Source organism: Citrus sinensis, chromosome 7 (assembly GCF_022201045.2).
Source record: "Citrus sinensis cultivar Valencia sweet orange chromosome 7, DVS_A1.0, whole genome shotgun sequence".
NCBI lineage: Eukaryota > Viridiplantae > Streptophyta > Magnoliopsida > Sapindales > Rutaceae > Citrus > Citrus sinensis.
This window is the reverse complement of record NC_068562.1, coordinates 15,274,243-15,346,331: the sequence shown is the minus strand read 5'-3', so window position 1 is coordinate 15,346,331 and position 72,089 is coordinate 15,274,243. Positions and strand designations below refer to the sequence as shown.

At 33.6% G+C, this 72,089-nt stretch overlaps 6 protein-coding genes and 1 long non-coding RNA gene across 8 annotated transcripts; 4 read left to right on the top strand and 3 right to left on the bottom strand.

Annotated features, from left to right (window-relative positions):
* Positions 1–4,686: 4,686 nt before the first annotated feature.
* On the top strand, positions 4,687–7,478 carry LOC112497021 (uncharacterized). Its single transcript, XR_008056510.1, has 3 exons — positions 4,687–5,023; positions 5,104–5,166; positions 7,167–7,478. It is a non-coding gene; the product is annotated as an uncharacterized LOC112497021 (long non-coding RNA).
* Positions 7,479–19,704: 12,226 nt separating this feature from the next.
* On the bottom strand, positions 19,705–21,691 carry LOC102627629 (cytochrome P450 83B1-like). Its single transcript, XM_052444392.1, has 2 exons — positions 20,777–21,691; positions 19,705–20,649 (listed from the first exon to the last, which is right to left on the bottom strand). Exons 1-2 carry the CDS (start codon positions 21,674–21,676, stop codon positions 20,041–20,043), a joined length of 1,509 nt encoding a protein of 502 aa, XP_052300352.1. The 5' UTR covers positions 21,677–21,691; the 3' UTR covers positions 19,705–20,040.
* A 20,695-nt stretch (positions 21,692–42,386) lies between these two features.
* LOC127903730 (cytochrome P450 83B1-like) lies at positions 42,387–44,518 on the bottom strand. Its single transcript, XM_052444390.1, has 2 exons — positions 43,538–44,518; positions 42,387–43,410 (listed from the first exon to the last, which is right to left on the bottom strand). Exons 1-2 carry the CDS (start codon positions 44,501–44,503, stop codon positions 42,802–42,804), a joined length of 1,575 nt encoding a protein of 524 aa, XP_052300350.1. The 5' UTR covers positions 44,504–44,518; the 3' UTR covers positions 42,387–42,801.
* Positions 44,519–51,977: 7,459 nt separating this feature from the next.
* On the top strand, positions 51,978–54,395 carry LOC102625591 (heat shock 70 kDa protein 5). Its single transcript, XM_006493326.4, has one exon. It carries the CDS (start codon positions 52,245–52,247, stop codon positions 54,195–54,197), a length of 1,953 nt encoding a protein of 650 aa, XP_006493389.2. The 5' UTR covers positions 51,978–52,244; the 3' UTR covers positions 54,198–54,395.
* Positions 54,396–56,739: 2,344 nt separating this feature from the next.
* LOC102625325 (uncharacterized) lies at positions 56,740–57,716 on the top strand. The gene is made up of 2 exons (XM_006493325.4): positions 56,740–57,068; positions 57,173–57,716. Exons 1-2 carry the CDS (start codon positions 56,930–56,932, stop codon positions 57,427–57,429), a joined length of 396 nt encoding a protein of 131 aa, XP_006493388.2. The 5' UTR covers positions 56,740–56,929; the 3' UTR covers positions 57,430–57,716.
* A 3,640-nt stretch (positions 57,717–61,356) lies between these two features.
* On the top strand, positions 61,357–62,293 carry LOC102624851 (uncharacterized). Of its 2 annotated transcripts, none has more exons than XM_052444393.1 (2): positions 61,357–61,696; positions 61,828–62,293. In XM_052444393.1, the coding sequence occupies exons 1-2, from the start codon at positions 61,573–61,575 to the stop codon at positions 62,094–62,096; spliced, it is 393 nt and encodes a 130-aa protein (XP_052300353.1). In that variant the 5' UTR covers positions 61,357–61,572; the 3' UTR covers positions 62,097–62,293. The 2 variants fall into 2 exon arrangements, with proteins under 2 accessions (XP_052300353.1, XP_006493386.2); XM_006493323.3 differs by having other exon boundaries at positions 61,448–61,711.
* A 609-nt stretch (positions 62,294–62,902) lies between these two features.
* Positions 62,903–67,719, bottom strand: LOC102624577 (shikimate O-hydroxycinnamoyltransferase). Its single transcript, XM_006493322.4, has 3 exons — positions 67,536–67,719; positions 66,640–67,135; positions 62,903–64,045 (listed from the first exon to the last, which is right to left on the bottom strand). Exons 2-3 carry the CDS (start codon positions 67,045–67,047, stop codon positions 63,161–63,163), a joined length of 1,293 nt encoding a protein of 430 aa, XP_006493385.2. The 5' UTR covers positions 67,048–67,135; positions 67,536–67,719; the 3' UTR covers positions 62,903–63,160.
* Positions 67,720–72,089: the final 4,370 nt, after the last annotated feature.

Genomic DNA, 72,089 nt, shown 5'->3' with positions numbered 1-72,089 from the left:
TGATAGCAGTCTTGAAGAAAATTTCTCAGCAGACTCAGCAAGAAATGAGCAGGTATCTTCATCATCTTTACATACAGATATTTTACATCATGAGCTACCTAATCATTCTTTGACCGAATCATTATCACCCCACATATCTTCTCAAAATCCTGAATCAATTCAGCCACAATCTGAACCACAAATTATCATTCAACAATCACCATCTCAACATATTTCTCATTCCTCAAACACAAGTCTGATTCAAAAACCTTCCCACAAAATGGTTACCATATCAAAATTTGGTATCTTCAAACCAAAATTATATACAACAACTTTAATCAGTAAAGAACCTGATACAATTCAAGAAGCTCTTAGTGATCAGAACTAGCATCAAGCCATGAGAGATAAATATGAGGCTTTAATTAGGAATAAAACTTGGTCATTAGTTCCATCTTCAGCTGAGCACAAAGTTGTAGGCAACAAGTGGGTGTTTAGAGTCAAACAAAACAATGATGGAAGCATAGCTAAGTATAAAGCTCAGTTAATTGTAAAAGATTTCCAACAAACAAAAGGTGTGGATTACTTTGAGACATTCAGCCCTGTGGTAAAATCTTCTATAGTGATAATTGTATTGAGTTTGGCTACAATGCATAGATGGACAATCAGACAAGTGGATGTAAATAATGCATTCTTAAATGGAGAGCTGACTGAAGATGTTTTTATGTGTCAACCTGAGGGGTTTGTTGATCTGCAGAAGCCTAGCTATGTGTGCAAGTTAAAGAATGCTTTATATGGCTTAAAACAAGCTCCAAGAGCTTGGTATGATAAGTTGAGAGATTGTCTGGTTACCAAGTGGGGATTGAGAAATTCAAGGGCTGATACATCTTTGTTCTGTAAAAGAAAGCAGAGTTCAATGATTTTTATTCTGATATATGTTGATGACATATTGATCACAGGTCTTAATAATGCTGAATTGGAACAATTTATCTCTGAATTTAGCAAGGTGTTTGCTCTAAAAGACTTAGGGGAACTTTCATACTTTCTTGGTATAGAAGTTTCATATGTTAAAGATGATATTTATCTATCTCAGAGAAAATATATCAGGGATTCGCTGAGTAAAGCTGATCTGTTAGAATGCAAAGGATGTGACACTCCAATGGTGATAAGATCAAAGCTCCAAAAGAAAGCTAAGGGTTATTTGGGTCAATATGTTGAAGATCCTACTGGTTACAGAAGCTTAGTTGGGGGATTACAGTACTTAGTTCTAATAAGACCAGAAATAGCCTATGCGGTATACAAGCTAAGTCAGTATGTGTCAGCTCCTCCACTTCAACATATCATTGCCTGCAAAAGAGTTCTTAGGTATTTAAAGGAGACTAAAGATTATGGATTAAAGTTCTCATCAGAAGGATAAATGAAGCTCACAGGTTACACTAATGCAGATTGGGCATGTGACATTGATAATAGGAAATCAACAGGTGCTTATTGCATTTATTTTGGAAGAAACTTGATATCATGGTCATCAAAGAAACAATCAGTGGTTGCCAGGTCTAGTGTCGAAAGTGAGTATACAGCCCTTGCATCTGCAAGTACAGAAATCTCATGGATTCAGTCATTATTTAATGAACTCGGTATTGAATGTATGGTGTGATAATGTCAGTGAAATAGAATTAGCTAAGAACCCTGTTTATCATTCAAGAACAAAGCATATTGAATTAGACATGTACTTCATTAGAGATAAAGTGTTAACTAAAGAGCTAGAAATCAAATACATTCCCAGTGAAAGAGCAGATTGCAGACATCTTGACTAAGCCTCTCACATTTATCCACTTCAATTATTTTAGAGCCAAACTCAATGTGCAATCATGCCCCTTGAGTTTGAGGGGGGGATGTTAAGGAAGCTCACATTGCAGTCAAAGGAGCAGCTCAGTTAGCACGTGTGAACAAAAGCCAAGTCAGCAAAGTTTGTTAAAAAGCTATGCCAGCTCAGCAACTTTGTTAAGCATACTTTGTATTTTGTTTTTGTAGTTAAGCTCACTTAATTAGTTTTGCTCTTTGTTTTAGCTAAGTATAAATACTGATGTAGATATGCTTTTGGATTAATATTGAGTATTGAAATAAAAAGAAAAATACCAGAATGATCATTTAATTTTCTTAGTTCCCAAACACATTTTACAGTTACAAGTTTTAGTTTTCAAACAATAAGGAAGAGTCCAATCATATTTTCGAGGAAAAGAAACAGAGATCGAGGAAGTGGCTTTGCGAGAGCATTAGTGAGTTGATCATGAACAACTGTAACCAAAATATACACAAAATATATTTACAACAGAAAAATAACAAATGAACAATTATCAATATTGACTAGGAATTAGTTGTCACTTATCTAGGAATTTAGTTGAACAATTTCTTCTCTTGTATTATGTTTGAGGGAAAAATAGGAAAGACAGTAAAGCGCCACGTGTCGACAAATGGAATGACTCCAGCACCATCTGGGGTACCCCGGACAAATAGAGGTACCCGGCGTGATTTGAGGTACCCCACACAATTAGAGGTACCCCACACAAATAGAGGTACCCCACACAAACAGAGGTACCTCGTACAATTAGGGGTACCCCACATAAATTGAGGTACCCCACGTAACTCGAGGTACCTGACAGATCAGATGAAAGAGAATCCTTCGAAAATATCCGCCATGAGAAACGTCTCCACCTCTTAAAAGATATTATTCGATTTTGTCAGAATTATGAATCAAGAACGTCGTACTAAAAGGAGGGGACAGCCGCCTGCTACCTCTGCTAAAAGTGAAGGACACTGTCCCAAGGACAGTGGTCCTCAGCCGCCTACCCGACAGCTACTGCAGAGGTACCCTGGACCACTTTCCAGCGCGAGCCACGTTTCCAAAAGATGAGATACGCCGCGAACATGCACATAACGGCCCAAAAATCATAAAAAGAAAAAAGGACGTTAGCCAAAAAGGGTACGCCACGTGGAAGCTGAGGTACTCCATATATAAATGCGCGTAGGTTTCATTCTCCGGGAGGTCTCTCACTCACCATGAACACTCACACTCCAAAAAATAGGTTTCCTTGAACCTTAAACCCTAATTTACAGAGGGCTAGCCAACTCTTTTTGCCATAAAAGCTTGAGTTTGCTAACTTGAGCGTCGGAGTGTGAACGCCGGGGTACCCTGGCTTCACCTCTAACCTTTATTTCATTATTTTACAGGCGTGAAGCTCATTTTGAAGGACATCTCTCTTGGTTCTGACCTTTCACCATTGTTATCACTCCCTCTCCCCTTCTCACCTCCCCCAAATTTCAGGTACACCGCACCGCACACAACAAATCAGTGAGTTACCCCATCTCCCCCAAAAATATAAATTCATTGTTTTAGATAGGTTTGGCTTTTCCTCCCCCAAAATCTGTTGAAAACATATTATATTTATTCGGTGAACTCAGTGAGAAATGCAAGGCCATATTTTATCAAAACTTGATATTTGATAGTGTCAACGTCTGTGCCAATGGCCTTACCTTTAGCTTTTGCAGCCATTGTGTCAAAAAAAAAAATCGAGAACTAGAAAAGTGTGTGATGGGGAAGAGTTCAAGATTTTGGTGTCTTTTTCCAAAGAGCTGCTTGTTACTTTCGTCATTGATTTATTTTTTTGTTTTTTTGTCCAAGACTAAGGCTTTGTTGAGGAATTAACATATATTACATGTATAAAGGATGAGTGAAGGTTGTGAAGAAAAATTGCTTTCAGCTCCACATTTGAGTAATGCTATTGAAGCTTCACACGCCATCTCTTAGAATCCTATTCGCTAAACACTTGAGTCTCTTATAATGGACTCATTTTTTCAATTAAAAGCTGATGATTGAAAGCGATAACATGCAAACCCTTGATATTCAAAACACATATTAGAGGAGTCGAACACTTAAGCTTAGTAATAAAGTGAGTGGATGCTCACGATTCAATTTAAAGAATAGTTTGTAACACACCATCTTTATTTCATCTTGCGTTTAACCTTAATTCTGTATTACATACAAAACAATGAATATAAATCAATCTATCATTATTATTATTATTATTATTATTATATGATGTTTACATTGAACTCTCTCTCTCTTTTCCCTCTCATCAAGAGTTGCCCAAAATTATAACTTTTTGTGAATATAAATTGGGGATGGCTCAAGGATATTTGGGGTCTTAGATGATTTTTTTTATGAGTCACTATAAGGAAAAGCACCTACTATAATAAGCCTCTACATGATGTTTTGGTTTGGAGACCTACGAAGATAGATGCATTATAGATTTTTTTTTTCTATCACACATTTATGACATACTTGTGATAGAAATATCGTCTATCAAGGACTTATGATAGAATAATGATAGATTATTTGACTATCAAAAATCCATGACTGATTTTTTTGCTTTGACTTTAATTGCGCGGGTTTGACTTTAATTTTAAACATATTTTATTACCAAAAATAAGTGAAATGTTGTCGTTTCTTTTATAATTTTAAATTATAATAAAAAAATTTGTAATAAAAACAAAACGCAGCGTCTTGTAAGTAGAGAAACATTTTGTGAGAAGGGAAATAAAATATTTTCTAAGTGTTAAGAAAATTTTCAAGCTTCACTCTCAAATCTCAAAATACAGCACACAACTAGCAAACACTCTCAGTTCGACACTGTTCTCAATGATTATCATTATCGTTGCTATTTTCAATGCCGTATGCATTTGGCATTGTCACTCAGTCATCTCTCTTTGCTGATGACACCCAAACACTCGCAGTTCGATGCTATTCTCAATGACTATCACTATCGCTGCTATTTTCAATGCCCTACGTATTTGACATTGTCACTCAATCATCTCTCTTTGCTCCAGTGAAACTAGTCTTGACGAAACCCAAATCGAAATGAGAATAATAGCCACGACACTTTTGATAGCTGAAAGAAACCCAATCTCTTGCCATGAAAGAAAAACAAAATCACAGTTGCCGAAATTGAAACCTTAGCTTTCACTGTCAATTGAAGCTTCACTCCCTCTAGTAAGTCACTGCTATATTTACAGGTATTTAATTTTCATTTCATCAATTAGATTGCCTAAAGCTAACTGATTTATTGTTAGAATTCTGAAGTGGCAAGGCTCGAGATTTAGATGGACAGAGTTTGGTCCCACCACTCCTTACTAGTAATTATAATTTTCACTATTCATTCTACTTTTACGTAAAGTAGTCAATATTACTAAGAAATTGAAAAAGAATCCTATTATATATATATTTTGTTAATTAATTTACTAATATATTTTGGGGATCAGTTAGGTTTGGTTAAAAATTGTGGGTTATGAGGTGCACATGCTGTGGTTTTGGGTAATTATCAATTGTCTAAATTTGAATTCTCACATCTTTGTATCCCATTTACATGATGAAATGAGAAAGGAATTATTTGGATATCATAGTTGTGATTTTCTTTGTGGGTGAGCGAGATAGAGCTTGAGTTTAGATATACTTTGGTTGTGAAGAACTTTTTCCAATTTAAGACTCTCTTTATACCGTCAAATTGGCTTTACCGTTAGTTTTCTTATCCCTTTGCCTGGCTGAAAAAACATTAGTGAGCTTTTAGAAAGTCTATGGTAATAACAAGTGAGCTGTTTTAAGATTTTGCACCATGTTTTAGTGAACTTTACAGTAGATAGGATGGGTTATTGTCCTTTACAGGTGGGCTGCTTCATGTGAATAGATGCCCTGTTTTTTTTGGGACAAAAAGCTACTTCCTTCTAACTTCTAAGCTGTTGTTGACTATATTTTCAGTTCATATTCAATGTTAAGGATTGAAAAGAAAATATTGTTGTTTGTTTTTTCAATTCATTTCATTTAACTGCTTTCACTATTTTTTTTTTTTACTGGATTACCTTTTTAGGTGTGTATATTAAATGAGGCTATTCCAAGGAGTGTCAAGTCAGTTTTTAAAGCATGAGAACAGCGTTTGAATTCTTCTGGGATAATTTGTGCACTTGTACACTCTTTTATGGTTCATCTTTTATCTAGACATTGGCTTGTTTCCTTAAGAAATGTGTATGAAACATGGATGCGTACTCGCAGGTGAATGTGCATGTATGTGATTGAAAAATATTTGTTGCTGCACAGAGTCTAGTCGCTGCTGATTTCCAACTTTTAAGTATGTTATAAATGTTCAAGCATTGAATCATTCATCTAAAGTTCGGTTGATTTCAGAAAAGTCCTCATTCTTGCACCATAACCATAGACTTTTGTACTTGAGATCTAGTTCTATGTCTCCATTTTGAATTAAAATTATGTTGATTGAGTTCCATGTGGTATTGATTTGCTTTCGATTTATTGGCATGATTTTTTCACATTACTATTAGGTAAACATTTCTATTAAGGTGATTGATTATGACTGGTTATTTTTTGAAGTTCTACTGAGGATGCAGAATTATTGAAGATGTGCCTCAAAGATGCTACAGAAAGTTGTTTTATAGTCTATTGGAAGTTGTTTTCTGTTAATTGATTCCTTTTACCCTAGTGTCATTTTACTGGGATAGAATTTCACTTGTAAACAAGTGTACGCATCATTTATATGCCTTTTTTTTGTGAAAGTAATGTTGATATCACACCCTGTGCTTAGGATAACCACCCTAATTAAGCAAAGTAGATTTGGCCGTGATACACAATACTTCTTGCTACTTATATGACTAGTGCTCTTAGATTAATATCTATATCAAACTAGAAAACCGCTATGGTACAGCCTTTTTTTTTTTTTTAATGATAGTGCAATTTGTTTTAGTTATTTATCAATACTAGTCCCGTTATTATTAATATCTATATCAAACTAGAAAACCACTGAGGTACAACTTTTTTTTTTATTGTGCAATTCATTTCAGTTATTTATTAATATTAGTCAAGTTATTATTCTAGTTTGTAATGTTATAAATACACAAATTAATATTCTTACCAGTTTCTAATTCAAAATTGGAAATTGTATTTGAAAAAAGAGAAAAGACGCCAACCTTTTGTCGGAGAAGTTACAATAAAATATGCAAGTCTAGTGGATTAAGATGATGTTTTGGGGGAAATATCAATATTTAGCATGCTATATTTATTTTATGACGTATCAAAACAATTCTTTATCACATTCCCTGTTACGCTCATGTGATCTTCATTGTGGACGCAGGAACATTTGCAAAGTAATGACGGTGATCCAAAGTTACATGTTTATATTCCGTAAATGCCTAGTTTTTGTTTCAAAATCTTTTACCTTTGCTCTAAGAATAAACCGTAGCTGGGATCTCAAGGGTCAGAGAAATAGATATTTATTTTCGTAATCACTCATGTTTCCAAATGTCGTTTTAATTTTGTATCTTCTCATATCCCAAGTGGATTGGTTCTTTCTAAACCCCTTTTATATCCCACCAATCAATATGTCTGATAATAATTTGTATGAAATTGATGTTAAAATAAGCAATATGTTGAAATATTGCTTATGAAATTGATGTTAACATAAACAATATGTTGAAATTTACTAATTTCATAAATAAGCTTTGTTGAATGAAGTGAAATTCATAATTAAAATACTAAGGACTTTTGTTCCAATTATTCATGATGATTAAAATACTAAGGACTTCTGTTGCACTTATTCATATTTTTTTCTCATTTAATGGAACAATAATGTCTCTTACTAGGAACAATCAGAGACCATCTTAGGTCAAAAAGATAATATTTGCTCAACTTTGTATACAAAATCAATTTTTGTTTTTCTACAAAGAATTTGATATCTATATTTCTGCACCTATAATTCTATTACATAAATTTTTTCTTAAAGCCAATCTATTTTTTTCTTAGAGTAAAGATGCTCTCGAAATTAATGTTTCATATTATTTTTTCTTAAGAATTGTTTGCCTAAAGTTTTTTTTTTTTTATGTACTAAAATGCTTATTGAGAATCATCCTTCCACTTGATTTTATGATCAAGAGCATTTCAATTGTTGGTGGTGCTGATGGAACAAGTCCTTCGAAGATGAGAGTGTGAGTTTGAATTTATGAACTTTATGTGATAATGCTCTATCAATAATCAAATGTAATACTATCTAATTTAGAAAGAAACTAAAATAGAAATTGTTCACATCATAGTAAGTGGAAACGATCAAATGATCTTAGAAATATAAATTTTACATGGAATTTTCAATGGCTTATCATAAAATTTTCAATCTGTATTCTTTTTGTGTGTCTGATCTAGGTTAGGATTAGATGGTTAGTGGATTGAGCAAAAATTGCTCAAAGTTAGTCCCTCGTTGCCATGCCATAAAGGCTTTACTCAAATTTTAAATTTTTTTATTTCTAAACCTTGAATTGTTTTTAATAGATTAAGTGTGTATGAGCCTTTTTTTTCTTTTTTTTTCATTTTAAAATAGATTCGTCAATTCAGAGGGCATTGACTTCTCAGATGATCAAGATATGCAAGCTCTTTAGGTATGCCTCATGTTGCCTCATCAATGCAATTTTAACAAAATTTTCATTTCAACTTATCTAACACATTTGTACCATTTGTTCCAAGGAATGAGATTTGATTGAGAATTTACAAGGAGTGTTAGAATACCAAATAAGGTAATCATTGATTACTACTCAATTTTGTTGACATGCAACAAAGGCTTTGTTTTCAAACACTTCATTTCAATACTTTCATCATAAGAGCAATTGAGGCAACGAGGAGTAATCTACTGAATTTGAGTGCTTCCCATATGTTAGCAACTTACCATTGTTTGGTTGATATCGTCTTGTCTTTCTGGACAAAAAATTCCATCTTCTTTTCATTAATTATGAATTGTTTTAATGTCATGTTACTCCAAACCTTAGATATTACAAATTTTAAAGTGTGGCCAATATCACATTACACTTCCCCGACGATTTTGGAGCTGACACAACTCAGATATGCTACATCCTAAAAGGGGAAGCCACCCAGGTTATTTATTGGTTGAGAACAAATTCGATAAATTTTAAAGCTAGCTATTATTCAATTGTATAGTATTATTATCTATATGCATTGTCACAAACTTTGAATTTGATGAAATTATATTTTACTTGTGCAATTACGTACCTTGTTACACTTGTTATGTTGGAATTTGATGAAGATGGTGGTGAAACAATGGCTAGACAACCGAAGAGGGGGGTGAATTGGATTTTTAAAAATTATAAAACACTAAAATAAAAAATTAATGTAAATTTCTAATATGAACAAATCAATAGTAATAAAATAATAATAAATTTCTAATAAAATCAAACAAATAGCAAATAAATACTAGCAATCAAAATGTAAAGAGAGAAGGAAAAGAATACGTAGTCCATCAAAACTTGCCTAGTCCTTGCATCCAAGCTCATCACGCTTGAAGATTCCACTAAAGAAGTCTTACAACCTAAGGTTTCAACAAGATTACACTTGACTTCAAAGGTGTGAATGAACCTTTACAACTTGAGGTACAACCTTCTCATCCTAAGTGTTTCCCACATTCTCAGCTACTCAATTTTGATATTGAGATGAAAGTTACACAGATTTGTCACTCACACAATCTATGTGCTTACAAATGAAAGCTCAAAGTGTGATTTGATAAAGGAATAAATAAATTCTAGCTAAGAAAAGATTGAATATGCAATTATAGGCTTGATGATAATCATTGAACGCCTTCTAATTAGAATCTGAAGAAGTCTTTTAGTAATTTGAGGAGAAAACTGTTGTTACTGACTTTCTGAAAGGAAATCGGATTGCCATTTTGACTTTGTGCAAGTTACTGTTATATTGCAATTTAAATAGTCGGATCACCATTCTGAAGTTGTCAGTTAGCCATTTAATTCTAAAGAGTTCACTAATTGGAGTCGGCTTATCACTTGCAGATAACAGTTTGTTGTTTGATTCAAGAAGCTCACCTGTTTGAAGTCGACTTGCTGTTTGTGATAACGATTTGCCGTTTTTAGATAAATTCCATTATGAAATTTATCGGTTAGCTATTTCAAATAAACAATTCACTGTTTTTCTCCAAAATCTCAAATTTATTTGAAGTTATATCCAATTTTGAAGACTCCAACAATCTTATCTAATAACAACAATTTTTTTAGAAACTTTATTTTATGAAAAACTATTTTGTTAAGAAAAATATTAACCAATTGATTTTCGAACCACATGATTTGTTATCATCAAAATCAATATTATAAAAACATTTATATCAATAAGTGGGTATTGCTAGAGTTGGCTACCTTTTTCTTTGATTAAAGTCTTGGGTATTAATGCAACTTTGCACATTTACCATCTTCTTAGATTAGTAATTGCTATATGCTTCACCAAAACTATTAGAATGGATGTTTTTAGTCTAGTTAGTGTTGTTGGCTTCCTCTTGTGTTGCTAGAAATGAAACTGTTATTGGCTACCTTGTGTTGCTGGAAATGAGTGTGTTGTTGGCTTCCCTATGTTGTTGGGAAATGACCTGATCAAGGTTTATTAATCTAAAAACTGCTAATCTTCTACATGTTGTTAGAATTTATTTTTTATGTTGTTGCACTACTCTTCTATTTATGTTGGACTTGGCACTTGTATTTGGATAAAATTAAGTTTGTTGACAATTATCAATGATTATTCAATGTTATTCATTTCATTTTCTTTGTCAGTAAATTTATAATTACAATATTCGTTAGGGTAAATTTCATCCTACCCCCTTATTAAATTGACATACTTTAATTTCCTCCAAAAGTATAAAAACTTCAACTTAACCCCTAAATCTATTAAATTTAATCATTGACTGACATTGATTCACTAAAGTACGATAATACCGTTGTTAGTTACAGAAATATGTTATCTTATTATTATACTTATGTTGGAGAGATATATCTTTTATACCCCTACTATTTCTATAATAAAACTAACCCAAACTTTATGTGCATCACTAACAAAAATCACCCGTAATCTCATTTTTAGAAAATAAAACAAAATCTCAATAATAATATTTCATAAACCAAGAATATTTCATGTTGACCCAACCAAAAAACACCCAAACACCTCCTTCTACACACAATTACAAAGAAAATCTTACCTTCCCTTACCTATGAAGATTCTCAAATTTAAACAAAACTTATAAATTTTGAAATTAAAAATCTATAAAATTATAAAAAAGGAAATTTCTCTCTCTCTCTCTCTCTCTCTCTCTCTCTCTCTTCATCTTTCTTCTCCATCTTCTTCGATCCATTCCTTGTTCATCTTCTTCTTTGTTCATTTTTTTTCTTTTCTCTTTCGCACAGTTAAGCAACTCTACAACTACTTTTAAATCCAAATCAGCCCAGCAAAGCCATGCTCATTGCCTACCAAAACCCATGTCCGTGCAAGGTAAAAAAATAGAGATTTGACTTTTATTATTTAGATGACCTTAACAAAAATGTATAAATACAATTTTAACCTTTTGATTGTTAAAACTAATGGAAAAATATCAGATTTTAGGGGATAAATTGAAGTTTTCATATTTATAGAGTGTAAATTAAAGTATTTCAATCTAATAGGGGACAAGATGAAATTTATCCTATTCACATTTTAACAATCTAATTAATTAGCTGAATTGTGAAATTTTATTTTCTAAATCAATTGCAGGATTTTTATTAAAATGATAACAATTTCATGGTAGAAACAAAATTTTCATTTTTATTAATTATAATTTTCATTTATGAATCAATTGTAAAAAGAATTCAATTAATTATAATTTCAATTTTCATGCCAAAATTAAGATTTCCGGCCAAACATTCAAAATATAGCGCGTGAAATTCAAGAAAAGAGCTAAATTCAAATTTGTTATATTTCCCTTTAAATAAAATTATGATGGTTGTTTGATTAGTTATATTTATCACAGGCTATGACTATTATTATTCTGTCATCAATTCTTGACGTTAGCTTCAATGATGGTATGAACAACCGTCATCTATCTCCTAAGATGACAACTTTTGCCGGTCATAATATGTGCTTTTTCTTGTAGTGTGTGCAAATTAATTTTATCATAAAATTTTAATTAAATAAAAGACACTAAGGGCTTTTTTTATTTATAAAAGTATGATATTTTCTTAATTTCATATATTTTATAAATTTTGCTCATTTATTTTATGTAACTTAAATGAGACATTTACATTTGAATATAAAAAGTAAAATTTTTATTGACTTTAGTCTGAATAAAGTTAGGCATAAATAAGAAGTAAATATCCCAAAGGTACCTATTAAACAAAAAAATTTCCCATATTTTGAAACCTGATCCCTCTTTTCTTTTTTTTTTCTTTTTTTTTTGGTCCCTTATAATTGACGCTTCATATTATTCTCTCTAAAGTTTCATTTCGTTTATTTTCATTAACATTGGAGCTCTTCTTATATAATACTCTTTTATCTAATTTGTCACGTACTTAAAATTTTGTTTTGGATGTTGAAAGCTTGGCTGATATTGAAACTATCTGTTTCATCTCTTTTTCTTGTTTCACCAACTTCTTCTTCTCTCGTCATCTCTCTTCCTCTCTTTTTCTCTTTTTTTCATATTTTGTCTTTTATAAATCATTTAAGTACTTCTAAAATACTCCTGTAAAATATTTTAAACAGTATCGAGTATGGGCTAATCTATAATAGCTCCATAATAATTTTTAGCCAAAAAAAATAAATGTCTACATTTTTTTTATGAATTCAGTAGAGAAAAATGACTGTTAGACCAGTGGGGTATTTCATATAAGTAAAAACCAAAACTGTAATGTTTCCTGTTGCGGTCTTATGTATCAATCAATATATAAATACTTGAAAAAGAGATTATTATTATTAAAGTTAATGGTAAAGATGTGAAAGTTATGTGTAACTTAACTGGCGTATTAAATGATTTAGTTATGCGGTTGCAACATGTTAGGTAATCATACCTAATGACATGGCCCCTACTGGGCATTGAAAAATTTTAAATACATTTTTAAAATTAGCCTATTATTGATTTGAAACGCCAAAAAATTTCCTCTAAATTTTAAAAATATAAAAAATTTCACGTATTAATGTTTTATGGCTTTATGTGTTTTGAGCTTTTCACTTTTAAAACATAAAGAACAGTAAAACAATCCTCAAATTTTTAATTTGTCCAAATCACTCCTTCCATTCATCGAGTCCCTCCCTCTCCATTTCCTCAAACTTTTACGCAGGGAGATAAATTTCTACACATTTTATTATTTAGTTAATTTGTCATTTCAGTCAAAATTTGAGGTTTTTTCTTTTCTTGTTATTTGCCAAATGGTGTTAATTCGAAAGAATTTGATAGAACTTTTTAATGATTAAGAGGAAAATTTAATTAAGTTTACTAATATATTTTATTAAGTTACTTAATGCTAAGTTGTATTCATATTAGTTGATTCATTAGCTAAACAACATTATATATTATGTTTTTATTGCCATTATGGCCGTGTATTGATAAATATCATTACTTTTCTAGATAATGTGATTAGCTATATTTTTAAAATAGTATTAACCAACAAATGCAAATTTGAAAAATTATAGTGTAAATTTGAATCAACCAAAAAATGCAAGCAACTTCTTTAGACCATTAGATCAAGTTTTAGACCATTAGATCAAGTTTTAAGGCAACAACAACGTTGACCGAAAGTTGACTCAAGTCCTTCCCAAGGTTTTTGGACATGCCGGATCCATTTGTGCTTTCAGAATCTCCAAATTCTCACTCAATCTGTGAGTTATGGCAAACGGTGGTATGATGTCATTTCAAGTTTCACAATTAAAGGGAAGTAAGTTTGACAATTGGAGTATTAAAATAAAGGCTCTATTGGGCGCACATGACGTATGGGATGTCGTGGAGAAGGCTTTATTGTGCCAGAAAATGAAGCCACTTTAACTGCGGAGTAGAAGGAGAATTTAAAAAACTTGAAGAAAAAAAAGAATAAAGCAAAGTATCTCATCTTTCAATCATTATATGAAGATGCTTTTAAAAAGATTGCTGGTATAACCTCCTCAAAAGAAGCATGGGAGAAACTAGAAACCTCTTACAAAGGAGCGGAGCAAGTTAAGAAGGTTCGTCTCCAAACATTACGAGGAGAATTTGAGTCTTTACACATGAAGGCGTCGGAGTCAATTTCTGACTACTTTACTCGGGTTGTGACCGTTTCCAATGAATTAAAAAGAAATGACGAGGAGTTAAAAGAGGTAAGGATCATTGAAAAGATACTTCGATCAGTAGACTCGAAGTTTGACCAAATTGTTGTGACAATTGAAAAATCAAAAGATCTGGAGGATATGACGATCGAGCAACTTTAAGGAAGGTTACAAGCCTATGAAAAAAAACAAAAAAAGAAGCAAGGAATCGAAGAACAACTTCTCAAGATGGAAGTTAATCCAAAGAAAAGAGAAGAAAACTCCGACAACGAGAGAAGACACTATGTCTGAGATAGAGGTCGAGGACGAGGTAGAGGTCGTGGTCATGGACGAGGTTGGAATTTCAACAACAACAACTCCAATTATGCCAAAGGAGAAAGCTCAACCAGAGGACAAGGCAGAGGCAATCCAAGATCGAGATATGATAAATCTCAAGTACAGTGCTATAATTGTCAAAAGTTTGGGCATTATGCTTCAGAATGCAGAGCTCTAAGCACCAGAATTGAGGAGAGAGTGAACTATACTGAAGAAAAAAATGGTGAAGATGGCACACTTTTACTAGCACGCAATGACATAAGTGAAGGTCAAGAAAATACATGGTATCTTGACACAAGTGCTAGTAATCATATGAGTGGAAACAGAAGTATGTTCGTGCAACTAAGTGAATCTGTGAATGGCAGTGTCGCTTTTGGAGATGATTTAAAAGTACCAGTGAAGGGTAGAGGTAACATTCTTTTTCGTGCAAAAAATGGTAGCCACCAAATAATTTTGAATGTTTACTATGTACCCAATATGAAAAGCAACATCCTTAGTTTGGGTCAACTTTTAGAAAAAGGCTATGATATTCACTTAAAAGATTATAGTCGTTTCCTAAGAGATGACAAAGGAAATTTAATTACAAAGGTGAGAATGTCGAAGAATAAAATGTTTCCATTAAATATTCAAAATGATATTGCAAAATATCTTAAAGCCTGTCACAAAGATAAATTCTGGACTTGGCATCTTCGATATGAACATCTCAACTTTGGAGGACTGGAGCTACTATCTAAGAAGAACATGGTGAAAGGCTTACCATACATCAATCACCCTGATCAACTTTGTGAAGGATGTTTACTTGGCAAGCAGTTCAGAAAGAGCTTTCCAAAGGAGTCAAACTCAAGAGCTCAGAAGTCACTCGAGCTCATTCATACTGATGTGTGCGGTCCATTCAAACCAAACTCCCTTGGTAAAAGTAACTACTTCCTTCTCTTCATAGATGATTTTTCAAGAAAAATTTGGGTGTATTTTTTAAAGCAAAAATCAGAAGTCTTTGAAGCTTTCAAGAAGTTTAAAGCTGCAGTGGAAAAAGAAAGTGGATACCAGATTAAAGCCATGAGATCTGATCGAGGTGGAGAGTTCACTTCCAAAGAATTTTTAGAGTTTTGTAAAGCAAATGGAATTCGACGCCCTTTGACAGTTCCAAGATCCCCCCAACAAAATGGTGTTGCAGAAAGGAAGAACATAATCATCTTTGACATGGCAAAAAGCATGCTTAAGAGTAAGAGGCTACCTAAAGAATTTTGGGCTGAAGCTGTTGCATGTGTAGTCTACTTATCTAATCGATCTCCAACAAGTAACGTGTGGGGCAAGACGCCACAAGAAGCTTGGGGTGGAAGAAAATCCGGTATCACCCATCTAAGAATTTTCGGAAGCATTGCCCATGTACATGTACCAGACGAAAGTAGAGCCAAGCTGGATGACAAAAGTGAGAAGTTCAACTTCATCGGCTACGAAAACAACTCCAAATGATACAAGCTTTACAATCCAAACAACAGGAAGATCATGATCAGTTGAGATGTAGTTTTTTATGAAGAAGGAGAATGAGATTTTGGCTCTGGTATGGATGACTTCAACTTCTTTCCCATTGAAGAAGATGATCATACACAAATAAAATAAGTAGACGAACAACAAGAGCCTGCTACTCCACCTATCTCACCAGCATCAACCACATACGGAGATTCACCCCCGTCTTTCTTAAATGAAAGAACAGAAGAACGTACAAGGAGTCTTCAAGATCTCTATGAGGTAACTAAGAGACATGATAATCTCACTCTCTTTTGCCTCTTTGCTGATTGTGAGCCAGTCAACTTCCAAGAAGTTGCACTAGATGAGAAGTGGAGAATTGTAATAGATGAAGAAATCAAAGCCATTGTGAAGAATGATACTTGGGAGCTTACTACTCTTCCCAAAGGTCACAAGGCAATCGGTGTCAAATGGGTGTATAAAATAAAAAGAAATGCGAAGGGAGAAATTAAAAGGCACAAGGCGAGGCTAGTTGCAAAAGGCTATAGTCAAAAGGCCGGAATAGACTATGACGAGGTATTTGCTCCTGTAGCTCGACTTGAAACTATTAGACTTATTATTTCTTTGGCTGCTCAGAATAAATGGAAGATTTTTCAAATGGATGTGAAGTCTGCTTTCTTGAATGGATTCCTTGATGAAGAAGTTTACATTGAACAACCATTGGGTTATGTGGTGAAAAGACACAAAGACAAAGTTTTGAGATTGAAGAAAGCTCTTTACGGGTTAAAGCAAGCACCAAGGGCATGGAATAGCAGAATTGATAAGTATTTTCAAGAGAAAGGCTTCACCAAATGCCCATATGAACATGCTCTCTACGTAAAAAAAAAAGATATAGATATTTTGATTGTGTGCTTGTATGTGGATGATCTCATCTTCACTAGAAGTAATCCAAGCTTGTTTGAAGAGTTCAAGAAAGTGATGATCAAAGAGTTCGAGATGACTGACATCGGACTAATGACATATTATCTTGGCATAAAAGTCAAACAAAAGGAAGAAGGCATATTTATCTCCCAAGAAAGCTATGCAAAGGAAATTCTCAAGAAGTTCAAGATGAATGATTATAAGCCTATAAGCACGCCAGTGGAATGCGGAGTTAAATTATCCAAACATGATGAAGGCGAAGATATAGATCCAACATTCTTTAAAAGTTTGGTCGGAAGCCTACGTTATTTGACATGCACAAGACCAGATATCCTTTATGTTATTGGACTTGTGAGCCGATACATGGAGAATCCAAAGACCACCCATTTTAAAGCTGCAAAAAGAATCCTTCGCTACATCAAAGGTACAACTAATTTCGGCTTGTTATACTCATTTTCTAATGACTACAAGCTTGTTGGATATAGCGATAGTGATTGGGGTGGAGATGTAGATGATCGGAAAAGCACCATAGGATTTGTGTTCTTCATGGGAGATACTGCTTTCACATGGATGTCAAAAAAGCAACCTATTGTCACGCTATCCACTTGTGAAGCTGAGTATGTAGCTGCCACATCAAGTGTTTGTCATGCAATTTGGCTCATAAATTTGCTGAAGGAGTTGAGTTTGCCACAAGAAGAGCCAACCGAGATTTGTGTTGATAACAAATCAGCAATTGCCCTATCCAAGAATCTAGTCTTTCATGATCGAAGCAAACACATAGACACTCACTATCATTTCATAAGAGAGTGTATTACAAGAAAAGAAGTGCAAATCAAGTATGTAAAATCACTAGATCAAGCAACTGATATCTTCACTAAGCCACTCAAGCAAGAAGACTTCGTAAAATTCAAAAGTTTGCTTGGTGTCACAGGATCAAGTTTAAGGGGAGGTGTTGGATCATAAACTTGATCCAAGATGAATAAATTCAAGCCCAACTCATGGAAGATTCCATGAGTAGGTATGGTTGGTGAAGTTTGAATTATTTGTATTAGGTGTGGTAGGTGTGGTTGGTGAAGTAGGTGAGTGGTAGGTTTTAATGAATGGTGAGGATTTATGTAGTAGTTGAATAAATGAATGGTTGTTATTAGTTTGTATCATGTATAAATACCCCCTCTCCCCTTTGGTTTAAGCATCAAGTGAAATAACAAAATCTCTAAGGTGTAGAGAGTGAAAAATAAGAGTTGTAATTGGTGAGGAGTGTTGTTGAAGAAATAAAATAGTGTGATTTGTGAGTTTTATTTGTTAATTCTCCAACACTTACTACCTAATTTTATATAATATGTTTGATTTTAACTATGATGTCCATGTATTTAATGCTTATATTTATAACAGGTATACATAATACTTACAGGGACGTAAATGTTAAATAACCATATTTCAAATATTTGTAATTAAAAAAAAAATAAGATGTCACTCATAATCAGACATTGAAAGAGGAAAAACAAACATGTCATTTGAATATTTCTATTCAGAATCAATTAGACTTCATCTAACTTCAAACAAATTCAGATTTCAAACAAAAAAATAAATAAATAGTACCTATTAAAATGATACGTATCTACAAACAAACTGACAATTTTGATAAAATAGATACGGTCCCGAATATAATTGACATTTACATAAAATAACATAAACAAACTCCTATAAGCTAGTGATTAAGGAGTCCCAAGCACTAAACAATCTCTAAATCATTTAATAAGCGTGCGGGGCGGCAAATCCGTCACAGCGTCCTGATTTCAGTGACATTGTTTCAGCAATAGAGAAATACGATGAGTGTGTGAAAGAAGGGCTTCCTCTCACTTCACATTCAGGACTTGTGAGCCCCAATCTGATTCTTGAACGCTTGAAAGGCTGTGTCTCTATGGGCTCCTCTATACCTGTACATGCCTGGCTGCATTTTTACAAAAGGTATTGCTTGCCATTGTGGCCACGCTAGTAGATATTATATCAGTTCATAATAATCTGTACATATTTTTTAGTTAAATATTTATCTAATTTAAAATATCTAAGGTATGTTGCTGGCGTATCAATGTCATGTTATTGGATTATTGTTTTGGATTTGTGCACTGAAGCCACAATTACCATTCGGTGTGTTCCTATTGCAAAAGTAACCAATTTTTATTGTTTGATTTTCGGTAAAGCAACAATGAAACACAAATGCTTGTTTATGTAATTTTCATAGTTTCTATGGTCATGTATGCAAGAGATATCGAATTGTGGATCCAATACCTCCAGTCTGAGCCGGTATGCTTTCTGAACATCTTTAATATACACAAGAATTGTATATTAAATGCATACTCGAGAACTCGAACTCGAACTCTTAAGCTCATAATGAAATGAACAGATGCTCACCACTTGTTTTAAAGTGGTTTTTAATACTTCATCTTAACTTTCCCTTCCATTTTACCTTAATTCTATATTACACACAAAATAATGAATATAAATCAATTTGTCAATTTTTTGTATCAATTGAACACGCTTTCTTTTCTTTTTCTCTCATAACAAGTTGCACAGAATCATAAATTATGCATATAAACTGGGAATTGCTCAAGGATAATTGGGGTCTAAAGCAAAATATGAATACTAGCCTAAATTAATTTTTTCATAAAACAATAATGGAGAAAAATCAGACAGTAAGACAACATAACGCTTCTTTGCACCGGTTAGGACATATGTGAAAAAGAAAAAGGAAATTGACAATTTTAATGAGACGGATACTTGAGAATAATAATCGACATTTCCATGATTAACAAAATAAGCTAGTAAGGAGACTAAAGCACTAAACAATCAATGGCACCCCATTTCATTAAGATAAGAAGGAATCAAATACAATAAATTATGGACTTCCAATCACTTTCAACAAATAATATTTGACATGAACTAAACTTACTGTAAAAAGAATTGGAGTACAAAAGATGAAAAGACATTGACCGACCAAAAACAATTTCAACATTAACGTTAAGACATTGAACCCCATTTAGCCCTTTCGTTTTCAAAGAATTTTTTCGCCCGTTTTTCCCTAAATGAGGTTACCATATCCATTATTCAGATTCACTAAAGGAAAAGCGCGCACGCATGCATACGAAAGCTTTACAAATTTATTCATTTATATCAAACAACGAACTAAACCTTCCAAATCATGAGTATCATATAAATTTGGTAGCCATAAGCTTGAGTGGAATCTTCTTGTGCATGGCTACACCGGGTAGAATATCATAATCCAAATCTTCATTCTTCATCCCATCTGGCATTTTCCAGTCAAATTTGTAAAGAAGATTGGCAAGTGCAAGCTCCAAAGTGCGCATTGCCATTGATATTCCCGGACAAATTCTTCTGCCGCTACCAAATGGCAGCAGTTCAAAGTGCTGTCCTTGAAAATCAACACAATCTGTTCCCATAAACCTCTCAGGAATGAATTCGTCAGGTTTATCCCATACTTCACTGTCCCTTCCTATTGCCAATGTATTTACGTAAGCGAGCGTCTTAGCTTCTATTTTATAACCATCAACAACGCACTCTTCTGCTGTTGATCTTGGGATCAACGGAACCGGCGGTTGCAACCTGAATGTCTCTTTCAAAACAGCCTTAAGATACTGTAATGTCTCAAGGTCGTCTTCATCTACAAACCCTTTGTTTTTTGCCACACTTCTAACTTCTTCTTGAGCCTTCTTCATCGTTGCGGGATTCCTCATTAGGTTGGTCATGGACCAAACAAGAGTGGCTACGCTCGTGTCCGTGCCAGCAACAAATACGTCCTGGGAGGTGTACGAGGATAAAATTATATGAGTAATGATTTTCAGACAGAATAAATTTGACAGAATGCTGATAGAAACAACCACAAACTTTAATAACTAAGCTGAATGAAAAAACTAGATTAATTACCATAAGCACTGCTTTGATATGTTTCAAAGTCAGATCAATTTTAGTCTCAGAGTTTTTTCTAATTCGAAGTAAAACATCAATTATATCCTCTTGCTGCTGATCAACTTTTGGCCGGTTTGGATCTAAATGCTCATCAACAAGCTCTTGATAGAATTTATCAGAATCTTCAAAAGCCTTTTTAAGGCGACGATTTTTTCCTGTGAGTGTATCGACCCAACCCATGAAAGGAAAAAAATCTGAAAAGAAGAAGCTCCCTGCCATGGCCTGAGTTTCAGCCAGAATATGATGGAATCTGGTTTTGTTTCCAACCCTTTCAGCTTGGCCGTCATCGTCTTCGCACCTCTTGCTAAAGGCAATTCTGCAAATAAGGTTACATAAAAGAGACATTATTATTTCACTTAAGTTCGCCGGTTCTGAAGCACTTGCCGATTTGGATATTTTTTCAATCATACGGGAAACCTCATTTTCTCTAACAGGACGAAACTGGCGCAGCCGATTAGCGTTAAACAAATGGATGACACATATTTTCCTCATCTCTCTCCAGTAATTGCTATATGGCGTAAAAGCCACATCTATGTGTTTGTACGAAAACGCTTTCTGACCTGTCAGATTTGGCCTGCCAGAGAATTGAAGATCATTGGTTCTCATGACCTCTTTAGCCATTTTGGCTGATGAAATGATTAGTGTTGGTAAAGAACCAAAACGAAGATACATGAGGGGGCCATATTTTTTCGACAGCTCCCACAAATAACGTGGAGGGTTCGAGGTATCGTATTGGTGTATGTTACCAATTATAGGGAGACCTGGAGGGCCTGGTGGGAAGGTCTTTTTGTGTTTTCGGAGAAGAAACAGTAGCGAGATTGGGAGAGATAAGAGGATGAGAATAAGCTCAATAGCCATTTTGCTTGTATTGCACTTAGTTCTCCAGTATTCCACATATATACTGCTGAAGCCTTCCTCATCCGTTTGACTAATCCAATTTGTCGACCTCCCTTCTCCCAATGTGTTGACCAATAATTGATTTAAATTGATTTCCGTTTTTGGCAACTAATCCGTTTTTGGCAACTATAAATGGTGGGGACATGAAATTGGCACGTGTGTATGTAAAGGTTGCCTGTTGGGAAGTGGCTGATAGCTAATCCCTTAGTCAAATCTCTTAAATGAAAATAAGAGGTTTAGCCATTTTGGCTGATGAAATGATTAGTGTTGGTAAAGAACCAAAACGAAGACACATGATGGGGCCATATTTTTTTGACAGTTCCCACAAATAACGTCGAGGGTTCGAGGTATCGTATTGGTGTATGTTACCAATTATAGGGAGACCTGGAGGGCCTGGTGGGAAGGTATTTTGGTGTTTTCGGAGAAGAAACAGTAGAAAGATTGGGAGAGATACGAGGATGAGGATAAGCTCAATAGCCATTTTGTTTGTATTGCAATTAGTCCTCCAGTACTCCGTATATATATATATATATATATACATACTGCGCTAAAGCCTTCCTCATCCGTTTGACGAATCCAATTTGTTGTCCTCCGTCCTCCAATTGGCTAATCCCACTTGTTGACCAATAATCGGCTTAAATTAAATTCCATTTTCCGCAAATAATTCATTTTTGTCCTTTTTATTGAATGAACCTCTGTAGTGAATTTTGATTGGATAATAAATTTGTCAAGCTCTCGTTTATGTCTAATTTTACAAATTCTGCCATGAGAATTTTCAAATATATGCCGCTGAATAATTGCCTGCAAATTTTGATCATGTTCTTAGTCCTTAGACCACTTTTGTTTACTTTTTGGAGACGAAAAGGAATTTTTATTTTTGACGTCATAAGTTGTCCAAATTGAACTTCTCGCGTGTTTCAGACCATTTAGTTGCCATATATTACATATTGCTATTGTTTTTTATTTCATTCGTGATTTTGACCTGTTTCCTCACATGATATGCTCTCACTAAGCCACTTGCTCGGTCTCGGTTTCATTCTCTCAAAAACAAGAATAGACTCATCCATCGAACTACATCTTGAGGGGCCTAATAGACTAAGTCAATATTGATAATTGTTCATTAATTATTTTTCGATCTGTTGTAAATATATTGTGTGTATATTTTTGTTACAGCTGTGTCCATAATTCTGAGAATTAGTTGTCACTTATCTAGGAATTTAGTCGGACAATTTTTTTCGGTGAACTCAATAAAAAATGCATGGGCATATTTTATCATTTTTCCAAAACCTGATATTTGATAGTGCCATGCCTTGTCTGCAGCTTTTGCAGCCATTGCGAGAAATAATAATAATAATAATAACAAAGAACCAGAAAGTATTTGAAGGGGCTTTCAAGAAAATCAGAGCGTTCAGGATTTTTGTTTGTTATTGATTTAGCATTTTTTTTTCTTTTATCTGTGGAGCTATTTGTTTTTCTGACTTAATGATATTATTAACTCAATTTCAATCAATTAAATTATTAAATTTATTTATTTTTGAATTTAACGAAAATTTTTAGTCATTAAATTATTAAATTATTAAGTCAATATATTTAGCTTACTTGCTTAATCTAAAAACTCTTGAATGACATCATTGAAAAAATATTCTGTAAGATATCCTTATAAAATTAACTAATTTTTATTCTTACCAAAATAAAGTTTACTAATTAGCATTATTAATCATCTCTATAACCTATGACAATATAGTGGTAAGCTATTATTACTTTTATCTTTCTTTTTTTCAAATTAGCATTATTATCTTTATAATTTTTATATGTATTTTTTTATATAAAACATCATAAACTATAATAAAATTAACATATATTAATTTATAATTGTAGTGATTTAGCACCCTTAAGACTCAAGATAATAAACCGCTGCCCAGGAGACTCTAGCCAAGATCAAACAAGTTGCAGAAGAAACGAAGCTTTGATATTAAGACTCTAACACAGATTCCAATTAGCCCCTAGTCTAAGATTAATATCACAGAGTATAACCTAACCAAGAAGCAACTCACAATACACAAGAAACAGGATCTTACGTGGTTCGATTGTGCATGAAATGCACAATCTACATCCACGGGAAAAGCCACAAGAAACGATTTATTGATGAATCAAGAAGACAAATACAGAGCTTCTAAACAAGAGATTACAAGCAACAAGAAGAACCTCTTTCACTTCTCAATCTCTCTTTTAAGCTCTCAATGAACCCCACGTCTTTCTCCCTCAACAACTAGTTTTATACTCCTGATGCTGAAACCCAGATTGCACAGAATCTGGACACGTGTGTAACGGCATTTAACAACCTTGATTCGTTTCTTCACAAGCTAGCTCACGTGCTCCACTTAAGTTTCTCCAAAACGACAGAGGCTGAGTCGTTTCGTCTTTAAACTTAAATGCCTCGTGCTGCACATGACAAATGACTGAAACCATTTGATCCAAACGAAACCGTTTTGGGACTCTGAGTTTTCGATTCATTGCACTCAAGTCCACAATAATATTAAAGAGTTGTATTCAATTGAATGTAATTCATGTTATAACAATATGTTATCTTTTTTTTTTGTTCTTTAAGATTTTTGTTATCTGTTTAATATTTATAATTTGTAATGGTACAAATATGAAATATTAGTTTTCAGATAACTAATTAAAATAAAAAAGATAATTTAATACTTATTTTTAATAATTCAGATAAAAAAAACATGTCATTTTTATTCAGAAAGTCAAATATAGTCAAAATTTAAACTTATTAGGTTTATTAAGATTTAAAAAATATATATATAAATGCCACATAAGGATTTGTTAAGGAAATAACAATTATTATATATGTAAAGGGTGAGCAGAACTTGTGAAGAAAATTTGGGAGAAAAGCAGAGAAAATGGAACTGGATGTATCAGCCTTCGGAAAGTTTAAGAAAAGGCTGGATTTTTCTTGACAGAGTTCTGGAGAAGCAATGAAGCGGATTTTTTTTCAACTAGAGAATTATAGGCCAATGAATAGAAGTACATGTGATATTATGAAGTATTTGACTTTGTTATAGATATTTCTGTTGAGACACTTTTGTTTTTTGGACTATACCCGGATTTACAAATATGGGACAGGGCTACTTTTAGCTCCATATTTGAGTAATGCTATTGAAGCTCCACACACCATCTCTTAGAACACTATTCGTCTAAACATTTGAGCCTTTTATAACGGGACTCAAATATTTTCAATTAAAGGCCGATGGTCGAAAGCGATAACATACAAATCCTTAATATTCAAAAAATGCGTAGAGTACTAGAAGTCTTAAACTCAATGAGAAAGTGGGCAAATGTTTACCACTCGTTTTAAAGAGTAGTTTGCTACACTCCATCTATACTTTCTTCTATGTTACACACAAAACAATGAATATAAATCAATCTATTGCTATTATATAATGTGTGCATTGAACTCTCTCTCCTTTTCCTCTCATCAAAAGAAATTATTACGCATATAAACTAGGGGTCCAGTTATGTTACAACTGTGGTATGGTACCACAGTTGTTTTCAGCCATTAGATTCAATTAATGCAACTGTGTAATTGTGGATCTAATAACTAGTTGCAAGTGTGGTACCATACTACTGTTGCAACATAATTTTGCCCTATAAACTAGGGATGGCTCAGGAAAGTTTTGGAAAAGGCTGAATTTTTCTTGGACAGAGAGTTCTGAAGAAGCAGTGAAGCGGGTTTTTTTTTTTAAACTAGAAAGCTGTAAGCAAATGACTGGAAGCACACGTGATATGATGAAGTTACTAACTTTCTTATAGATATTTTTGTTGAGGTCCTTTTGTTTTATGAATTGGACCTGGATATCCAATTTGAGTGATGCTATTGAAGCTTCACACACCATCTCTTAGAACCCTATTCGCCCAAACACTTGAGTCTCTTATGATGGACTCATGTTTTCAATAAAACGCTGATGATTGAAAGCGATAACATACAAACCCTTGATATTCAAAACACATATTAGAGGAGTCGAACTCGTAAGCTCAATAATAAAGTCGGTAGATCCTCACCATTCGATACAAAGAGTAGTTTGCAACATTCCATCTTTATTTTGTCTTCTGTTTAACCTTAATTCTATATTGCATACAAAAGAATATAAACTAATCAATTACTATTATACAATGTGAACATTGAATCCTCTCTCTCTCTTTTCTTCCTTTCATCACTAGTTGCACAAAATTATAAATTTTTATGAATATAAACTAGGAACGGCTCAAGGATATTTAGAGTTTAGATGAAATCTTTTATAAGTTTAAATGAATTTTATCATAAAATTTTAATGGAAAAGATAAAGAACTAAGTGTTTGTTTGTAAAAGTTTGAAATTTTCTTAATTTCATATGACTTTTGCCTTTTTATTTCATGTAACTTAAATAAAACATTTACATATAAATAGAAAAAGTGAATTTTCTGTCTTTATTTTGCATAAGATTAGGTCTAATGAGAAATTAAATACTTCATCCAAAAGTACCTATAAAACATAAAAATTTCCCTTATTTTTAAACATAACCCCTCTCTCTTTTTTAATTTTCTTTTGTAATTGATTCTTTATATTACTCATTCTAAATTTTCATTTTGTTTTCCTTTTCACTAACCCATAACTCTTTTTCTTCAAGCATACCAGTAGTTGAATCTCCATTATTAAAGTACTCATTTACTTTTTTTTAACCATTTTTTGCAAATACTCTTTTATCTATTTTGTCTTATAGTTGAATTTTGTTTGAATGTTAAAAGCTTGACTGATAATGAAACAATCCACCCTTAATTCCAAGGGTGAGTTTATCTAGTTCCTTCTGACATGACTAGATAAAATCATCAATAAGCATCTTGCCAAAAAATCGACAAAGTCTTCTTTATATTTTTTATATTTCTAACCTATTAATTCATAAAATAAGCACTCCTAAAGTTAATCTGATTCTTAACTAGTTTCCTTCATTGATCTCCTCAACATAATATCGCTCATCGCCATAATGAAATATACTTAAATGATCTCATCCAAATATGACCAATGTTTCCAATATTATCAAAAGAGTATATTGTACTAATGTTAATATACGTTAAACATCCGTAATAATCATACTCTAATTATACAATCTAAAATGAGGCAATAAAGCAGCCCTAATAATATCATTTATGTCTTCTAGCACTGTCTCATGGCCAAAACTCAAAATAATTATAGTCTAATGTACCTGTAACTTTCTGCGGTAGGAAAAATATAGTAAAATGAAGTAAGTATAAAACTCAGTGAATGGATAATAAGTTTTGAACAAAAACTTACTTTAGAACAATTATATTATTGTCATATACAATTTTATCAAACTATATGTAAAAATGTAAGTGAAATGTTTAAACATTAAATAAATAACTAGCATCAAAAGCAAATAAATGTTGTATATAATAATCATAAAAATCATATCAAGAGAGAACATATATCTATTTTTCTAAAGTTATCATTAAACAAGTACCCAAAGGAATAATCTTTTCATACCTAAACCTCATTCAAGAGTTTAATAACGTAGGGAAAGTATACTATTGTGTTTGTACATTCAATAAGCGGACCAATGACATGCCATCTCATATGTCTCATCATGTCCCAACTTGTCAAATGCACAAAAGACATAAGTGCCGAATCACACAACCCAAAAACTTGTTTATACTGAGACAGGCCGCAAATGCTTTTATCTCAATTGTATCTCTATACTATATCTGATAACGAAAGGAATCGTCATCAATATATGCAATCAACCAAGATCATGGAAGATAGTAAAGAGTGCAAGCTTGATAAGGAAAAGAGTCAATAGTCCATTCAATCAATTGATATCCTTGAAACCAATCTTACTGAATGTAAGGCACTATGAAAGGGATTCACACATTCTAGAATAACAAGTCAACGAACATATAGTTAGTGTGCAAGCTTTATATAATCTTGATTGTGTTATAACTCTCTTTAATTATTTTCCTAGACTATAGGAATTCTTACTATATTTTTCATACCCATCTTTGTATATAACATTGTTCAAGTAATTTATTTTCAATTAAAAAGCCTTTTTATTCATCAGTTTCTACATGGTATTAGAGCCCCAAACAAAATCAGAGTCCATGGCCACCAAAAAAAGTTGCTCTTAGCATCCAAACCTTTCACCAATGCACTTCGTTCATGTCCATTAAACTTAATAGATCCAACTATCTATTGTGGAGATCCTAAGTGCTTCGACTTATAAGAAGCATGGGAATCATTCACCACCTAGAAAAAGGAAAGAAACTTGAAACTGGACCAAAGATGGAAGCAAGAGTAAAGCACCATGCTTAGAAGTTGATATGCGAATTGAAAATGATGACTTACTAACTTCATGACTATTAGGGCTCATGGAGAAAAAATTTCTTGGGATGATTGTAGGAGGAGAAACCGCTTTTCAGATGTGGAGTTCTCTTAAGGAACAACTACTTCCTACGACAAAAGAAAAGGAAGTTAATCTGACTTATATAGACTATTATCCTTGAAGAAGGGATTTAGTTCCATTGAAGAATATCTGTGGAGATTCAAGGCACTTTATGATAGCCTTACTGCTACCAAAAGACATGTTGATGACACAGACAAGGTCTTTCAATTGGCAAGAGGTCTAGTTGCTGAATATTGGGGCTTTCAAGTTGCAATACTTGTAAAACCACCTACTCCTTCCTTCAACCAATTTGTTGCAGCCTTGCAAGGCATAAACAAATGCTTCATGTTGAAGTTGATGAAAAAAAACACGTAAATCATGAACATGCAATCTCTGGCCAACGAGGAAAGGGTAAACTTAATGGAGATGGATTTATCCGTAAAATACGTGGAGGTTTTCAGCACACCAATCGCCCTAATGACAGTGGCAATGGGAACCAAAATCAATAAGTGAATCGAAACAACAACAATCAATGGAAGGAGAATCAGTAAAAACAACCAATTCAGGAAAAAGAAAAAAAATCTAAAAGACCTAGATGATGAAAAAAAAGTGATATATAAAGTGTGTTTCAAGGCAAATCACATGACTTTATAGTGCTGGCACGAATTTGACTATTCTTATCAAGCTAAGCAAATTCCACAAGTTCTTGCTGCTGTCAATATGAAAGAAAGAACATCATGATCTTATCTTTTATGCTTATTCGAGTGTCACATCACACATGACTAATGATCCAGGTAATATGCCACATGTTGTTCGTAACAAGGGTAATGATTGAAAGAAAACATAAATGTGTTTTTTGGCTTAAAGGAAAACTACAGAGAAAATGAAGAATGATTTCCAGAAGATTCAATTCTTATTTATTCATCAGTCAACACAAGCTTATATACAATCACTTACATGTGAGAATAACTTATGACTAACTAAATTTCTTAACAAACAAAACCAACTACAATTTGTTACATCACAGTTTCATGAGTTGTCACTCCTCACTGGCAATCTCCTACTGACGTGGCTTTATTAGTGTTGTATATTCTTCTCTCATGGTTGTAAGCCATTTTGGATTTTGGATAGCTTCATACACATAGTCAGGTTCTTTGTGAACAAGGGTTACTGTATAAAGTTTTGGTTTGAAAATACCAGTTTTGCTTCCGGTAGTCATGGGATGTGTATTTGGTTGAATGAAAGTTTATGTGTGTGGTACAGGTTGAGGTGGAGATGATGAAGTTTGAGGCTCAATAAATGGTTCAGTGGCTGGTAGATGTGTTTGCAAATGGGAATGTTGATTGTCAATGTGAGAAGAATTGTCTGAATTTTGTGAGCTGCTTCTGGTATGAATTGCTGACTGAGAATTGCATAAGTTGTTCACAACTGACATTGGTGTTACAGGTAATGTAGATAACTGGTATACTTGTTGAGGTGTAAGAGATGAATTTGAACAGAGTGATAACTCATTGGAATTAAAGGCTGAGTCTGTGGAATAAGGGAATGTTGAATCATCAAATACAACATGTCTAGCTGTGTATATTTTGCCTGATGAATGTAGACACTTGTATCCTTTATGGGCTGGACTATAGCCAAGGAAGATGCATTTGCTTGAGTGATAATCAAACTTGTGTTTGTTATAGTCCTTTAAGTAAGGATAACATATACACCCAAAGCACTTGAGCATGATGTAATCAGGTTTAAGTTTGAAAATTTTCTCATAAGGAGTAAGAAGCTCCAGGGCTGTTGATGGTAGTCTATTGATATGATAAACAGCTGTATGAAAAGCATCCCACCAAAACTTAAATGGTAGCTTGGCTTGTGCTAACAAAGTAAGTCCCAGCTCAACAATATGTCTATGTTTCCTTTCTACCAACCCATTTTGGTGGTGTGTATAGGGGCAGGAATGTCTGAAAATGATTCCACATTGGTTTAAGAATTGTGTAAATGATCTATATTCCCCCCCCCCCCCCCCAATCAGATTGCAGGTTCTTAATAATGGTGTCAAATTGGTTTTCAACTGGCAATTTGAATAACTTGAAAACATCTAATGCTTCTGATTTCAGCTTAAGTGGATAAATCCAAGTGTATCGGCTAAAGTCATCAACAAGGCTTATGTAATAGGTATAGCCATCTCTAGAAGGTGTGGGTGAAGGCCCCCATAAGTCAGTGTGTATAAGTTCCAGGGGTTTTGTTGTTTTAGTTTCTGTGCTGAGAAAGTGTAATCTGTGAGATTTGCCCATTTGACATGCTTCACATAATTTTTCGAGTGCTTGCTTTATGGTATTATGGGAGAGATTAACAGAAGGAACATGTTTTAGTAAATGCATCAGAATTTGAGAATTTAGATGCCCAAAACGTCTGTGTAAAAGCTGAAAAATTTTTTCGAATGCATCACAAGATGAAATGTAACTGGAAAATTTATTGATTGATGCATTACAAGATAAGACACAACTGGAATCATTATTTTGAGTGTTTTTAGGAACACTTGAGTCAAAGGAATATGCAGACAGCATTGATAAAGGTTGAACATGAAAGAATTGAGACAAGTAAGCACAATGAACATATTTATATGGCTTTAGAAGCGGCTTATACAATCCTTTCTCAGCAATTCCTTTCAGAAGCACTTGTTTCTTCAGAGAATCCTTCACATAACAGACATTACCAACAAATTCAACAGAAAGATTGTTATCAGTTGTCAGTTTTGATATGCTTAGCAAATTCTTTGTGATATCAGGCACTAATAACATGTCTTTAAGTAAGATATATGTTGGTTTATATGCACCATTTGACCCTTTATAAGTAAAGCATGCATTACTAATATGAGTTATAGGCAAACCTTGTCCATTGCCAATAACCAGTTGATCATATCCTCTGAATTCATCTCTGACATTCATATTAGCCATATTGTTGGTCAAGTGATGTGTGGCACCACTGTCAAGGTACCACCCTTCATCAGCAGGTCCTTCATAGTTGGAAAGATAAGCTTCAGGAACAGTTGAATCTGCTGCTGGATAGGATGAGTAGGATATAGGATTGTAGCATGGATAAGGTGCAACATATTTTTCTTCAATTTGAGGAACAGCATAACTGGTAAATGGATCAAAATTAGCTACATAAGCAGCTTTAGGTCTAAAAAATTTGCCCTTTCTAAACTGTTTAGGTAATGGTGGATCATCATATATATGCCAATATTCATCTGCTGTATATCCTGTTTTGTGACATATCTAACATATAACTGGTGATTCATCAGCTTGCCTGTTGACTGGGGGATGGAGATTTGTTTTCACAGGTGGCCTAAAAGATTGCATCATTTGTCCTCTGCCATAACCCCCAAAGTTACCAATACCAGTTGAAAAACCTCTTGGATATTATGAAACATGCCTCTGCCAACATTGAAACCTCTATTCACATATCGACCATAATGTCCATTTCCAAAAGCACCTCTTCGAAAATTTCCTCTCATATAAGGATGATGCACATTCATTGTGCTGTAATTTGCATTAAACATAGTTTTGGTACTTTGATTTTGTTCAAGCCTAGCTTCATGTGTCAACAATAATGCATAAGCATCATCATAGCTCAGCTTATTTACAGTAATTATTGAGGCTAGATCTAGAAATCCTGGACCTAATCCATTTAACACTCTCATTAACAAATCCTTCTCAGTAATTATATCACCAGCACAAGCTAATTTATTAGCAAGCAATTTCATTTTGGCACAATATTCCTCAACATTCAATGAATCTTTTCTCAGAATATTCATTTCATATCGAAGCTGCATTACCTTAGCTTCGGATTGAACTCCAAACTGTTTTTCAATAGATCTCCACATATCAAAGGAGGTGACATAGTTGAGAACAGAACTTAGAATACCTTCACTGATAATTGACAATAGCCAGCCGAGAAGTGTTTGATCTTGTGCTCTCTAGTTGATGTAAGCTAGATTTTCAATGCTCTCACCAGATCCTCCAGGTAGATACTATTCTGGAACAACTTGTGGCTCTGAGATAAATCGTTCAAGATGATTTCCTCTTATTGAAGTTAATACTTGCTTACGCCAAAGTAGAAAATTTGATCAATCAAGTTTCACAGTCGCTGCAAAGGTAAATGAAGTTTGCAAAGTTTGAATTGAGTTTATGATTGGTTGATTTGAAGTTGTATTACTTGAGCTAGCCATTTGTGGCTCTGATACCATGAAAGAAAACATAAATGTGTTGTTTGGCTTAAAGGAAAACTACAGAGAAAATGAAGAATGATTTCCAGAAGATTCAATTCTTATTTATTCATCAGTCAACACAAGCTTATATACAATCACTTACACGTGAGAATAACTTGTGACTAACTAACTTTCTTAACAAACAAAACCAACTACAATTTGTTACATCACAGTTTCATGAGCTGTCACTCCTCACTAGCAATCTCCTGCTGACGTGGCTTTATTAAGCTACTAGAATAATGAGCTGCTTTCACAATGATTCAAAAATGTAGGTAATGGGGAAAGTCTAAAGATCACAAATGTTGGAAAAGCTAAGATTACTATTGATTTATTTATTTATTCCAAAAATAAAGAAAAATCTATTATCAGTAAGGCAACTCACTTAAAATCATCCTTGTTTTTATAGAACACTTATCTAATGATATTGTGATAAAGGACAGTCAAGGCAGGATCATAATCAAAGGGCGTAAGAATGGGGGACTTTATGCACTTGGAGAAGCATGCAAGGCAAGCATTGGTAGTATTTAAATCAAATAAAGCTTTAACAAATGGGACATCCACCTATGAAGTTTTTGAAACTCTAGCGAGCCAAGCAATTCATTGGCGTATCTAGTTAGGTGAAATCAAATCCTATTTGTATAAGTCACCAAATGGGAAAGAATTGTAAGCTATCCTTTAACTTTTCAAATAAAATCTCCATGTTTCCTTTAGAGATTATGCATTGTGACCTATGGGGACCAGGACCCGTGACATCCAATCAAGGTTTTCAATATTATGTTATTTTCGTTGATGATAACTCAAGATACACTTGGTTTTAAAAGAAATCTGAATTTTCTCGTCCACACACTCAAAGCACAATGGAATTGCTAAAAGCAATTATAGACATTTGGTTGAAGGACCAACTCTTTTATTTCAAGCAAATTTATTGTTAAAATTATGGGTTGAAGCATTTATCACAGCAGCTCATTTAATTAATTGAATGTTATTATCTTCTTTTAAGATGGAAAAATATGGAAACTCTATTCCACAACTTGTATAAAAGGGATCCTGATTACAACAGCAGCTTAAGGGTATTTGGGTGCAAAACTTTCTTTATTTAAGGAAATAAAACAAAAATAAATGTCAAATAAATATATATTCCTTTCATTTTCATTGGGTATAGTCCACTTCACAAAGGATACAGATGTCTGGATCCTAAGATGAATCGACTATACATATACCGTTATGTAATATTTGATGAGTCTAACCTTCCATATGTTGTTGATTTTTGAACAAAAAACTAAAATTGAAGGCACTTCAGAATTCATTACTTTTCCTTAGTCTGAGGCGTGGATTAATAAGCCAGCAGTAATTGGAGATATCATTGATAGTTTACCAAATTCAACTACACGTTGTAATCCTGCTAATGTTAATGAGACAAAAGAAGCAAAAACTTATTACGGAAGCAAAGAATTATTACAACATCTCCTCACGAAGTTTTATTCCAGTTGATTACGAGCTTATTGAGCTAGTAGAACTTGAAACTAGCAATCATATACACACTCCCTCATATGAATTAGAAAAAGAAGAAATGCCCGCTAATTCTAGAAGCACTAAACCTGCAGAGAAAAATAGTCAGATTTTTCATGTGCTTGATCTAAATGGAATTGGTGATAAATTTTCAATCAAGCAAGAAATATATCATCGACATCAGAAAATTACCATCAGATGATTACAAGGCAAAAATTACGTAACAATCATACAAGACGGCTTTAAAATACCATGCTGGCTAGAAGTTATGAATGATGGAATCGAAGCATTGAAGAGCAACAATACATGGACTTTAGTTGATCGGCCAACAAATGCGAATATACTTGGGTTAAAATGGGTTTTTAGAACGAAATTTAATGAAGATGGCATAGTTGAAAGATTAAAGCTCGCCTTATGGCTCAAAGGCATAGCCAGGTTCATGGTTTGGATTATGATGAGATCTTTAGTGCAGTTGTGAAGATTACAACGATAAGATTAATTATTGCCATTGCTGTTTCTTTGAAGTGGTCCATTAGACAACTTGACGTTAAGAACGCTTTTCTCTATGGACTTCTTAAGGAAATAATATATATGGTACAGCCTCCAGGGTTCGAAGATTTAAAATTCTAAATGGTGTTCGCAAACTCAATCGGTCGTTATACGGACTTAGGCAAACAGCACGCACTTGGTTTGATCATTTGTCGTAATTTTTTCTTCATATTAGTTTCCTTTGTAGCAAAGCAGATCCATCTTTGTTCTTTCTTAAAAGAGGAGAAATAATTGTTTTCATTCTAGTTTAGGTGGATGACGTGGTTCTTAACAGGAAACAGTAAAGATTATTTTGGCAAGCTTATTCAAAAACTAAGGATAGAGTTTGCATTAAAAGATCTAGGTAAGCTTGGGTATTTTATTGGCCTTGAAATTAAGCATTTTTCAGGGTATTTTTATAAGCCAAACCAAGTACACAAAAGACTTGTTAGCTCGTGCAAGGATGCTAGAATGCTCACATTTGGCTACCTCAATGGCTACAAAAGCTACTGCCGACCAAGTTTGATAGCACCACAAGGGATCCAATAGATATCGATGCCTTGTTGGAGGATTACAATATCTTACTTTTTCTCAACGAGACATTGTACATGTTGTTAACAAGGTCTGCCAAAATTTTCAAGAAACCGCTGAAGGTAATCTTTGTTCTATCAGGAGGATACTATGATATCTAAAGGGCACAATGGACTATGGCATTCGGTATCTTCACAAAGGGACTCCAAGTACTAATGGATTTTGTAATGTTGATGGGGGAGGATGTACAGTCATTCGCCATAGTACTACTGGCTACTGCATTTAGCTAGGTGCAAATTGTATTTCATGGTCCTCTAAAAGACAACCTATGGTGCCAAGATCAAGCTTTTAAGCGGAATATCACTCACTTGCATGAACTGCTGCGGATATAACTTGGTTAACTTTTCTTTTTTGAGATATTGGCATAGAGGAAAATTCAAAGAACTCCAGTCCAGAAATTTGAAATCCAGCTGGTAATTGTATAACAAGCACCAAGGGAATCTCCCTTGACTGTAAACCACCTCAGCTATGTTTTGACAACATTAGCACATTTCACATATCTGTTAATCCAGTTTTCTTGCTAGATCCAAGCATATTGAAATGGATTATCACTTTTTCAGAGACAAAGTTGCCGTAGGTGCCATTGTCACACTTTACATGCCCACAACCTTACAAGTAGTGGATGTGTCCTCACTAAAGCCCTTGGAAAATATCCTTTCCTTACATTTCGAAGCAATATGGGAGTAGAAGCCATTCCACATGCCTCATTGAGTGGGGATGATAATGAAAGGAATCATCATCAATAAATGCAATCAGCTGACATGTAAGATAGTAAAGAGTGCAAGCTTGATGAGGAGAGGAGTCAACAGTCCATGCAATCTATTGATATCCTTAAAGCCAGTCTTACTTAACTATCAAAGTGATATGTGTCCAGATAACAAGCAACAGCCAACCAAGCTTCCCACGTACTTGGACCATGCCTGAACTTAGTTTGTTTTGAAAATAAATGGGTTCTGGACATGTGGACCACTAACTACATGCGCAATATTGCCCATCTTTCCCATTATTTCCGTATACCATGCATTATTGAGTTTGTGTGTACCTTTTGTTGTTTATAGGTAGTTAGTAATGTGAATCGTGTGCTCTCACTGACTTTTATAAAAAGCCTAGTAGATGTTTGAACAGGGTACGAAAAAAGGACTATTTTCCCCAAAGCTACTGTCTTCTCTAAATTCTTCTCTCCACTGCTATTGTTACTTTGAATCCTTGCAAATTACATATCACGAAGGGATACACACATTCTAGAATTACAAGTCAACGAACGCATCATTAGTGTGCAAGCTGTAATCTTGGTTGTGTTATAACTCTCTCTAATTAATTTCCTAGATGATAGGAAGTCTTTTCTATATTTCTCATAACCGTCTTTGGATATAAGAAAACATTGTATACAGCCTTAGCAGGCTCGTTCTTTTACCCAAAAAAAGAAAAGAAAACATTGTACAAGTGATTTATTATCAATTAAAAAGCCTTTCAATCATCAATTTCTACAATGTCATTGAAATTGATGAATATTTGTAACTGTAACTTTGAAAATATATGATCTCTACTTATCTGTATATCTAGAGGGGAAGATTGTTGTCTAATAATTTAAAAACAAATTTTATGTGCAAACATAAGAATTTTAATCTGATGCATTTGTAATCAAAATAAATAAAGAAAACCATTCATCAGGTCCCTTAATAAGCACATCAATATGTACATAAAATTTATTTCTTGAAAGAACTTAAATCAAAGCATCAAAATTACTTGGTAAACATATTTTACTTCACTCAAATTAAAATCCTAATAAAAATATAAAAGATAAATTTAGTTTATTCCACCTACAATGACAATGCTCAAATTGGCTCATCTTCATGCCTCGCGTTAATTCACAATCGTGGCTCTTCCTTGGAAAAAAAAAAAAACATAATTATACTTAACATCCTTTAATGAAATAAAGCCAGTTTTCAAGCTATTCTCCATATTGATTACTTAATGACATCTCCTTCTAGAAATCTCACCACTGCAAACTGATATAATATTGACGCCGCTCATATATGTCCTCAAAGGTAAAATTTATAGAATCGATTCTAATCTACCAATTTTCATGATTCTTATATTTATCAATTTATGTTCTAACCCTTCGATTACCTTCTTACCGTCCAATTTCGAATCATTCAAATATGAAATAACAAAATCCCTAATTATACTTCATAACAAAACCTTAATTTCATCAAAAACTCAATTAACCGTAATATAGATACATTTGCCTATTTGGTAACTTTACTATTATCTTTCCTCTTAATCCCTAAGGGAATTCATGGTAAACAATCTAAGTCAATAAAATTTAGAATTAAGAAAAAATTGTTAGAAAATCTCACTTACCTTATTGAAAATGCCAAATGTTGGGAAAATACGCTCTTTAAAAGCATATGTGTTTATTTAATTGTAATAAACAATTTTTCTGATTAATAAAATAAATGAGGTATTTTAATTCAAGTATCTTAATCACATTAATAGTTTGAGTAAAGTCCATTTAATCATATTATATGTATTTATGTAATCACCATGTGGATTCACAGAACACATAAATACAAGTTATCTTATGATTAAATAAATTAAATTCACAGTTGATAAATAAAGTTGGGCACTTTATTTAGGTATGGACTGTAACAAATTCATTGAATGATTTGTCTTAATCATGTATGAATTTATTGATGTAGTACGGCTACATTAAACATGATTACATATGAGATTTAATTAACTTTGCAATAAATGTCAAACTTATTAAATCTCATAGGCATTGATTTTACTGTAATCTTAATCTTGAGTTAGTTATGATTTCATGATTGTAATTGTTATTCCATTTGAGTTACCAATGGGTACGACACACACTTGTAGTTAATATTACCCGGTATCTTGGTGGAAGCAATTATGAGTATTGGAGTAATAGATTAACAATATAGAATTTGTACAACACATCTCTTGATGGGTTTTTGGCACTTGATCATAGAATTCTCTGGTCAAAGTGTGTCAACATATTTAGTATGTTGAAAATGATCATTAGAGAAAACTAGTAAGTATCAAGGAAGAAGATGTAATTAAGTTGATTGAACAATTGAGATATCGATTTAATTAACGATGCGGTACAAAAGATTATACAGTAAAGAAATCAATGTAGCATGGGTCTAATTATTATTCGAAAATACTATCCCAGATAGTATACAATTATGGAGGTCAATTCCAATATTTTAGTGGAGTAGATTTGGAATTAAATAATTGGGCAAGTTTAATTACAGTCCTAATTATTGTAGCCATTATTGTATGTACCCATGTGATCCCCGAGTTAGCTCATTTAATTAACTGCACTGCTACTGGATTAATAAGTAAGATAACTAGTTATTTGGGTTAAAAGCCTAAATATATTATTTAGTGGGAGGCTCCATTTAATATGCTTGTATGTAAGGGGCCTTGTGTTATTTTACAAGGTGGATCCCTATAACACAAGAACAAGTATTGTTTTTAACTTAAATATAATGTGATTTAATAGAATTAAAAAATTAATAAATATGGAGCCTAGGGTTTCCAATAAATAGAGATATAAAAGGGCTTGTTTTCTCAACAAAAAAAAAGAAGCCACATTATACAGATTAAAGAAAAAGATTTTTTCTCTCTAATTTTGAGAGGAATATTTTCTCTTACTAGTTGCTTTTTGTGGTGATAAAGACGCCCACACATCAATTCATATCAAACCTGAGTCATAGCCTGAAAGATTATTTAGGGACGGATCGTGATCAAACAAGTGTGGTGGTGACGGATCGTGATCTGGGAGCCTAGAGTAATTTTGATTGTTCATCATCTCGGATTGTTAAGGTATGATTTTCTACATTACGAATTCTTATGTACTATATAAGATCGATCCAGAAAGTTTTTTTTTGAGAAAAAACTTATTTTTAACCAACACCAAATTCATAGGACAAAATGCTATCAAGAATCTAAACTTCAACACCATTTGTAGACGATTTCCAAGCTTATAAGGACCCTTTGGAAATTTAACACCCACACTCGTCGTCGTCTCTTACCTAGGGTTGGAAAAATCCAGATCTGGATTCATATTCCTATAGCCGGATCCGCAAAAAAGATGTCGGATCCGAAAAAATTAAAATTCAATAATTTAATATATAATTTAAAAATTCAATAATTTACCTAATAATATCAAATAAAATCCAATCATAATTCAACAATTAATAATTTAACATGAATAACATACAATAAGCTCATAAATCTACAAATAAAAATTAATTTTTTATTTTTTATTTCACTTTCAATGTATATTTTTAATTTAAAATAAAATTTAATAATTTACCTAATAATATCAAATAAAATTCAATCATAATCTAACAATTAATAATTCAACATGAAAAATATACACAACATCATAAATCCACAAATAAAATTTAATTTTTTTAATTTTTTATTTAATTTTTAATATATATTTTTAATTTAATTTTGAATTTAAAATAAAATTCAATAATTTATCTAATAATATCAAATAAAATTCAATCATAATCCAACAATTAATAATTCAACATGAACAATATACAACAACATCATAAATCCACAAATAAAATTTATTTTTTAATTTTTCTTGTAATTTTTAATATACATTTTTTACTTAATTTTTAATTTTAAAAAATTTATTCCAATCCGGATATTCGGTTTTCCAGATGCATGTGCATCCGAATCCGAATCCAAATCCGTGCGAATCCTAAATTTCATATTCAGATCCGCATTTTTTAATATACAAATCCGGATTTTTCCGGATTCAGATCTTTCGGATCCTTGCAGAGATGGGCCGGATCAGGATTTAATTGTCATCTCTATTCTTACCCTCGCCTTCTCTTTTCGATATTTTTTCTGGTCCCTAAATTGCTTAATTATTTATGTTTCTTCTTTTCTTTCGTGATTCATTTTTTTTATTCTTTTCTTCATCTTCTTCTGCATCACTTTTTCTTCTCTCACCATCTTCTTCTCTATTCTCTCGTCACCTCTCTTCTTCCTCTTCACCCTCCACATCCGCATTGTATGAATCATTTAAGAACTTCTAAAATACCCCTCTAAACTACCTTAAACACTATTGACTGAGGGCTTTTCAATAGGTTGTATAATATATCCATAATAAATTCGAAGCACAAAACTATAAATGCTTTCTTGCTATTGTTTTATAAGGATGGTAAAAAAGTCCAACCCGATTTTTGGCTCGATTGATTCTGCTCAAAATTTTCAAGTTTTGACTCAAATGTAAGGGTAAAAAATTGGCTTAAAGATTACAGCCCGATCAAATTTGGTTCAAGGTTCGGAGCCTTATCCATGCCAACCCAAACACCTGAAGATTAAAAAGAGACCACACACACTCTGTACACGCATAACACACTCACACACTCACATACATACACTTTTCACATTCTAAAACACACAAAAAAACTAATACATAGGGAAGCTGTCAAGACCGCTACTGCAACTACAACCTACCGCCATTCATTCGGCCACACAGCCGCACCAATTGTAACTGAGCGCAGTTGCTAGCAGCACAAACTCATGCCACGACAGTCGCACCACCACCAGCCAATTGGCCACTAAAATCAGCCAACTAACTTGTCACGTCGTTCTGCATCACCGCCACAATAGCCGCCTATAAGAGAGGCTTCCATCATCGTCACTGCTTGGTTTAGGTGTAAATGTGTAATGTTTAAACTTTATTTATATCTGCAAAAGGTACCAATTTCGAATTAAATTTTAATTGCATCATATTACTGATGTATAGGTTTGCTAACAGAGTTTACGTGATCATAGAGATGATTTATGGTGATTAGAGTTATTTGAACAAATTAGCAGTAAACTTTACTTCTATAGTGTTTATGTTGCACATTATATACTTTTTCTTGTATTTAACTAGGGCAATTTGTTTAATTCGCGTGATCCTGAAGCCCTTGGTGTTCGAGAGGCCCTTAGTTGGATTAAGCAATTACAGCTGTTCAATATTATCATTGAGATGGATTGCTTAAGTGTGTACAATGCACTAGTGGATAACCTCTCAGGTCCTAGTAGTTTTAGTCTTATTATTGAAGACTGTTGTGCTTTGTCTAATTCTATTCGATATGTTTCTTTCTCATTTGTTAGGCGATCTGCGAATTCCGCTGCCCACTCTGTAGCTCAGGCAGGGAATTCTTTGTCAGGTCATGAAGAGTGGAGATCTGTTCCACCTTCATTCTTATTTGCTGATTTGTTTGGTACTTCTTCTTAATGAATATCCAGTTTCATCAAAAAAAAAAAACTAGGGCAATTTGTGTTAATTGTTGCCCTCAACTTCAATTTACTTTAAACATGTTTTAAAGGTTTAAATTTTAATATATTAGGGGAGGTAAATTTAAATGATTTAACTATTAAAAAATTAAAAAAAAAATTGGTCATACTCAGACAAAGGCCGAGTCCAGCCCTAACTCAATTTGCTCAACCTAAAGGTGAAACAATTAGGTTTTTGTCTGCCTTAGACCCTTTATTTGTGTTATCTAAGGCCGAGCCTAACCCGGCCCATTGTCATTCCCAATATTTTATGTATCAATCAATATATAAATACTTGAAAAATAAATTATTATCAAAGTTAATAATAAAGATGTGAAAGATGTTTGTAACTTAACTAACCCATTGAATTATTTAGTTATGCGAGTGCAACATGCTAGGTAATTATACCTAATGACATGGACCCTGCTGGGCTTTTGAAAAATTTCAAGTACTTTTTTAAATTTCGCCGATTACTGATTTGAAACACCAAAAAAGCCTCTTCTAAATTTTAAAAATATCAAAATATCACATATTAACATTTTATAGCTTTATGTGTTTTGAGCTTTTCTCGTTTAAATGATAAAGAATTGTAAAAAATCCCCAAATTCCTAATTAGTCCAAATCACTGTTTCCACTCATCCAATCCTCTCTTGCCGTTTCTTCAAGCTTTCACGAGGAGAGGTAAATTTCTACACTTTTTATTGTTTAGTTAATTTATTACTTCAATAAAAAAATTGAGGCTTTTTATTATCTGGGTATTGGCCAAATGGTGTTAATTCGGAGGATTTTGATAGAATTTTTTAATGATTAAGAGGAAAATTTAATTAAGGTTATTAATGTATTTTATTAGATTATTTAATGCTTGGCTGTGTTTATTTGATTGTTTCATTAGCTAAAACAACACTATACATTAAGTTTTTTGTGCTATTATGGCCTGTATGGATAAATATCATTAATTTTATAAATAATCCAATTAAAAAATTTTTTGAAATAGTATTATATTTAAAATACGACGGAGATCAATCGAATACCAAGATATTTCCCTGATTGTAAAGTATTACTATTTGAGCTTATCCCACTAAACAATCAATGGCACCACACCTCATTAAAATAGGAAAGACTCAAATACTCTAAATTACGGACTTCCAATCACTTTCAACAAATAATATTTGACTTGGACTGAACTTACTGCAAGAAAAACGTTGACCAGACTCATTATTACAAAAGATGACAAAGACTTTTGACTGACGAAAAACTCTTTTCTATACATTAACATTAAGACATTGAACCCCATTTAGGCCTTTCTTTTTCAAACAATTTTCATTTTCTTATTCCGATTCAGTAAAGGAAAAGCGCGCATGCATGCATACGCGAGCCTTACAAATTTATTGATTTGTTATATCAAACACCAAACTAAACCTTCCAAATCATGAGTATCATATAAATTTGGTGGCCATAAGCTTGAGTGGAATCTTCTTGTGCATGGCTACACCGGGTAGAATATCATAATCCAAATCTTCATTCTTCATCCCATCTGGCATTTTCCAGTCAAATTTGTAAAGAAGATTGGCAAGTGCAAGCTCCAAAGTGCGCATTGCCATTGATATTCCCGGACAAATTCTTCTGCCGCTACCAAATGGCAGCAGTTCAAAGTGCTGTCCTTGAAAATCAACACAATCTGTTCCCATAAACCTCTCAGGAATGAATTCGTCAGGTTTATCCCATACTTCACTGTCCCTTCCTATTGCCAATGTATTTACGTAAGCGAGCGTCTTAGCTTCTATTTTATAACCATCAACAACGCACTCTTCTGCTGTTGATCTTGGGATCAACGGAACCGGCGGTTGCAACCTGAATGTCTCTTTCAAAACAGCCTTAAGATACTGTAATGTCTCAAGGTCGTCTTCATCTACAAACCCTTTGTTTTTTGCCACACTTCTAACTTCTTCTTGAGCCTTCTTCATCGTTGCGGGATTCCTCATTAGGTTGGTCATGGACCAAACAAGAGTGGCTACGCTCGTGTCCGTGCCAGCAACAAATACGTCCTGAGAGGTGTACGAGGATAAAATTATATGAGTAATGATTTTCAGACAGAATAAATTTGACAGAATGCTGATAGAAACAACCACAAACTTTAATAACTAAGCTGAATGAAAAAACTAGATTAATTACCATAAGCACTGCTTTGATATGTTTCCAAGTCAGATCAATTTTAGTCTCAGAATTTTTTCGAATTCGAAGTAAAACATCAATTATATCCTCTTGCTGCTGATCAACTTTTGGCCGGTTTGGATCTAAATGCTCGTCAACAAGCTCTTGATAGAACTTATCAGAATCTTCAAAAGCCTTTTTAAGGCGACGATTTTTTCCTGTGAGTGTATCGACCCAACCCATGAAAGGAAAAAAATCTGAAAAGAAGAAGCTCCCTGCCATGGCCTGAGTTTCAGCCAGAATATGATGGAATCTGGTTTTGTTTCCAACCCTTTCAACTTGGCCGTCATCGTCTTCGCACCTCTTGCTAAAGGCAATTCTGCAAATAAGGTTACATAAAAGAGACATTATTATTTCACTTAAGTTCGCCGGTTCTGAAGCACTTGCCGATTTGGATATTTTTTCAATCATACGGGAAACCTCATTTTCTCTAACAGGACGAAACTGGTGCAGCCGATTAGCGTTAAACAAATGGATGACACATATTTTCCTCATCTCTCTCCAGTAATTGCTATATGGCGTAAAAGCCACATCTATGTGTTTGTACGAAAACGCTTTCTGGCCTGTCAGATTTGGCCTCCCAGAGAATTGAAGATCATTGGTTTTCATGACTTCTTTAGCCATTTTGGCTGAAGAAATTATTAGGGTTGGTAAAGAACCAAAATGAAGACACATGAGGGGGCCATATTTTTTCGACAGTTCCCACAAATAGCGTGGAGGATTCGAGGTATCGTATTGGTGTATGTTACCAATTATCGGGAGACCTTGGGGGCCTGGTGGGAAGGTCTTTTTGTGTTTTTGGAAAAGAAATAATAGAAAGATTGGGAGAGATAAAAGGATGAAGATAAGCTCAACAGCCATTTTGTTTGTCTGGCAATTAGTCCTCCAGTACTCCATATATATACTGCTAAAGCCTCCCTCATCCATTTGACTAATCCAAGTTTTTTTTTTTTTTTTGGTTTTTGGGAAAGGCTATTCCAAATTGTTGAACATTACTAGTTGGCCCAAAGTAATTCCAGTTTCCAGCAAATAATCCAATTTTTTTTTAATTGAATAAATCTCTCTTGTAAATTTCTCACTTTATTTACTCCACTAGCTTAATCCTTTCAGCTTCAACGAGTGATTTTTAATTTAACTCTCTCTAGTTAACCACACAAATTTAAATTGGAGAAATTAGGGTTATATACACACTCTCTCTCTCTTATGGCTTAAATTTTTTTTTTCACACTATTCTAAAATCAAATCCCTTAACTCCATTAAAATTAAAAACTGAAAAATCTCTTCATGACTAATCTTTCATTACAATCATCTTAAAAATTTCTATAGTTGAGTCTCAACTTGAGTTGCAACTATTATGTGTTATTCATTTACTAGAAAATGAAGTTTATAAGGATAAAATTAATACTGTAGCATCTAATAAAAAAATACTTTAATCATTAGAATTCAAATTTAGAATCGACTATTAAGATCTCTAACATTATTTATATCATTATTGTTTTCTCAGATTTATAGTAAACTCATCTATGATACATAATTCTTTTCTATAAAAAAAAATGAAGAAGAAATAGGGCAGACAAAACCCAAACATACTTTTCGACCCCTACTTCTCTCAAAATTAAAATTCGGATCGTCAATTAAAAGAAGTTACTTGAAAACAAGTCTGACTAAATCCCAAAGACATGAATATATGATTGAAAGCTAAACAGTTTCAAGATACGCGAAGACTATGTTGCCTTTGGGGCAACTAAGAACTGACTTAACGTTTTGCTCGTTGCCAAGAGTACCATTAGATTCTACTGAGGTTGATCTAATGACGTAGAAGCACCCGCACAAAAGAATAAAGAGATCATGATTAGCCACTTGTCCCGGAATTAGCAGGTTAAATAAATACAAAATAGAATTAAATTGCCTCAAATAAAAGACCAGTTAGTGGTCATATTAGGTAACAACTGCAGGTTCATAGAAACGCAAGCGGGTTGATAATTGCAAAACATGGGACCTGAAATTGACACGTGCTGGTAAAAGTGTTGTTGAGTTCATTTAAGGTTTGGTGGAAAATTTAAAGGCGAAGCGCGATGTAAATTTAAAATCCCTCAACAGTAAATCAGAGGCTTGGGGTTTGAATTTTGTCATATTATTGTAATAATAATAATAAGATGGCTTGAGTTTAAAAATAATGCTGTAATGAACAGAATCTATTATTTTTATTATTATATAATATGCAATTTACATATAAGTCCGTAAAAATACTCACTAAAGTCGAATAAATATAAGATTTGGAAATCTAATAGAAAAGAATATCATAAAAAAAAACTTGATTAAAATCCAACACAGATAAACTCATGAATACCAATATAATATAAGCCCTAAAGTAAAAAGTGCAATTGAGAAAGTTGAATAAAAAAAAATTAAAGAATATAAACGCTTATAATTACTGAGGAGACTTAAACTCTCTCCCTCAAAGTTGATGTAAGAAACCATCGATTAATCTAATTAAATAATTATTGCATGATTTTAGACTTTTATTTATTTTAGATGGATTTAAATTTATGAACCACTTTCTTATTATTATTATTATTAATAATCTTCTATATTTTCTTAGATTTATAATATTACATATGGCATATCAAAAAATGTATCATCGGGCTTGAGTGTTGTTAGCCATTAACAACTTTTATCTCCATATTTTTTTTTTTACTTTTAAGAAATTAATAAGTAGCACATGACAATAATAAAATGAATGGTCAATATTCTATTTTGTCTTCTTTATTATATATATTTTTTTCACCTCACTTGCCACTAGACTCACCAAATTTGACCTGATTCTAATTTCTGACACCTTCTCCAGGCAGCGACTGCAACTCTCGTTCAAATAAACAAATGTAGTTTATACTGAGACTGCAGGCGAGTTTGACTGAAAATATCTTGTGTTTTATGAGTAGCAGTTTGTTTGGATATTTTTAGTTTTTTATTATTTTTTAAAAAGATGACGTGGCAATATATTAAAATGTTTTATTTTATTGTTGCTCCAACACATGCCAACGCATAATACTTTAGTCATTTCATAATGTCAAGGCAACAATAAAATTGGGCCAATAAGTATTTTTATAAAGAGTATTGATATTTATCTAAAAATAATTTTCAAATGACAGCAGGATATGTATTAACACCATCTGGTGTTATATTTGTTTTTGAAAAAAAAAAAGAAAAAATACATCAATGCTATAAGATGTTATAGTTAATCAAAAAAATATATTATAATCATATAATTTTATAGTTGTTTCCATGATCTTTCTGTAACTATTATGAATAAATATTATTTTCAACATAAATGTGAGACTTAAAGATGAGGGTTCAATTTGTTGTGCAAAATGATGGGTAATTTAAAATAAAAATAAGAGTGATTATTATTTTATTTTTAATTCAGTTGAACAAGCACGGAAAGTCAGTGATCTAGATAAGCAAGAGGACTCTGGCTGCTTTTGGCTGCTTTAGGGAGTAGCGAGGGCGACAATCGTTTCTGTGGCCCGCAGGACACCTGTTGCTACTTGCTAATAAAACAATTATATCCCAATTCCTCATTCTTTCACTAGTTTTGCTTTTGCATGCAAAATTTTCAAAGCATGCAAATCTTTTCCGACTTACATATGCCCCCTTTGTTGAATTTTTTATGACAAGAAGTCAAGTCAAGTATAATAAAAATGAAAAACTTCATCACCTTCCTCTCCTTGTTCCTCCCCGGTGCTTATTCTCGTAATTTGTAATTAATTACTAGGTTTGGTTTGAATTAGTCACTGAAAAAAGCATAATGGATGGCGCTTGTGGGTAAATTTACGGTAAGTGATACAAATCTAAATTTTAGCAAATAAAATATAAGGGAGAAATATATTTAATCATACATTAAATCTGGCTGCTAAATACTCACGTTTGATTGGCCAGCTCCCCAAGGGTGCCATTTGCTTGCTTTGTTTCCACATGCGGGGACACGTGGAGTGCATGGAGTGGGGGGGCGTATGTTACAGAATCTGTAACATATCCACCTCCCTACATCAAATACACAAATATTACACTTGACTTGGCCAAAAAAATAAATTTCGTCTCCTGCTTCTTCTAAATGCTTTTCTTTTGGAATTATTATTGCTTTTCCAGTCGACTAATTCACCCCAAAAATTAGTAATTAATTACAAATTTCAAAGAGTAAAAGAAAAAAAAAAAAAGGTGACAACTCATAATTGGTGGTGATCATTCAAGATCCAATTATTACCCTTTTTCTGTTTCCAATAAAACTCTTATCAAATTTCTTACCCTATCGTCGTTCCTCTCTTCAATGAAAGTTGAGTACCTCATGGTAAACTTATGCACCCTAGTAGTTCTTGTGATCCTTTTTTTGTTCACTGTCAGTCTATCGTATGTTTCGCGAACCGCGTAGAGATATTTTTGGATGGGAACAAAACAATTTCCCACAACTGTCATGATTAATAGAGCTAAATCAAGTACATCATATTGATGTCAGAAAGTTGATTTTTATAGTTTCAAATTTGGCAGACTTGGACGTTTGCTGAAAATCTTTGAAATGATGACAACTTCGGGATTGTGAAACGCTCATCAATGCCCTAATTTCAGAAATCTTGCCATGAGAATTTTAAAGTAGACGCGGGTCAAACGGCTTGCATTGTTTGAACCCGTACTTACACCACTTCTGTTCTCTTTCTGTAAAGCAAAAAAGGTGGTTTAATTTTTAACGTCATAAATTATCCAAATTAAAAAAAAAAATTAAAATCAATATATACTATTTATTCTCTAATATTTTTATAATCCGTAATAATTTTCTGACACTAAAATTTTATAGTATTATCTTTATTTTCGAATACATTTTTTATATTAATTATAAATTAAATAAATCACATACGTTGTAATTAAAATAAAAGATTGAAATACTAAAAATAAGAAATATAGGTTTCGGAATTAATAAAAAAATTAACAATAAGATATTTTTCTTGTGACTTTTGATGTTTTTAAGTATTTTTATAATAAGTATTATTTTATATTTCCCAACATAGAATATCAAATAAAAGATATATGTATCCCTCTTTTCTCTTAAATTTTTTGAGCTGAGGAATTTTTTTAAATATTATAAAAATAATAGAGGAATAAATAGTGTATATTAATTTTATTAGGAGAGAAACAAACAATCTCCCAAATAAAAGTAGAGTACCTTTTAGTCGCCTAAGGCGAATCTTGATTATTGAAACTCATAACATCACGAAAATAGGGGGAAGCTACCTCACAAGTTACAGGTACGCCACCCCAAAACAAATGAAATAGAGGTCCCATTTCCATTAGAGGGGCGTCCCTTACATAATCTGTAAGGCAGCCACCTCCCACGAAATAAATGAATAAACAAAAACGACTTCAAGCCTCCACTAATATACGAGCATGCTGGAGGCTGTAAACAATTAAACATTCATTTTTATGTTTCACATGCAAATATATATACAATGCATGAGTCAAAAAAAGCTTACATACATACATACAAAATCACGAAATATGTACGCCAAGGCCTCAACTTCAACTGATTGTAATCTAAGTTGCATAAGACCTGGAGGCAACCTGGGCAAAATCGGTTAAAATAAAATATTAACGAGCTTAGAGCTTAGTGAATAAATATAAATTTCGATGTATAAAGTATTACCGGAAAAAGCTGTTACGGAATTTTAATTCCACTCAAGATCTTGTAAGTAAAAATATCAAATAAATAACACTCAATCTCTAAATAGACTTACTGTTTATTTCACACTGGAAACTGTCTACTTACAGAGAACTAATTGCTGTGTTATACCAAGTGTGAGCTCAACCTCCGTATATATAGTAATTCATTTTCTTATACTAGTTGTACTCCTTTCTTGTATGAGAATTATTCACTTTCTTATATTAGTTGTACTCCTCCTTGAATAAATCAAATCTTAAAGGAAAAATTACTTATTCCTTAAATAGAATCCTACTAAATTATAAAATACCCTAGGAAATCCTTATTGAAAAATAAGATATATTTCCTAACAAACTCGTTTAGTCACTATATTTTGAGATTAGTGTTCGTTTAATCACTATATACTTAAAAGTATTTGAAAACATGCTTATTGTTAAAATATTGGCACATCTACCATTACTTTTTGTTTCTTTTTTCTTACTTTTATACTATTACCCTCTTATAATAGTATTTCTTTTTTATGGAGATTAGTAAAAATAATAATAATAATAATAATAATAATAATAATAATAATAATAATAAAATTACCGATTTAACCACAAAAAATAAAATAAGAAAAAAAAGAATATATATTAGTTTTTTGTGGAAACTCACATATGTTCAAAAAAAATTAAATTACCAATTTTTAGACATTAATAAAAAAAACTAATATATTAACTCCTAAGCAAAGTGTTTAACAAAAATTAATATATATTCTATTCATTTTTATTTTATTTTTTATGGTTAAAATTGGTAATTTAATTATTTTTTTTAGTAATGTCCAAAAAAATATTGTAAGAGGGTAATATTATAAAGGTAAAACAAATGAAACAAAATGTAAACTTCACAATGTTTATATTACACAAATAATAATGAAATTATGTATTGCATATAATGGCCTCAAGGGCCTAGCCAAGTGATTTTTAAGCAGCTTTATTTTACCAAAGTTCGAATTTCAAGGGAGATAAACGGTTAAAACAATTATTATTGTGTGTGTGTAGAACATGACAATACACACACACACACACACACACACACATATATAAGAGTAAAAGCATGTTTAGTCTCTATTTTATGATATTAGTGTCTATTTAGTTCTGTAATTTTAAAAATATCTCAAAACATCGTTACGTTAAACTATTGACATTCATACCGTTACTTTTTATTCCTTTTAACTTGCTTTTACAATATTATCCTCTTACAATAATATTTCTTTGTTTAAGTTAATAAAAAGAAAAAAAATTAAATTACAAATTTATCTCAAAAAATAAAACAAAAATAAAAGGAATGCATATTAATTTTTACGAAGGCTCATGTATGCACAAAAAAATGAATATTGTAAAACAAAATTAACAATTTTGTGGACATTAATTTAAAAATAATATATTAACTCCTCATAAGAGTGTTCAACAAAAATTAATATTTTTTTTTATTCTTTTTTTTGGTTAAATTGGTAATTGAATTTTTTTTCTTTTTATTAATGTCCCAAAAAAAGAGGCATTATTATAAGAAGTTAATATTGTAAAAGCAAGTAAAAAAGGAACAAAAAGTATTGGCAAGGGTGTCAATAATTTAATGGTTGGAATGTTTTTGAGGTATTTTTAAAAATATAAGGATTTAACGAGTACTAACTTCAAAATTTAGGGATTAAATGAACTTTTACCTTATAAAATAATTTTCCTATCAAGGATTCCTAATTATATTATAGTCAATAACAAACTAAAAGCTAAAAAAATATAAATTTCAATACAGCGTATTTTATTATGTTGTACATGGAATTTTTTTTTTTTTTTTTTGTCTTTTAACTTATCTATGACTTCAATATGATCAGAGAATCATGATTAAAAGCTCACTCTATATCTATTACATATAATATTCATAATAACACCAAAGTAGTGACCTAGGAAACTCGTGTCATACTCGGTGGAAGTATCAACATACAAGTGGAACTGTATAAATATTAGTTAAAAAATTAAAGAAAGAAACTAAATACTTAACCAATATTATCAATCAATGGCACGACAATGAATCATATGAGGAAATGGAAAAGTGAGTTTTTGGATTGAAGATTAAAAAAAAAAGATTTTGAATTTTTCTATTAATTTAGGAATTCAATGGTTTTAAAGAAAAAGATCACCACCAAAAATTAAGAGTAGAAGTCGATCGAGACTCTCTTTAATAATTCTATTATGACACAACGCGAAGGTCGATTCTCACTTAATACTGAAAGGATATCTAATCTACCTCAAGTAAACCCCTACCTAACTTTATTGGACGTGAAATCGAGTCCAAGCCATTACTGATACCTAAACCCAGGCACTCAAGGATCCTCATGGGTTGAGCCCATTGGCACTAGATGAAGTATGTTATTTTATCTATTAAAAAAATATGTGTGAAAATTTTTTTTTGGGCCTCGACCCAGTTTTGTCACTACTATGTTCCGGCCCGGAACTGAAAACTAGATCTCTCCAATATGTACACCACGTGGGTGCTAATAATAACTCTTGATTTCAAAACAGTTAAACCCAACTAAATTTTAGCTGAAGCCCATTTTCATTTGCTAAATTGGGCCTACTATGGTCAATAAAACAACAACCCAGTTAAATAAAAATGTAAAAAAAAAACCTTGTGTTCCTCCAGAACTCTCTGGTGTCCACTCTCATTCTCTCGGCACCTCTGCAATATTCCGGACTTTTCACTTCCCTTTTCCCAATCCTTTCCACCAACTTCTGACCTTCTCTATACATTTCCACCGCCTAAACACTCGTCATTATATATATATAATCCTCACTAACCCCAATCTTTCACCAGATCAAAACAACGGCAAAGCATTCAAATTCACTACACAAATCACATTCTTGAATTCTCCCTTTCATTCTGTAAAACTGTTAAACACTTTCTTGGTTCTTGAATTTCTGCACAATGGCAGCAAAAACTGAAGGCAAGGCCATCGGCATAGACCTTGGAACGACTTACAGCTGCGTTGGAGTATGGCAAAACGATCGCGTAGAGATCATAGCCAATGATCAAGGCAACAGAACCACTCCCTCTTATGTTGCCTTTACTGACACGGAACGTCTCATCGGCGATGCGGCTAAAAACCAAGTCGCCATGAACCCTCAGAACACTGTTTTCGACGCCAAACGACTCATCGGCAGGCGATTCTCCGACCCGTCGGTTCAGAGCGACATGAGGCACTGGCCGTTTAAGGTTGTTTCAGGGCCTGGCGACAAGCCTATGATTGTTGTTACTTACAAAGGCGAAGAGAAACGGTTTTCACCTGAAGAAATCTCTTCTATGGTGTTGACTAAGATGAAGGAGATTGCCGAGGCTTATCTTGGTCACGCTGTGAAGAACGCTGTGGTCACTGTTCCTGCTTATTTTAATGACTCTCAAAGGCAGGCAACGAAGGATGCTGGTGCTATTGCTGGGTTGAATGTCATGAGAATCATCAACGAGCCTACCGCTGCTGCTATTGCTTATGGCTTGGACAAGAAGGCATCGAGGACTGGTGAAAAGAACGTGCTGATATTCGATCTCGGTGGGGGCACTTTTGATGTTTCGCTGCTGACGATTGAGGAGGGTATCTTTGAAGTGAAGGCTACTGCTGGTGATACTCATCTTGGAGGTGAGGATTTTGATAACAGGCTTGTTAATCATTTTGTTGCCGAGTTTAGGAGGAAGCATAAGAAAGATATTAGTGGCAACGCTAGAGCATTGAGGCGTTTGCGGACAGCATGTGAGCGAGCTAAGAGGACTTTGTCTTCCACCACGCAGACCACAATTGAGATTGATTCGCTCTATGAAGGTATTGATTTCTATGCTACTATTACCAGAGCCAGATTTGAAGAATTGAACATGGATTTGTTCAGAAAATGTATGGAACCTGTGGAGAAATGTCTCCGCGACTCGAAGATTGATAAGAGTCTGGTTCATGATATTGTTCTCGTTGGTGGCTCAACAAGAATTCCGAAAGTTCAACAGTTGTTGCAAGATTTCTTCAACGGCAAGGAACTCTGCAAGAGCATAAACCCTGATGAGGCTGTTGCTTATGGAGCTGCTGTTCAGGCTGCTATTTTGAGCGGTGAAGGTGACCAGAAGGTTCAAGATTTGCTCCTCCTTGATGTTACACCTCTCAGCCTTGGTATTGAGACTGCTGGTGGTGTGATGACGACCTTGATTCCAAGAAACACGACCGTTCCCGCCAAGAAGGAGCAAGTCTTCTCAACTTATGCTGATAATCAGACCAGTGTGCTAATTCAAGTGTATGAAGGCGAAAGGGCTAGAACTAAGGACAACAATCTGCTTGGTACATTTGAGCTGAAGGGCATTCCTCCGGCGCCAAGAGGTGTTCCTCAGATCAATGTGTGCTTTGACATTGATGCTAATGGTATATTGCACGTGTCCGCGGAAGATAAGACTGCTGGAGTGAAGAACCAGATTACAATCACCAATGATAAGGGAAGATTGAGCAAGGAAGATATCGAGAGGATGGTGCAAGAGGCAGAGAAGTACAAGGCTGAAGATGAACAAGTGAAGAAGAAGGTGGAGGCGAAGAACAAGTTAGAGAATTACGCGTACAGTATGAGGAATACAGTGAAGGATGACAAGGTTGCAGGAAAATTGGCCGCAGCAGACAAGCAAAAGATTGAGAAGGCAGTTGATGAGACTGTCGAGTGGCTTGACGGGAATCAACTGGCTGAAGTTGATGAGTTCGAGGACAAGTTGAAGGAGTTGGAGGGCTTGTGCAATCCCATAATAGCAAAGATGTATCAAGGTGACGGTGGGGATGTTCCAATGGGTGGCGGCTATGGCTCCTCCGGGTCTGGTGGTTCTGGTGCCGGTGCTGGGCCTAAGATTGAGGAAGTTGATTGAAGTTAAAACGTTGTCGCTAGGGAAGTCCTTCCTGCTATGTTCCGTTCCTTCTGCTCTGTTTTTTCTTATGATGGTGTGTGTTGTCAAATGATGCAAAGGTTTAGGAATCGTTTGAGAGATAAATATAAATAATGTTACGGATGTAATTTTTTTTTCCCCTCTTTCTCAGAATGAAATAAAAGTACTCGTAATTTTCAATTTGCATCATGTTATATGAGATCAGAAACAAAAGAATAAAGATACAGCACTACAATGGTAAAACAAATTAATATGACTCTGAAACAAAGATTTAAGTTGTGGTGTTTCGGTCCCATGCATTTCTATGAATCACCAATTCCCTGTGATTATCTATCTCCATCTGTAATTTCTTGTCATATAATGACCGATATTATGAATTGCCTCAAAGTTTTCATATGGGAGTCTACTCAGATGAGCACTCGTTCCATCAATTACGCTAGATTATATACAAAATCTTGGAAAAGGTAAGAAAAAAAAAGATACCACGCGCTTCAAGGTTTTTAAATGGGTAACTAAATCACATTGGATCCAACTAAATTAATTTTCGCTTAGTGAATTTTTTTTATAAGGAGAAAAAGAGTATTAATCATTGTTCTGTGTCCACTAAAATTAATTTGATATGATTCCCATCAAGATTAATGTAATATACTTGTTTCATCTCCATCCAAATAGTTGGAAATTTGGAATTCAGTAATCAGAAGGATTTGAAACTATATCAGATGAATTTAGTTATCTATTTTTGAAACATTTTGGTCGTTTGCCTACATGTCATGGGGAGCCACATTATGGCCAGATGAAAACAGGCTTGAGACAATCAAATGTACTGTTAAATAGTTGCACGCACATAATTTATTAAAAATACATTAGCACATTTGAAAATGTGGATTTGAAGTCAGATACAGTTATCTAGCTATAATCTAACATTGTGTTATTATTAGACGATATTGTCTAGTCTCAAATTGCATTTAAATATATGTGTGCGATTGTTAACACTGAAGAATCTAAAAGTAATTTATTGTATCCAATCTCTTGAGACTCTAATAACCACCCTGGAGTATCCAACTGTCAGCATTAACAAGAGGGGGTGGAGGAGTTAGATGGTTGTTTAATTCATGAAACACTGATATATGTATACAACAGTCAGCTGAAAGAGATTGATTCAACAAAAAGCAAAAGAAATTTTTCTTTTTATATCTTCCTGAGAAGCGGGGAAACTAGGCTTTGCTTTCCTATTCATTTTCATCTGCAAGCTGTGGCCACTTTTCCTCTCATTGATTCGGCTTTCTTTCTCAATAATCCGAGTTTCTTGCAATTCAAGCATCGTCTTTTTTCAGAAAATAAACAGTTAGCTGTTCTCTTCCGTTCCTGGTGCTGCTCACAATTCAATTATCCATTTTTTCTTCGCAAGGCCAGTATCACTTTTGCTTGAAGGTACTTTCAACGGAATCATGATCATTTGCAAGCAATGAACAACTACACTGTTATCCTGTTCTAATCAGTTTCACTTTCACTATTGGTTCTCATTGATTTCATCATCAGCATCTTCCATGATTCCAGAATCTTATGTATACGCCTTCTGATTCTGACTCATCATGATATGGATTCTGAGCTAGCAAATCCCCTCCATGAACGACCAATGGGCTCATAGCCCATTGGTGTCCCATGCACCCAGAGAACCTTGGGTGCATGGGTTCAAGTCTTAGTAATGGCTAGAACTCGACTCTTCTCTTGGTAGAAGTTTACTTATCTCTTTGTGAATTATGCTATAATAGAATTATTAAAGTGGAGTCCCGATCAATGTCTGATTGTCAAATATCAATAGAACTCTGATTATAATATATCATTATATCAACAAAAAAAATCTCCTCCATGAACACGAGATATCTTGCCTTCACCTTAAAAGATTTTACACTTAACACAATGATGTAATGCAATCAAATTGTAAGATAAGATAATGGGTTTCTAAGGGGATTAAAATCTTCTCAACTCATGGCCAAAAACAAAATTATAGGAGGGTCAGATGCCTATCGAGAACATTTGAACTTCTCTCGGATAAAGCAGAAAAGCAAGCATCAGATTCTGTCCCAATTTCGTCAAACAAGCACAAACTCGAGCACAAACTCGATCAACTAAAGGGGTGGTTTCGAGAAAAACCAATAAAGCTATAGCCTTTATTCTTTCAGCCAGAGGCCAGCTGGTCTCTTCTGCTACTTTAAGCACTTGTAAAAGAAAGCAGTAAGCTAAAAATAATACTTTACATTCCCTACAAGAAAGAAGCAAAAGGAACCAACAAAGTGTTGGCTCCACTGGCAATGGAGTCCCCTTAAGTGGCTTGACTGGGTTTGCTCCCCAGTTCGAGTCGCCCAGTTCGAGTCGCAGGGAAGTCGCATTTGTTGGAAGAACCTGTGCCTCCCGGTTCGAGCGGGGACTTCTAGTCTGGGTTGTGGTACGGGCTTAAAGGTGCCTCCCACAGTTGGGGCCCTCCCCAGGATACCTCGTGGATAAGACCAAAAAAAAAAAAAAAGAAGCAAAAGGAATTAACATCTCCAAACAGTCCATTAGTTTTCCCCTGTAAATTCCATCATCAATACCTCTTAGCTGTTAGAACGTAGTCATCCCTACCCTATAAACCTCCTTCCCCATCAGAAATTCCAAAAAAAGAAAGATAGGAAAAAAAAGGAAAAAAGTTCAAGAAATAACAAGAGTCATAGAAAATGAAGACAAGATTTCTTCCATGGTTCTTATTTATCTTTTGTGCTCAATCTGTTGCAATCTTGGGTTTCGAAAGCTTTCCAAGGTCAAAAACTGAAGATTTCAATCTTTCAAAACCAAGATTTGGAGGGCAACTTCATGGTATGCATTCTATTTTGATCTTATAAGATACAGATAGAGCTTCAAGAATTTTTGTTATGCATACTGCATGGTGTGTACTAATGTTCATCAGATTCCATACACAGGCGTAAACGTCACAAATGGATTTTATGGAGAAATTGAAAGAATGGGATTGGAGGGAAAGCAAGAAATTCTAGATTCAGTAAAAGGACAGAGAGGGAAGGGAACTAATGGCGGAGGAAATCCAGCTCGTCACCCTCGTTCCAGTAAAGGAATAGCTTCATTATCATCAGGTCCTCGTTACCTCGTCTCAGCAGCTACGCCACACGTAATCTTGGCTCTCATGGGACTTTCACTGCCATATTTTCTCACAGGGTTTTAACCTTTCTATTCAAGTTTTATAATTTCCTTCAGGGTATTGATCTACTAATATTGAGACAAATCGCCGACAAAAACAGTGTGTAAAACCGGCAGTGTCTAAGCATTTTTCGTCAGCGTTCAGTTTCTTTTATATGTGCTGCACTGGGAAGTTTAGGTGGCTTTTTGTTACAAGAGCCCAATTAGAAACTCCCGTATTGTTACAAGTTTTGGTGCATTAGTGTTATTATCATTTTTTATTCAATTAACCAATACACCGTATATACAACAAATTTATATTTTAAAAGATGTAAGCATTTGCACCAATGAATAGTGATTTGGTTAGGGTCGTGAACTTTATTAAACACACAATTTAATAGATTTTTCAAACTTTAACAAATCCATAATCTTGGATTGGGAATATTATACATACATATATATGCGATCGCACTCATTTTTTTAATACGAATATGCTATTAAGTCGTGTGGCTTGACAGAGTTAATTTTTAATACCTACAAACGCGGTTTAATAGAATTAAAAATTATCTCTATTAAAATATATTATTTAAAAACGTGTCTGCATGAAAAAAAAAAAAAAATGAAGATACCCACATTTGAGAAGGACTATACACACACACTTTTTGTTTATGTCGGCTTATATATTCATACCTCAAGGCGTCGTACCCATAATATAGGCATTAAGAAAAATCAATAAAATTTAACATTTGACTATACCCAAATTATGAGGTTATGATACCCGAAAGATACCGCAATCAACGCGCATTTAAAAAATAATAATAATAATGTGCTACAAACAATATAGTGAGAGTGTAATCCAACTAAACTTGCATGGACTACTCGCCATGTCATTAATTGCTTTCTAAAGCATTTAAAAACACTCGATCTGCGCAGCAATTTTGCTAAAAAGTTGTATTTAAATCATCTCCTTTGGTGCGTTCCTTGCAATGAGGTGAGGAGTGGCTAAGAGTAGGGATAGTAACCGGCCTTGCTGGGCCCAACTTTTCGACTCATCAGCCATATCTGGGTAAGGCACAGGCACCAGCCCATTAAGAGCCCATCTGTACAGGCCGCGGGTCTATGCTATTTTTTTTAATATTTTTTGTTTTCCTACAGAAAATTAAAAATTAAATTTAAAATTTCACTTTAATTTTTTTATTTCACATTTATTTCTTTATAGGTAGCGACACTCTCTCACATAATCCAATTCATGAATGTAAATACTAACAATTTAAATTTAAAAGAATAAATATAGGTATTAACAAGGCACAAACTACGAAATTAGAGGGTCATATCGTACTAACCTAATGGTACAATTAGGCCACTATTTAATGGGTTGGACTGTGCCAGGCCAACCCGTTGGCCATCTCTAGTTCAGAGGGTGATATGAATCTATTCAAGACATTTATATAAATTATATACAACATATAAATAGTAACCATATTCAAAGTCCAGAGATGAACATACAATTACGGCAAAAAGTGCTCCCATGAAACAAGCACAAAATCTATTCCAAGACAATCAAATAAACTTTGGTAAGTATTACTAGTACATAAGGTTGTCAAGTTTTATCGAAAATAAATCGGTAACGCAGATAATTAACAATTATTAGGTGTGATTGTCTGCACGATTTAAAATATAAATTTGAGGTTAGTTAGCATTATCTAGCAATAATTTAACATAGTATTATAACTCAAATATGATTGCATTAAGGCTTCTTGGCTACCACAGCACAGCAGTACTCCCAAATGGTGATATAGTATAAAGTTCTTCTTTAACTATTGCATTGCGGCAATTAAATTACTTGGCAATCATAGCGCCGCGTTCCCAAATAGGGCTTAATCAAATAACTGTATCAACTTCTAATATTCTAATGAGCGCCATGGAGTAGTTAACTATCAGCATTGGAATACATGATGGAGTTGGATGGATGTTGATTCATGTGACATTTTAGTATATTTACTCATTTCTCTTCCAAATTATTCTCTCCCATTAATGTGGGAGAAGCATATATCCTTTTCGTATTAAGTAATACTAGAAATTCCAGGCGGTGCTATAATAAACTTGTCAATGATAGTCTCAATAGATTCTTTATTCTCAATATCAATGTCAGTAGATTTTAATTGTAATATATAAGCGTGGAAAAGTAAAAAAAGAAAAAGAAAAAAATTGTCAAGTTTAAGAGATTGCAAAAGTCATATGATTTCAACGAATTCAACAAAAAGCGAAAGTAAGTTCTCTTTTCATATCTTTTGTAAGAAGCAGGGGAAGTTGGTGCCTTTCCTTCCTGTTCCTTTTCATCCAGTAAATACCGGCCACTTTCTTCTAATTGAATCAGCTATCTTTCTCAACAATCCAAGTTTCTTGTAATTCAAGCATCATCTTTATCCAGAAAATCAACAACTAATTAAATCTCTTCCATTCCTTTTGCTTCTTTCATTTGAATTTAATTTCCATCTTAAATGTTCTATGGAAGGCCAGGATCACTTTGGCTAGAACAGAGTTACACCAGGGATCATGATCATGGCAAGCAATAATCATGATCATTGATCCGATCATCAACATCTTTCATGATCCCAGAATCTTACATATACACCTATCGAATCTCTGACACATCATGATCTAGGTATTCTGAGCTTGCAAATTCCCTCCATAAACACAAGATACCTTGCTGTCACCTTACAAGCATTTTATACTCAACGCAGGAAAATGTAATCAAATTGCAAAATAAGACAGGGGTTCTAGACTCTAGAGGGGTTAAAATTTTCTAAACTCATGGCCAAAAAAAAAAAAAATTGTCGGCAGATGCTTATCGAAATTATTTAAATTTTTTTCTGGTAAAACAGATCAGCGAGCATCAGATTCTCTATCCCAAAGAGACAAAGTCGATCAACTAAAACCGTTGGTTCTGATAATAACAATAAAGCTATAGCTTTATTATTTCAGCCACTTTATCAGAGACCAGCTGGTCTCTTCGCTTCTTTAAGCACGTATAAAAGGAAGAGTAAGGTAAAAGTGATACTTTACCTATCTTATATGAATGAAGTAAAAGGATTTAGATCCTGTTTGTAAATGAGCTGCCGTGACTTTTAAGCTATAACTGTTGTGAAATGGGAATGAGGTGTTGTAACTTTTAAGTTATAGTTGCTGTGGAAAAAAAAAAAACTATAACTACGAAATAAAAATTAATAATATATGGCAAATATAAATTTTAAATAATAATTTTGACAAAATTATTAAAAATATAATAATTTTTTTATTAAATAAGTGAAAAATCATATTAACATAACTTTTAAGTTACAGTAACTAGTGTTTACCAAATATTTTAATACTATAACTCTTAAACTACAGCTGTCTAACCTTAATCCCAAACGTATTCTTAACATTTCCAAACAGTGAATATGATGGATAAATTCACATCATCAGAGGACCAGCTGTCATTTGGGAATAAAGCTCGAATGCTCAAATATATCAATAACGATACGAAAAAAAAAATTGATTCGCCATAAATTTTACATTGTAAGGCATCAGAAGTTGAACTTAACGCATGCTATAAGGGCAAAAGTTAAGAGAACCCTGAACAAAAATGTGAAAAAGCAAAGAGCAGGAATCCGAGTGTCTGAAATGAATAAAAGATAAGATGTTCGGCCACGGCCGCCCCAGAATCTTAACTTACAAGTTGAAGCCTAACTTTGAAGTTCAGGTCCTCCAGGATATGCTTGCTGTCTTGACAGTTACAACAAGAAGAATATGAATAATAATCTAGCAAAGCAATGACGTTTTTACAGACATATCGTTGCCTCTTTAAGCTATTACCACAGACCAGTTCTTTCTTCACATAAATTTTTTTTTTTTTTTGGGTTTATGATTTAAAATATGAACTCCTTTTTGCATAGTCTTGATGTATCAAAGACAGCCATGGATCACAAGTATGGGCCACATATTTTGATTCTCCGACTAAAGCAGCATTTTGCGTTGCTCATGACCATTAGTTTTTACCTTTTCCCCTCTACAGAGAGCTTAAGTTCCATCATAAATACCTCTTACCGCTTAGAACTTAATCATCCCGAGCCTAGAAACCTCCTTCTCCGTAAGAAATTCCAATAAGACAGAAAAAAGTTCAAAATAAGAACAGCAAAAGCCGTAGAAAATGAAGATAAGACTTCTTTTATGGTTCTTATTTATCTTATATACTCAATCTGTTACAATCCTGGGTTTTGAAGACTTTCCAACATCAAAAATTGAAGATTTCAACCTTTCAAAACCAAGATTTGGTGAGCAACTTCATGGTATGCGAAATATTTTCATCTTACGAGATACAGAAAGAGCTTTAAGGTTTTTTTTTTTTTTTTTTTTCCCGCAAACTGCATATAGTGTGAACTAATGTTCATCATATTTCCTACAGTGAGAGACACGGGCGTAAATGTCACGAATAGAATATATGCAGAAACTGAAAGAGTGAGATTGAAGGGAAAGCAAGAAATTTTTGATTCGATAAAGGGACAGAAAGGGAAGGGAAATTATGGTGCAGGAAATGACGCCCATCACCCTCGATCCAGCAATGGTGCAGCCTTGTCACCAGCAGGTCCTTATTACCTCATCTCAGCAGCTATGCTACATGTGATCTTGGCTCTCATCGGACTCTCACTGCCATATTTTCTTATCGGGTTTTAACTTTTCTATTCGAGTGTTTATAACTTCCTTCAGAGCATTGGTCTCATTGTGTGGTTTTTAAGATTTTGTTTGCTGTTTTTAATACTATCTTACAAGCATATGCCCTTTTGCTTCAGAGCCAGTAAGATGTTGCTAGCGTCTGCTAGGTTTGTCGTTTTAATTATGTAATTTATCGACTGTGATTGTTTTCTTAAAAAGTGTCAAAATCTCCCTATCTTCTCTTCCTATCTCTAACATTAGCATACAGATTGTATGCACGATTATGAAAACGGATTATATTGAATGAACGTAAAAAACTGCTATAACAGTATCAAAAGAAGAGTTCATATGGTTCCCTTAACTACCATAAGTCATCACGACATATTAAAGCTTGCTAGCTATCTCATCCATTTCCTTGTCGAGGGGAGAAATGAATGGTGAGTTTGGTATTGAGGTTGGGTAGCTGTAACTTAAAAGTTACAGTACTAAAATATTTGGTAAACACTAACTATTACAGCTTATAAGTTATATTGATATAATTTTTCACTTGTATAATAAAATATATATTATATATTTAATAATTTTGTCAAAATTATTATTTAAAATTTATATTTACTGACAAAATTATTATTTAAAATTTATATTTACTATATATTATTAATTTTTATTTAATAATTATAGTTTTTTTTCTACAGCAGCTGTAGCTTAAAATTTACAGCACCTCAATCTCAAACGGGACCGAACATATATTCCTTGGCAATTATGATCAAATGTTGGAAGCTACATTTCTTAAAATGCTGCTTTATCAGAGTTAAAAATCAACCAGAGGCTAAAAATGACAATATGAATTAATTAAAGTTGACGCCAAAAAAACAACATCAGCCTTATTAAATCAGGTTCTCACGGAGTTCATATATGAGAAATAAACAGACAGCATGCGCCAAAGAAAGTTTAATATGTAGGTACATTTCAAACATAAAAAGGTCTGTAATGAACAAAAGATAACAAAACCGCTTTCCAAAAAAATTTGTGCATCTGAAATCGACCTGCTTGATTCACTTCCGATGAGTTTCAGTGGTGGTTTTCTAAATGTCATATATTAACTTCTCAAATAGTTTCATGTGTTCAGTTTGCAGAGAGATGGCAACTGATAAGCTTCCATCATTGGTTGGGCTTGGGATTATAAATGATAAGCCCTCATATGCAATCCCACCAGGTCCCATAAATATGGGACGACCCCACCCGAAATCAGCATCATGTATTGGCAACCTAACCCAGCTAGTAATCCCGAGATTTGGACACCTAAATGTATGGGCACCACGAACCAAAGCTGATAAATCAGGCTGAAGCTCTAAGTAATCAAGAGCTGACCTTAGATAGTCGTTGTCCATCCGAACCAATGCATCGTGGATCCGACTTGCAGCGTACCATATTGGCTTTGATTGGAGATCACCCGTGACTGCCATTGGTGTAGCTGTAAAGATCACGTTCCCAAAGTAACCAGGTGGAAGAGGAGGCCGCAATCTAGCACGTCCATCTGTTGCAATGTACAATTTGGTCTCTTGATCAGCAGTAAGCCCCCGTGCGATGCATGCAGACCTCCACACATGGCCCGCCAACATCTCATATGAGCTATAATTGATAGTGTTACCATCTTCTTTGGCCTTGGCTTTGAGGATGTTGAGTTGGTCCCTGGTTAATTTGAAAATTGAGACAGCTGTAGTCTCAGAACTTGATTTCAGAGGATGTTTCAATGGAGGGGGAGGCTGGTATTCAATATGTTCAAATGCAGGTTGAGGTGGATCTCGGGAGCGAAGCAAAGTTCGATCAATGAATGGTGGGATGGTAAGATCAAGACCACGAGCAAAATCTGACCATGTGTTCACAAAGTGGAGACCAGAAAATCCATCGGCCACATGATGTTGCATACCCACACCAAGTGAGACCCCACCGCATTTGAAGTGAGTGATCTGCAGAGATTCAAAACCATGATTGGTGAGCTCAAGATTTGCAATGCCTCAAAAACTCAAGTGGTATGAGATTACTATATAAGTAATCACTTCTTAGCATTCCTTAAGATTTTGCTGCAACAAGGGTTTCGGATAAGCTAAACGAAATTTTCAAGTAGAAACCCTGTTTCCATAATTTTGAAGTACATTTTAAAACTAAAAAGACATGACCAACAAACCTCAGCCTTCATTAGACAGTAATGAACTTGAATGCCCGCTCTGGTGTTTAAGTGTGAACGTATAACTCATCATTATTGTCTGTTTTTGGATATTTGGAGAAATTTATGCAAGAGCAAAGAACTTAAAAGTTACCAAATTAATAACATTCATAGTTCTCTTAAAATTTTCGAGCAAATAGATCCGAAGAAGTCAGATGCAATTTAGTTTCTATATCCAATTCACTCGTATGATAAGTATAAACATCCTAAAGGCAATTTGGAAACTAGGGGATACAAGCGAACTAATTGTCTAAATCCAAGAAGTTTGACTTCTTACTGCCAAAGTACGACTCTGCAACTCTCATTTCACAACTCACATCGCACCATATTCCTCAAGCAACAGTTAAAAAGTGATATATGGAAAGGGTTATCCTATGTTACATCTGTTGTAACTTGTAACCCAACTAAAACATGCAAAACATGGAGGATTAATATGCAAAATAGTTAATATGGGTTTGATTTCGTTGGAACCGCTCTAAGGTAGAGCACCCTTTTATAACCATATAATTAAAATTATAACGTATTTTTTATTATTTATCACTTTGTGTGTGTAATTATAATTAGAGTAGCTCCAAAATAGCCATCGCCAATATAAAACCACGTAGATTAGCAGTTAAAGTCAACTTTTACTAAGCCACAAGCAATTACAACTGGCACTCTACCAATGAAACTCCCAAATACTTGCCTAATTCTAATGTGAAGTATTATCACTTTTTATGACCGAAGCTGTAGCGTGGCCCAAGTTAGTTGGATGATTAAGCTTGAAGTATGTTAGGTAGCAGATAACTTAACGAAGGTGGCATCAATTTTCATTTTTGTCAAACTCTTAATTACGGCCAAGCCTCCAACGACATAGGCGGTGCACAACCACCACCTAACTCTAAAAAGTTAAAAGGGCGTAATAAAATCCCCCAGAACTGTCCTGTCAAATACTAGTTTGGATAATGGGAAAATGGGGGGCCATAAAATCAATTTGTATTTCATCCAGCTAAAAAGTGGGGGAGAGAAGTTATGTGGTTCATGTGCAATGACATGTCCCTATCCCATCACATGGACATCATTAATTTCTAATCCATGGGAGATGAATCAACATAATTGCTCCTTGCTTGGAAGTTGGAACTTAAAAGTTAGGTTGGATTAACAAGAGTCCTTGACTAAGAATGTGGCTAGTACTCAATTTGGAAGATTCGGTTCCCGTATGTCTGATATCTAAGCATATTGATATTTGTTTCTAATTAATTGCACATGAAGATGAAGTGTCATTTTAATCACTAGCCTTTTTAGGCAAGTGTGACTGTGTGAAGTGTCCATCCATCCCTTGATAGAGGAAAGGTGTCCTATTTTTATATTGAAAAAGAAGGAGCTGGCTACGGTACAACTTCTGTACCTTACAGACCGGGTTAGCCAGCCCTCTAAGGGTGCCATTTGCAGGCATTGTTTTCCCATATACGGACACGTGGAGTGTATGGAGTGGGGGATGTATGTTACAGATCCACCTCCTGAAAAAGAAGACCCCAAGGACACTACATAGTACATACAAAATTAGGTGTGAAAGCTGATAAATTTGACCCGCTGCATACCAAAATTATTAGCAGAAGAAGTCAGTCCTTCGTTTAAGTGACTTCTTCACTCTTTCGTGGTCTATTCATTCCTCCATTTTCATAAAATTACGTCTCCAAATTCTTTTTCTCTTTTAGATTCACAGCAAACAGACAAATTCGTCAAAGCCACCAACTGCTTACGAGCTATTTAATGGCATGAAATAATAATTATTTATATAATTGATGTGTAACCACTAGTTAATGTAGACCAAATTATAATTAAAAAAACAAAAAAAACTATATTAAATAAGGCTTTTGACTTAAACTGAGATCTATTAATGATTTTTCTCAACAAAAGAAAAAACGAAATTGACAACCAGGGCTTGGTTACCTTACATAATCATCAATTGATTTAGTTAGGACATTTATAATACGACTGCCCTTATAAAATGACTGAGTTTTACAACTAAAAATTTATTAGAAATTTGAATTTTTAATCTAAAACTCTACCAAACATTATTCAAAAATCTACATCCACCTCAATTTGAGGAAAAACAAAAACATATCTACATCTATTTACGAACTCAAACAGCGACTCTCATTAAAGCATTGGTTACAATTACCAACCACTAAGTTAAATATTCAGTTCATCAACAAAAAAAAACAAAAAAAGAGTCAAAGACTTAAGTGGATAAATTAATCTTCTAAGTTTTGCGTGTGCAATGCATAAATTAAACAAAAAGCTTAAATAAATATTAACTTTTTTACAATAAAATAAATAAATATATAAACATACCTGCAAAACTAAGAGGGGATAAGTTGATATTCCACCAGAGTAGTCGATCGTTGGGATGAGCTGCTTCAGCTCCAGAGTGGGAGCAAAGTCTCCGAAATCATCGATCAACGACGTCGTTTCTGCCTCGACGAACAAGACGCCCTCAGCGTTGCAGTCAATCTCGATACGGCCGTCGTCGTCCCGCTTCAGCCGGCCGGCCATCGGATAGAACGGCACCAGCGCCTTGCTCAGTGCGTCCTTGAGAACCCCGGCGTCGAAGAAGTTGGCGGCGCCGGTCGGCCGGTAGAAGTAGACGCTCGGCGTGTGGAACCGCGGCACCACCAGGTCGACGTTCGCGTTCCACAGCGCCACCCTCGGCGTCTCCGCCGCCGGCCGCACCATTGTCGATTCCTTCACGTTGATTATCATCGTCTGACAACGTACGTCTTTTCCTCCCTCACAGTTCACTCCGCTGCACAAGGGTGAACCCGGTTCGGTTCGACCGGATTGGACTTGTCTGCAAAATTTCCAAATGTTAGTACGTCAAAACCGCGAATAATCAAGGACACGCGTCAACATCACAGACTCTAAAGTCAAAATTTTTGGCAAAGCACGCGACCCGATGAGAGACTATGAAAACAGAAACCGCCCCCTACTTGTGGGCCCCGCTGTTTTTTCAGAGAATTTAGGTACAGAATATCGAAAAAGATCTGCTGCTTGTTTCTCACCTTAGACAATAGGCACTCAATTAAAATGGAAGTTTCTGTTTTGCCCTAATGGTTGCCCGAATAAGCAAAACCCAAAACGATCACATTATGTTTGGCCGTATAAATTTTTCAAGCTCTATTTACGATCAATTTTAAAAATTTAAATAGAAAATACAAGAAATTGGGGGAAAAAAAAAAAAAAAGGATTACCTGAAGAGTGAGCGCTGAAGAGAGGAGACAATGAGATGGATTGATTCGGCGAGAGAGAAAATAAAATGAAATGAAATGAACTGAAGACGAGAGTTTAAAAGCAAGGGGAACTAAATAAGAAAAAGTTGAGTCACCTAACCCGGCCTAATAACACTGAAGAAAAGAAGGAAAAGTAACTGCCACGTCATCACCTCACCGCATGCCACTTCTCTTCCTTCCACAGAATCCACTTCGCCAACCACTTACTATTATTTATTTATTTATTTCAGGAAGAAAAGTAAGAAAAAAATGGAATTGATAATTAATAATTTTCCAAAAGTTTTGATCTAAATTATTAAAGATTATGGATAATAACAAAAGCGTTAATTAACGGCCATACATCTCTTAAATAGTGTTCATACCAGGGATTACGTTAATAGAGCCATGGACGGCGAAAACGACAATGGAATTAATTTTGATTTTGATTTTGATTGTTGCTAAATATTTATTACAACCAGGGATTTTGGCTTTGATTGCTATATAGTAAAAGTTATTTATTACTAAATAAGAAATTAGGTTTTGTTTGTGAAATTTTTTAAGTATTTAAGAATTAAAAATTTGAAAGGTGTAGCATGAAAATAGAAAAGACTTTAATAACATAAAAAAAATCATTCGAATATATTTAGTTATCCAAAATATATAAACATAAGTTAATTTAAGCTTTTGACTCGTTCGTTATTAGATATTTTAATTTTAATGATGTAATATATACATAGATTTCAAGTATTATACTTGTACTCAATCTTTTTTCGTCGACGATAGCTTAAACCTACTCTATTAGATTTAACCCTTAATCTTTTTCTTTACCTTAGGCCTTAGCTTACGAGACCGATTAAGTGAGCTACCTGCCTATCCACATGGGATGATTATCAAATTTTCTTTAATATTTACGGTAGATTTAATTGGTTGAAAAGAAAAGAGAAGTAGTTGAAGTTGAAGAAGTTGGTGAGATGTTGACCTGTCTCATAATAAAACCTTACCCAAATTCCCAAATTTTTGTGGTGCTAATTTTTGTTATTTGTTTGTTTGATTATTATTAGACTATCATTATTATTATTTTCACTAGAAGCATGCAAGCTCACGCTTTGCAATTGCTGACGAAATGGGTATTCGGCGAGACTTTTGCGTTTCTCACTCATAGGGATTGGCACAGTGGCATCTGAAGCGGCGGGTCCCACCTGGAGTTGGTGAGGCGGTCGCGACTAATATGTATTCTGCTTTTTCGCCATACTCCATTAGGAATCGGTGTAATTGCGCCGATGCACCGATAGTTGTTGGATCCGTTTACCTGATCAAAATGAGGAGCAGGGGAATTTTTTTTTTTTTTTTTTAACAAGTGTTTTAATTAGGGATAACAATGGGGTGGAGGTGGGAATGGGGATGCCCACCCATTTTTCACTCCATTAAAAATTTTATCCTTATTCTCTTATAAATTTAGTGGGGTGGGGATGAAGAATCCCCATGTGGTGAATAATTTTTATATTCCCACTTCATTTCTTATTAATTTATTTTATAATAGATATAGATACATATTTTAAAAAAAATTAAAAACTAAAGAATTAAATAAAATCATTACCATATTATAAATGATTTTTAAAAAAATCTACAAATGTTTGAAATAATATCTTGAAATGATATCAAAATTGAAAAATGTTTGAAGAAAACAGTATATTAAGAGAGAAAATAAAACATAACAATGTTTTAAGTTGATATAAAAATTATATTACATAGTTTTCTTTTAGTTATACCCTATTTACCTCAAGTAAAAATAAAAAGAAAATTTATTAACAACCTTATAACTGATGAAACAAAAATTATTATATAAAAACTAGAAAAAATATTTATATATAATAGGGAGTGGGGTGGGGGTGGGGGTGGGGTGAAGAGTACAAAACCAAACCCCATTCTATTAAGAATTTAGGGATTATTTTTTTCTCATTCTCCAAAAATTATTCAAAATTCACCTCATTTGGGGTGGAACCCTATGGAGAATTTTGTCATCCCTAATTTTAAATAAAACTTATTCATACATTTTTTTATTTATTAAAAATTATAAAATTATTTTAATAGATAAGTTATTTACAGTTATCTTATAAGAAAATGAAATAAAATTGTCAAATCAAACAAAGACATTTTAGACGATTTTAACTCTTTGAAAAAAATCTACAATTTAAGTATAGTTTTTGGAGATTTATAAAAGTATATCAAACATACGCATTAATAGTAATGCTCTCACTCAGTGATCAAATTGAGCTTTCAACATTAAAAAAAAGGAAAAAAAATTGCAATAAATTAAGCGTACTTTAGATAATTTAACACTTAAAAAAAACAACTCTATCTATAACTCTACCTTCAAAAACTTAAAATTTTGATTTTTTTTAGTACAGTCAAAATAATTTTTTTAAAACACACTTTTGACTAGCAGAATAAGCATACCAAACAAGCATCAAGTATTAAGCAAGCAATGGAAATGCTCTTAATCGGTGGTTAAATTGAAACTAAAAAATAGTTGGTGATGTCTTTGGGTACTAAGTAATGGCAAATTGGCAATGCTGTTACTTAGTGGTCAAATTGTAATTTATCAATAGAAATAAGATTAAAATATAATATTAAAAAAAAACTGCTGATGTCCATTCTCAGATATTGGTCGTCAATCCCTCGTTCCTGTACCATATTCTATGGTCATGAAATTTGGCAAGCGGTCATTCACTAAAATAAAAGAATTCCTTTCTCTATGAAGCTTTTGAGCTTATTTTGTTTAGCTCCCTATATTCTCTTTTATTTATAAATGATAGTTTAGTTGGTTAACTTCTTGTAATGAAAGCTACAGATCAAGAGTTCAAGTTTAAGGAGTGCAAGTAACTTTGACAGTAAGGTGTAAAGTAACAAAAAAGCAGGGAAAATATTGATGAATGGACTAATTTTTCTCTTATAAATACTTATATTCCATCAATTTATTTGTTAAATACAGATTATAATCCTACAATGAAAGCTATAGATCAAGAGTTCAAGTTTAAGGAGGAGTCCTGCAATGAAAGCTATAGATCAAGAGTTCAAGTCTAAGGAGTACAAGGAATTTTTCGAGTAGGACGCAAAGCCTCCAGGAAAAAAAGAAAAAAGCACTAAGATTCACGAGTGCACTAATTTTCTCTCTTAAAAGTATGCATATTAAAATCTATTTGTTTGCTAACATACAAAACTAGATTACTTTGTCATATTATTATCTTGCAATGAAAGCTATGGATCAAGATTCTAAGTCTAAGGAGTACAACTAATTTTGAGGAGTAGACTGAAAGGTTACCAAAAATAAATGGACAAGGTTGGTGAGTGCACCAATTTTCTCTCCTAAAAATGCCCATATTAAAATCCATAAATTTGCTAACATACAATTACAAAACTAGGCTCATTTGTTATATTATTATCTTGCAATGAAAGTTAGATCAAGAGTTTAAATTTAGGGAGTACAACTAATTTTGAGAGTAGGGTACAAAATAACCACAAAAAAAAAAGAGAAAATTGATGAGTGCACAAATTTTTTTTCTTGAAAAAAAAAAGAACTCATATTAAAATCTATTTATTTACTAACATACAAAACTAGACTCCTTTGTTATATTATTGTCTTGCAATGAAAGCTATAAAACAATAGTCCAAGTCTAGTCTAAGGAAAACAACTAATTTTGAGAAAAAAATTTGTTGTGAAAATTTTAATATACTCGCAAGTGCACGAATTTAGAGATAGAATAGTGGTAACGAGTTCGATCCTACAGGAATTGTTATAAATTGAAAAGTTTAATTTAAATCTAAAATTAATATTAATCCTGACCTAGTTGAGCAAATTGAGTTTTAAAAGAAATTAAACTAATTAAACTAAGAAAACAATTAAAGTAAATGAGGTTTCAATAAGACAAAAATTACCAAGGTTTCAGAATCTACCACTATTCAACTAGTAATTATCTAATTATTAATTAATCCCCAATTTTAGAGTGACAACTCGAAATCAATCTATGTCATCTCATGAATTTAACAATTAAGCCCAAGTAATTAAATCTAATGTAGGTTCTTTTTCTGCTTAATAATATGACATCTAAGCATCCCATGTAAACATATTGAACAACAAAGAGTCAAAGTTTTCCTAAGTACTCTATGTAAACAATTTAATGAAAGACATAGAATCAAAGATAATCATGTATAAACTTTATAGATCCAAGCATAGATTTAATCGAATATTAATCCTAACAATCAATAATGCATGACAAGATTGATGAAAAAATTTTAATAACATCTAATTAATCATGTGAAATAAAAACAATAATCATTAAAGAACATATATAGGGAATTAATTAAATAAAAAGATAATTATTTTATTGAATATGGCTTCATCCTTAATCTCAATATAAGAAAATTAGCTAAACATACTTGAATTGAGAGCAACAAAAGAAATAAAATCGGCCATGGGAAGCCCAACTGCTGCATATTTTCTTCTCTTTGTCTCGCCTTTTTTTCCTCCACTGGCGG

Coding starts and splice junctions, on each gene's coding strand:
- LOC102625591 (XM_006493326.4), top strand. CDS start 52,245: ATGGCAGCAAAAACTGAAGGCAAGGCCATCGGCATAGACCTTGGAACG.
- LOC102627629 (XM_052444392.1), bottom strand. CDS start 21,676: ATGGCTATTGAGCTTATTCTCATCCTCTTATCTCTCCCAATCTCGCTA. Junction 20,650..20,776: donor ATATCAAAGCAGTGCTTATG/GTAATTAATCTA, acceptor TACACCTCCCAG/GACGTATTTGTTGCTGGCAC.
- LOC102625325 (XM_006493325.4), top strand. CDS start 56,930: ATGAAGACAAGATTTCTTCCATGGTTCTTATTTATCTTTTGTGCTCAA. Junction 57,069..57,172: donor ATTTGGAGGGCAACTTCATG/GTATGCATTCTA, acceptor TTCCATACACAG/GCGTAAACGTCACAAATGGA.
- LOC127903730 (XM_052444390.1), bottom strand. CDS start 44,503: ATGGATGAGGGAGGCTTTAGCAGTATATATATGGAGTACTGGAGGACT. Junction 43,411..43,537: donor ATATCAAAGCAGTGCTTATG/GTAATTAATCTA, acceptor TACACCTCTCAG/GACGTATTTGTTGCTGGCAC.
- LOC102624851 (XM_006493323.3), top strand. CDS start 61,573: ATGAAGATAAGACTTCTTTTATGGTTCTTATTTATCTTATATACTCAA. Junction 61,712..61,827: donor ATTTGGTGAGCAACTTCATG/GTATGCGAAATA, acceptor TATTTCCTACAG/TGAGAGACACGGGCGTAAAT.
- LOC102624577 (XM_006493322.4), bottom strand. CDS start 67,047: ATGATAATCAACGTGAAGGAATCGACAATGGTGCGGCCGGCGGCGGAG. Junction 64,046..66,639: donor ATCCCCTCTTAGTTTTGCAG/GTATGTTTATAT, acceptor GAATCTCTGCAG/ATCACTCACTTCAAATGCGG.